Genomic DNA, 72,089 nt, shown 5'->3' with positions numbered 1-72,089 from the left:
AAGGGAATTCCTACAAGAGCAGTCTACAGGAGCAGTCTGTAGGATACACAAAGGTAGTCTACAGGATAGGCAGAGAGGGGTTCAAGAGGGAATATCAAGAGAATTATCCATTCCCACCATTCTAAAGAGGTAGGATCTAAAAATCCATCCCTATTTACAATCAAATGAACTAGAAGTCCTCTAAAAGGCTAGTGGAGTACATACACAGGAAACTTTGTTTTCTCAAGAATTTGCTCATTCCCTCACTCCACACAGTAGAATCCATGCCACTGTTATAGTTAGAGGGCTCACTATATATCTCACCTCAGAGTTCATCAGTAGGGTCACCACACTTCCCTTAGGAATTGCATGGAGAAAAGAAGATAGAGAAAACAGTTAGGTGGCAAAAAGGAAATTCTTTTTAGAAGGTGAAGAACCCACAAAGGATAAAAATGGAGTAAGGAGGCACAGTCTACCATACCCATGGAGTGAGGTAGGCTACCAACTCATCAAATATATCTTATATGAGGTTAGATACAGTGTTTTTTATGGCTACCATTTTAGGATGCTTGAAGAACTAAGATTTGGGGTAGAAACACCAATTCACCAAAGACTCAACATACCCTATTTCTTGATGCAATCACTCATAGACTCCAGCAACAAAGTAAAGGAAGGGAATTCCCAACAGTTGGATCACCATGGTTTGATCAAAATCCTCATTGAGGATGCCCTCCAAAACCTCAGGATCCCTATAAAATGGTCAGTGTTCAGAGACTTACCAACAGAGGATGACATCAAAACCCTCATTTATGATGTTAGTCCTTCTGTCAGAGAGGAAGAAGTCATTGAAACAGAAGGGGAAGAACACAAGGAGGAGTCACCTAGGGTGTCTCTAGAGGCCCCTGAGAGGACAACTATAGGAAAAGGAAAACCAACTAGCATGTATGGCCAGCCTCTCCTTGGAGGCCATCCAATGTAGGATGCTAGCTAAATCCTATGCTCTTTACCTCAGAGAACAATGGCTACAATTTCATATTAAAACACTAGCACAAAGGGGCACCATGCCATTTCAGGACTGCAGGTAGTTTATTAATCTTTGTGATCAAATTGCACTAGAGGATAGGGCCAAAATGGCTGAGTTTTACTTGCACAACATGGCCCTCACAAACATTAATATTTGGGATCCTAATGCAAAGCTAGGAGATCTACAATTAATGGCTTTGGCATCATCGATGAACCATGAGAAGTTAAGGGTTGTAGAGATGAAAAGAATATTGGCCAAAGAGAAAAATGAACCTCTTTTCATCAGAGATGAACAATCAAATCCCATGGCCTTAATCAACACCCATAATCTAATTGAAAATGATCCTCAACTGGCACCTAGATATCTTGCTGCCAAAGAGCAAGAAATTTCACATTTTGAGGATATGTTTAGGCTGCTAAGAGATGATAATATACATTCCTGCTAAAGGAGATGGAAAACATTGCCACGTAGCTTGAAGATCTGAGAATATCACTCCCCTCAAAGGTTGAGAGAGGCTCTCAACGGGACACCTATGTATAAGCAATCAAGGCAAAGGTTGAAGGTCAATTGGATAGGCCTAAAACTCAATCCACCACTACTCCTAGGGATGCTAGAAGGGAGAAAAGAAGAAGAGGAAAAGAGGAAGTGGGAAGAAGTAAAAAGGAAAGTAGGCTTCTATAAACAAGAAGAAGAGACCACAGCAGAAGCATGGGATGTCAGAGAGGCTCCCAGAGCCATGAAGGACATGGACATTGACTAAGTTGCCCAAAGGATGAGAAACACTTTCAGTAGAGGGTGATGATGAGCCTCATCATTGGGTAATTGTATGGGCATTAATTGGCCATAATTCACCTCCTATCTTAGTCAAACCAACTATTCTCACAACTTATTGCATACTTTTGATTATATTTTGTTTATGAGATGAGTTAGAATTGGATATTTTTCTTTGTGGTCTAATGTGCATGTAATGCAGGAATAAAGGATAAAAGAAAGGGAAAATGCAATAATAAAGGATAAAAGCAAGGAACTGTGGCAAAGATCTTGGTCAAAACTCGAATGGGACAAGGGAGAGGAATTATAGGAGGTAAATCCTCCTCATTTACTACCCTTCCATTCGAATATTCCTCCATCAGCTCAGAGTGCAAACATCCAAATCATGAGGACTAAAAGATAGTTGATCAAGTGAAAGTGACAGAAACTAGTTTATCTTGAGTGGGGAGCCAAGTCTCCCTAATGGGAAGGAAGTCGTTAGAGACTTCATATGTATAAGTAGAGAAGCTTAGGACCTCAGTAGGAATCAAATTTTTATTGTAAAACTCTACTTTATTTTTGAGTTGCAAGACTTGTGACAGTTTGTTATGTAATCCATGGTTTTTATAATAAATATGAGTTATGTTTTGAGCCAGCACTGAGTTAACTCAGAGGGTTAAAGCTCTTGGGTTAGTGCCCAACCTGAGCAGCCAAAGCTCTCTTTATTGTACATGTATGATAGCATAGATTTCTGGTTCTATTCATTTGCTTAAGTAGCTTCCTGGTTTTCTATTCATTTGCTTGAGTAGCTACATTTACATTATAGCAATATAGCATAGCTTCCTGGTTTTCTATTCATTTTCTTAAGTAGCTGCATTCCCATTACAATAGTGTAGAGTAGATCGGTTGTGCTTTAGTTTACTTCCATTTGTGTTTTTTTTCAATTCGCAGGTTAGCTAGGAGAAAAAGATCACCATAAGGTTGTCCGCAGGTGTCTCGGCCTCACGTCCTCCCTCTAGGACCATGAAGGAAGAGACCCTTTAGCAACCCCAAAAACATAGGTTTCTATTTCTCGCATGAGCTTTGGAGTTTGTTGTTTGATGCAGTTACTTGTTTCATTTCATTATCATCGTTTTCCCTCACTCTCAGTCCACCCTCACTCTCACTGGTTTTTCTTTTGTTTTCATTTGAAACCTCCTTCAGCACGTTCTTCATGCATCGTTTCCTCACGGTCCGATCCACAAAAAACCTAACCAGTCACCGTCTGATTCATTAGTTTACACAATGGCCATCACACGCGAAGTCTTCCACCTACTTTATGCACACTAATCTCCACCGTCGATCTGTCTCTTGATCCAATGGCTATCGCGTCACCTCAATAATTTATGTGCCCCAATCTCCACTGTCGATCTGTCTAGCCTGATCTGACGGCTATCGCGTCACCCACTCGCCAACTAGCTTGGTGAATCTCCACCATCAATCTGTCTAGCCTGATTCGACTATTATCACGTAATATCGCATGGATTCTTGCACGACCATTATCTTCCTGAGAGCATGTGAGAAAAGTGGTTTTCCCATGCTACGTGTCACCCAGTTAGGCTAATCGCATGAAAATTCAAAATACAGCTTACATCTTTGAGGGCGCACGAGAAACTGCTTACCGCCTCTGAAAACTCGCTCCATCATTTCTGCATGTTTATTTTGCTATAAGATCTCTTCCATTCATCTGCTTTGTTACACTATTCATCCATCCATTCACTTAATTCTTCACAATAAGATCTTTGTCATTCATCCGGTTCGTTAACCTTGTTCATCCATCTATTCACTTAAGCCCTCGCAATAAGATCTCTGTCGTCCATCTTTTGTTCGTTGATCGATCCAACGGTCCCTATGCACTACTCCATCCTTACGTCCTCCTTTCACCAATTTTGATTTCCGACTGCTCTTTCGCTTGAAAACAAATTTAGTTTAGTTCCTGTGCTTACACCTTAGTATAGTTTAATGCTCTTTACCTCTGCAACTTAGATAACAGCACTAGGTTAGTGTTGATTTAGAAGTTTTGTTTAGCGTAGCTATTTAGATGGTGAGTTAGGTTATGGTGTGGTTTAGCATTACATGTTTTTTTCTTCATTACTGCAGTAGAGTAGCTCTCTCTTAGAATAGATTTTCTCTTCTTCCATGAAAGAGTGAAGCTTCTTCTGACCCTATAGAAGTTTGGCTTGGAACCCCTAGGGTCTCTTGCTAGATGATCAGTGACAACAGGCAGGACCTTCACTTTTACTTGTGCATATAGCACTGCCACCTCCAAGTTTGTACGAACCGCGGGTTGATAAGTAAAGCTGGTAGCCCTGGGAGTTGCAACATTCTTGTTGCAATACCTAGGCTCATCAGTAGAAGTTTCCCTAACCATTTATGTCCAGTGAAACACTAATTGATTCACTTCTTGTTCATCTTTCTTGCTGAGTTTGATAGGTAACAGATCACCCTATTGGTAGAGAAGCATGTGGACAATTACAGAGTTGTAATTGAACACTCCCTGCACAGTGAAGTTCAAGAATTGTTCATGTATATTATCAGCCAAGAATTGGCTGAATCATACATGAATGCTGGTTGTTGGTCTTTATTAAAGATGGATAAGAAGCCAAGGATAACCTCATCAATAGACTAGTCATCACAGTATCCTAACAAATAGGAAAGAAAGGAAATGCAATGTCTGGAGGCCTCAGGAAACATGGTATATGAATAAGGTAGATTTCTTTTGGGCAATTTTGCATCCTCATGCAAAGAGATTTCGAATATTTGGGCTCTTTGTGGGAAGGTTAACTTATGGTACAGATCCATAAGTGATGCTGGTGAAAATTGATTCAAAGAGTCAATTTGAAGAATTAAGAGGTGTCATCTCGGGATTAGTGGAGGGATAACATCTTTTTAGCGGGGTGAAAGAGTCGTTGGCGAAGGAAAACCGCGAGTGGTTTGCGAGGGGGGTAGTGAGTTGTTTGTGATTTTGAGCAGAGGGGGTGCATGTTGAAAATGCAACAAGATGATGGAGCTTAGTGGAAAGGAGTCGCCTTCACTAAGTGGGCCCGCAGGCTATTTTTGGCGCAAAGTCTATTTTTAGACATATGGATCATGGTCTATGAGTTGCAGGATGCTATTTGTGGATGATTGGTCATGTTGGTAAAAATAGATGGACTTCTATTTTTAGACATATGGGCAGAGTCTATTTTTAGACTGCCAAGCTAAAAATAGAACAGTCGAATATTATTAGCTCTTAATAATATTTGGACTATAAACATTATCTTATCCTCTTGGAGCACTTCAGTTCGAGCTACAAATGTGGCACATGCAACTGCCAGAAGGAAATACGCTTTTCTTATGGGTCAGTTGAGCTATTGCATGATGGACTTCAGTTAGAACTCAAGTGATTGAGTTTGGTGGAGTTGATTGAGGAGTTGATGGAGTTGTGTTCAGTTTGACTTAGTTGAACTAGTTGTATTTAGTCTAACTGCAGAATACACTAGTGATGAGTGATGTGAATTAATTATAAATTAATTAACTAATTATTAACTCATAAATCAACTAAAGAATACATCAGTTAACTCAGTGCATGGACAGTTCAATGGAGACAGGTGTTAGAGGTGGGTGAAAGGGCAAAACAACTGTTAGTTGTGACTATAGTTGTGCATGAGATTTGCACAATCAATGGATTGAGTATTTCCAATGAGGATTGCGTGGTTCAGCCAAGGGAAATACGAGTTTGGATCAGCCATTCTCATCCATTCTCATACAGGATTGCACAGTGGAGGTAGGCAAGCAGCAGAGGAGATTTGAACCTGTGATTGATTCAAATCTGAGCTAGTTTGTGTGTAGCAGGTGGAGATAGTATTGAGTACTTGTGAGGAGTATTGTACTATGTATTGTTACATGTTCTCAATCAATATAATATACAGATAGTTGGGGGTTTTCAGCTGTATGCTTTCCCCAGTTACATACTGTGTTAATGTGCGCATGTGATTGATGTTTCATTGTTTTTAATTCCGCAAAATTGATGATCAATGTAGAGGAGGTTATGTATTATGCATGCATTCCATAATAATGTATAAGCAGGATAATCTTTGTGAATAAGTGTCATATTATTCAAAATTTCTACAGTGTGGAGTGATGTGGTGGCAACACGTAAATTCGGGTGTCCGCCATGGAAACCACATTGCAACCCCCCGTTGTGTTAACGAGAAACGGTGGAGGGGGGTGTGAAATCTCTCCCCACCATTGATCTGGGCGGGTAGATCAACCATCAGATCATGCATTCTTTTTACGAAATTTGACAAGACCTTTTTGTCATTTATGATTTGGGTCAAATCAAGATTGCACATTATAATATAATTGAAATGCCAAAGTTTATAATCAAAGAATTAATCATGATTAAGTAATTAAACATATATTAACACAATTTTGACATTTTTTTGATGTGGCACATTTGGACTTGCAGCCTTTGTATTTATTTTTGTATGAAAATGAAGCCTTTGTTTTCTTTTGCTTCCCTAACATTTTGTTTTTATTTTTCCTTCTTTATTTAGGGCAGCTAACTCCTATCATTTTATTGATATGGATGGCTATAAAATATCAGATTGTCCTAACATTTTAATTTTTCTTCCTTTGCATCTGTATCCTAACTTATCATTTAAAAAAAAAAATTGACTAATATACTAACTTATCAAAACCAAATTATGTTACAACATTGGCTCCAGTTGGAGACTGCTTCCCCCTGTGGGATGTAGAGAACAAGAAAGTCCAATTTCCTTCTCCTTGGGCTATGAAGTCTTTGTTGAACAGATACTTACTTGCAAAAAAAAAGTCAAAAATAGAATGAACTCTCCAGATATTTACAGATGATGCATGAATGGATGAAAATTAATATTGAATGTAATGTCAAGCAATTCCCATTGACTGGCAATGAGGAATACTCTCATTCTAAATTATGTAGGATGAATGTATTGTTCCCTTTGACTTCTGCAATTCTAAATGGACCAAACCAAAGGTTGTCAAATTTTGCATGCTTTCCTTTATCTTTTCTCCTTGTGTCCCATCTAAGCAATAGGTCACCTTTCCTAAAATTTCTTTCTCTAGCCTTTCTGTCAAACAGTTCCTTCATCTTATTTTGGTATTTCCTTAGCTCGTATTGAATTTCATCCCTATCCTCATTCAACTCAATAATTTAATTAATCCTTCTTGAGAAATCATCTTTTTCTTCATAGGATTTTTGAAGGAATCTCATAACAGGTAAAGCTAAATAAGTAGGAAAAACTGCTTCCTTGCCATAAACTAATTGAGAAAGAGACTTACCTATTGACCTCTTAGGAGAAACTCTGTTTGCCCAAATTACATGGATTAGGTGGTTGTCCCAACTCTTTTTATGTTCTTCAAGAGTCTTCTTAATGACCTTAACTAAGCTCTTATTGGAGGACTCTGTTATCCCATTACGCTGTGGATAGTATGGTGTAGAATGGTGTAATAGGAATGAATACTTTTGATAGAACTTAATCATTTTAACACTGCTAAAAGCTATTGCATTATCTGTAACAATCTGTTGAGGACATCCAAATCTTGATAAGACATTTTCTTCAAGGAATTTAATCACAATGGTATCAGTTGTATTTTTAACACGTATGGCCTCTACCCACTTGGTAAATTAGTTTGTATGAGTTAAAATCTATCTGTGTTGATTACTTGATTGTGGATGAATTTCCCCTATAAATTCCAACCCCCATTGTAGAAAAGGAGCATGAAGTTTGAACCAATACTGAAACCAAAGGAAGTGTTGATAGTTTCCTGCAAATAATTGGCATGGTATGTGTTGTAGTGGCTACAACCACCCTCCAAAATTTTTGCCTGCATCAATTTTGGAGCCTCCCTTGAAGAAGTTTCACTTGGTGACTGCACACACCTGGGTTCGATCCATGAGCTCGTGTGAGTCTTTACATTCACCTTGCTTGTTTATTGCACTCAAGTCTCTGCATGTTGATGTCTAATTCATGATTGCGACGATGTTCTAGTTATGCTCAAAGTCTTTTCTTCGTATGTGTTTTTTGTGTTCACCATGAAAGCATCTGTCACACTCACACACGAAGTCACAATCACTATCGCACAAGCGTCATCTTGATCATGAATGATCAATCACGAGTGTCACGCTTGTCACTTACATTGTCGGCCAGTCATGTTGAACATGTGTGTGTGGATGGTTCAGTCGTTTCATCGTCAAGTCATGCGAGTGTGTGTTCGTATGATCACCTATGCATATTTTTGCTGTTCACACACTTAGTCATTTTTACTGAAGTTCTGATGACTAGACTCCTCACTGACAACCAGACCATCACCCTGCTTTCGACTTGATCGACTGTCAACTAGAACAACGCAGAAGCACCAAGCTAGTTCCTTCAAGCAGCGCTACCCACAAGCAACTCAAGCAGTACTCATTATGTACACCTAGACAGTCAACCGATTGTTCATCTCAGAAATTATGCAGTGCTCATGAGAAGGCCTCCCACTGCACATCAATCAGCTTAGCTCAGAAATTGTGTAGAGATGATCAGAAGGTCGGCCTTTCAGCCTTAGTGCATTTTTCCCAACGAGCAGCTCCCAGTAGCAGACTGCCTGTTCCCTCCAGGAATTGTGCAGTTTCTGCTTCCAATGATCCCAACAGCCAACGGGTAGTTCCCTCTAGGAATTTCGCAAGTTTGGCTACCGCTGACCCCAGTAGTCAACTGGCAGTTCCCTCTAGAAATTTCGCAAGTCTGGCTGTCAGTAACCCCAGCAGCTAACTGGCAGTTCCCTCTAGGAATTGCGTAAGTCTGGCTGCCAATGACCCCAATAGCAAAATGGAAGTTTCCTCTAGTAATTGTGCAGTTCTAGCTACCAGTGACCCCAGTAACCAAATGGAAATTCCCTCTCGGAAGTGCACGGTTCTAGCTGCTAGTCTCCTGAGCAGTTCCCCAGAAAAACTGTACAATCCCTGCCTGCTGACCCTTTATGCAGCCCGGCCTGTTCCCCTAGAAAATTGCACAAATCTAGTTGTCTATCCCCTGCTAACTATTCATTCCGGAAAATGTGCAAATCATGTCTACCTTGCCCTCTTTATGTGTGGACTATCCCTCCAAAAATTTGCGCAATTTTGCCTCCCAACCAAGTCAGACCTTACAAACAGTCACTGTCGACTCAGATTGTCTGTCTCCATCCCTCAGTGATTCTTGTGCAGTTTTCATCAGTAGTTTCCCAGATCCATCATCCCGCATCATAGCCCTGCTACCTCTCTCGATCACCTGCATTCGAATGATCATGTGTCATGGTAGACTAGGAGGTTTTTCGATTTGATGGCATCTCGTCATGAGTGACTGCAGGTACAAGTACACCAACAAAATTGTCAAGACAACAAATGGGATGAACGAAGGGAGCACATGAAAATAGACAGGTTCACCAATAAACAAACGAATGAAGCATGCGAAGCAAACGAACGCGATGAACATGCACCTTCGCGAACAAGTGAGCCTGTCAAGCCTTCCAACATGAAAGCAAGGAACAACATGCTAAAGCTTCATCAAGCGAACCAAGGACCATCGAAGACTCTGTGCACTTCGCCATGTGGAGGTGAAGCTATGATACACCATGAAGACATCCATCACTCAGCATCATTGTAGCTCAACATGCACTCCAACAGTAACACGAATGTACTAACATTGTTATGTCAAGTCATGTCGATTCAAGTCATGAGTCATGTTGCCCATATCTCCACTATGGGCTTGTTGTCAATCAATGTGATGTAACATGGAAGTCCAAGAGACCCACTTGTTGAACATGGAGTCAAGAAAGTTGGAAAGTCATGGAAGTCGAATGGTCATGAGGGTAGTTGAACAACCACAAGGGTCAGTTTCACCCTTGGTTATAAATACCCCACTCATTTGTACATGAAAAGATTTTTCACCTCAGCTCCTCCCACATAGCCCAGAGAGTCTGTAATATTTTCTTTGAGGAGTAAGTAGTGGCTCCAACGCCTCACTGACAGCGTTAGTGATGTATGGTGTAACGATGTGTCTTGGAAATTTCACTTAATTCAGAAGCCTATCTACAGGCTAGCACATTTCACACATGTATCGTATTTGTTGTAAGACTGATCTTTAACACTTGTAATGCATGTTGCTTTAACCATGTTTTCTACATTTGAACTAATTCATTTGTTGTAATTCATAATCTATTAATGGAAATGTGTTGTATATGTTGTTAATGTTGTTCTGTCCATGTCGACTGCTCTGTCAAACATCAGACAGACCTTTCACATGAACCTTAATGTAACAATCGTTTCACTTGTCTCGGACTGATTCGTGAGTGTTGTACGTGTTATCTTACCTTGTATTTTGTGATAGCTACATCCGAATGGACTGCTCTGCTAGAAGCTGTGTATCTCCTTTGTGTTGTGTGTTCCTAACCGAGTTGGGATTGATCCCTTTCAACCTAGAACTCACCTTCACCTTTTTCCCCTCCCAGTGAAAGATCCATTGACATAAGTACACTTACACTCACTAGGCACGCGAACCTCACTTCTCGAAGACAAAGTGAACCACTCTCTTGTGCTGAAAAGCAAGATTTGAGGCCAATCCTTAAGACAATGGCAATTGGGCCATCATACTGGATGGGACTCCCACACCAAACAAAGTGAGGTCTAGTTAGGAATTCATACTAGTGTGATCCCCTTAATGTTGGCGGGTCAAACATCATCAACAGTATGAAACTTCTTACTCTTGCTCCAACTTCTTTAAAAAGTGTGGGCCAATGGAAACGTGCTTTTAAAATTTTGTAGGTTGTTTCTCTCCAGGCATAGTGTCCACCAAAAAATCCTGCATGGAACTGATCTATAATTCCCTATGTTTCATTTTCAGTTAAACAAAGAAGAAGGATATTAAGAGGGTATTTCCAGTATATATTAGCATTGATAATGCAGTATTTTACTACTTTAAGCTTCAGGGCTTTGCACTGCTTCAAGTCAAGATCAACTAGACATTGAAAATCCCTAAGAAACTACACAATATCAAAGTACCAATCAAAGAGTAGATATTTCTGATCTATATGGACAAGAATGGCTTGATCTGAAGAAAGAGGTTCTTGTGGTTTCTCCCCTTCTGTAAGAGGAGGAGGTTCTTGTGGATTCTCCCCAGATGAAATTGAGGAAGGTTCTTGTGGATTCTCCCCAAATGAAATTGAGGAAGGTTCTTGTGGATTCTCCCCAGATGAAATTTCAGAAACCAGATTTATCCCCAATACTTTGCAATTGGATTTAGCTAACAATTTGGCCAAGCCTTGGCCCTTTACTAGCTTTGTGGTCTTAATTTCAAGGTCAAATTCAAGGATTTTAGCAATCCATCTCCCTCTTCTTCCATCAGTATTAGGCTGGGTCAAAACAGTTTTAACAACATGATTAGGGACATAAGTTGTAATGTGTGAATGTAGGACATAGGTTCTAAAGGCTTTGAGGGCTTGGATTAAGGCATAAGCTTGTTTTTCAATAATATCATACCTAAGTTCAGCATCCCTCATGACTTTGGAAAAGAAGGCTATAGGTTGGTCATCACCATTTGTGTTCTTTTGTAAAAGTACAGTAGCTAAGGTTGTCTCAGATGCAAAATAAAATATGCTAAAAGGTGAAGAATAATTAGGACTGGATAATGTAGGGGCCTCAAATATAGCCTTTTTGATCTTATCAAAAGCATATCTAGCTGAAATTTTCCATTTCACTTCATTGTTTTTCTTTAGCATATCAGTTATATCCTTAACTATCTCTGCATTATTAGGGATGAACCTTCTAAGAAAATTTATCTTCCCAAGGAAGGTTTGTTTCTCTTTCTTATTCCTTGTTAGAGATAGGTTTGAATAGTTGAAACTCTCTTTGGGTCAATTATAACTCTCTCCTTGGAGATTATATGCCCTAGTAATTTCCCTTCCTTTACAGCAAATAAAGATTTCTGCGGATTGATGGATATGTCAAATTTCCTACACCTATCAAAAACCTTGCTTAAGTGTTTTTTAAATGATTTTCATCATAATCATAGAAAGCAATTAAATTGTCTAAATAAATGACAGTAAATTCAGATGTTTTACCTACAAATGCTAGATCCATAGCTCTCTGGAAAGTTGCTCCAGCATTTGTCAACCCAAATGGCATTCTAACATACATAAATGTACCCCAAGGAGTGGTGAAAGCAGTTTTGTCTTGGTCATCTTGACTTACCATGATCTGGTTGTAACCAAAAAATCTATCTAGCATAGAAATATTATTTGCACCTGAAACTTTCTTAAGTAGATGATCCATTTTGGGTAACGGATAGTTATCCTTTAAAGATGATTTGTTAAGATTTCACAAGTCTACACATAGCCTAATCTCGCCATTTTTCTTTCTGGTAGGAACTAGATTGGCTACCCAGTCTAAATACCTTAAAGGTACTATGACATGAGAATCAAGTAGCTTTTTAAGCTCTTTCTCAATAGTTGGAAGTAGTATGTGATTGATTCTTCTTAGTTTTTGTTGAAAGGGTTTTGCTTCTGGTTTCAAAGGAATCTTACGCTCAATCAAAGATGTATCATAAGTTTTTAACTCATTATAAGACCAAGGAAAAACATCTTTGTAATTTTTAAGAAGATTCAAGCATCTTATTTTTACATCCAAAGGCAAGGTTGATGATAATTTAACATTTCTCACATCATTCAAAGTCCCAATATTGCATTCTTCGATTTCTTCTTTAGGTGAGTTAAATAAGGGGTTTTTAGAAACATCATTATTATCAAATAATTTTTCCAATGGAACTAATCCTTTAGGAATAAAATTATTAGATAATTGGATGATATCATGATCAAGAATTTTCGGACTGAATGAAGTTTCTGGAATTTGGTGACTGAACATATTTTTTATCTTCTTCAATTTGCATATTTGAAAATTCATCAATGACTTGAAGGAAAGATTTTAATTTTTCATCATCCTCAAAAATCTTCCAGTGTTTTAGGTTATCAGGAATGATGGTCTATACTTGACTTGAATCTAGGACTCTAACAATACTGGCTCAGGGATTTTGAAAGAGCTTGTTGAGACAGCTAGTGGGTCAGCATGCATATTTCATCTCTGCGTATAGCAGATATGTTAAATCCATGGAAGAATTTTCAATTTTATCCCAAGCCTCATTTCTATAGGACCTAAGTCTTGGGTGTTTTGTTTGACACGGATTTCTAACCTGCTTCACTATTAGCTTAGAATCAAAAAAGACACTCAATTTTTGAAGCCTTAGACTCTTAGCTAGCTCAAGACCAAGAAGAAAAGCCTCATACTCAACCACATTATTGGTGACCTCAAATTCAAGTTTACATGACTGAGTTATGTTTTCTTTATTTGGTGAAATTAGAACAATTCCTACTCCTGCTCCTTCCTTTGAGCAAGACCCATCAAAATAAAGTTTCCAGATATCTGATTCTACAATTTTTGGTTTGGAAACTATATTTTCAAGTTGAGTGTTTGATGAATTTTGTAAAGAAAACTGAAAGCAACCAAAATCCTAATCAACTACATAGATAGCGTGATTTTTTTCTTGATCAGACCTACAAACAGTGTGAAGGAATCTGACTTCCCTATATAACCTTAAATGTTCACCTCCATAGATTGGAATAGTAGCAAAAGACATGTCCATCTGAAGTGATCCTCCAAGTTTAGCACAGCATGATCTAGACAGGAGCATGCCAAACTTGGCAGGAATATCAATGACAACTATGTCTAAAACTATACTCTTGACAGGTATTTGGGCTAAGGTCACAACTAGGTATTTGATCAATCCTAGGCATGTTACTTTCTTTGAATCAAAGGTGTAAAGATCATGATAAGATCGAGTAACTTGTAACTAAAGTTGTTCCAAAATTACCTTTGGCATAAGGTTATGAGAAGCTCCAGAGTCCAGCATGTAGTTATACAAAATACAGCCAAGGACTTTTAGATTTACATAAAATGGTGGAACAATTTCATCAATCATATCAGAACTAGGGCCAAACACTACTAAGGGCTTTTCATCGTGCAAACTAATAACATCTCCCTCATCATCTACACTAGAGGACTGTATCCATTTAGACACTTTATTTTTATAACCAGGGTTTTTGGAAAGTTCAGCTAAAGGGATAGGAATCTTGACCCTTTCCAATTCCTTTTCAATATTGAAAGTTATCAAAATGGTCTTGTCAGAAGAAAAGGTTTCAGTGGATGACTCTGTAGTCTGAGGTGTTGGAGTTTGTGTTTAAATATATTTTATTGCAATTTCAATTATAGTGGTAGATTTTGAAGGTATACCTGGACCTAATCTAGGTCTTAGATGATACCTCTTATTTAATTATGCAATCAGAAATTTAGAGAATGCTTTGTATTTTGAAAGTTGAGCATCTCCTTGTCCTTGTTCAAAAGACTGAGGGGAAGATGAAGAAACTATTTCCATTTCTACTATTGAATAATCAGTATTATTGATATCTTTAGCAATTAAAGGGATTATATCATGTGGCTACTGATCATCAATCAACAAGGGTGGTTGAACGTTTTTATCAAAACCTGGTCTCTGAAGAATCTGCATTTGAAGAGTTTTTTTAAATTTAGTTTGAGCTTGAGGTCTGACAGCAGTTTGCTGAGTAGTTCTATGTTGTGTTTCAATTTTAGAACTCCTATTAGAAAGGTTTCTAAGTAAAGATGTAATTTCATCAATTTTTTGTTCTTCAAGTTTATATTTGGAAGAAGATGAGTCATCAATCCTAGCTTTTAATTTTCTTTCTTATTTCTTTGCTTTATCTTTAAGTTTGCTAGAAGTAGACCTATTAGCTTCTACCTCTATAGAATTTGTCTGCATGTCTTCCAATGTGTTAGATACCCTTTCTCTTAGCATGACTGCAAAGTCATCTTCAAATGCTTTGGAAAATCTGACTTTTGCAGCTGCTACTGGTGGTTTACAATCAGCAGGCATTTTATGATAGAGTTTATTAAATCTCTTGATGAATTCAGCAACTGGTTCACCAGGGTTTCTCTTCAATTCTTCAAATTCAGTGAGAAAGTAAACAAGATCCTTCTTTACCCCCCATTGATTTTTAAAGATAGTTATGAGCTCATTCCATGTTGTAATAGAGTCAGCTCTAAGTTGCCTAAACCAGATCCTAACATTTCCTTCTAAGGATTGCACAAATAATCTCATATAAACATCTTCTTGTTCTATGTTCATATTGTCAGCAAAATATAGGAAAATCGAAACATGATCCTCTACTGAGGGACCTATTTCTCCATTAAATCTTGGTAAATTCTTTAGATATCCATGAGGAAAATTTGCCAAGTTTCCAGGGACAACTAGAGCAGCATACCTTGCTTGCAAAATGGGTCGAAAAGCCATATTGGCGGGAGCAGTCTGGGGTGAGTGAGTGGATAATGATGAGGAAGAGGAAGATGATGAAGATGAATGTAATGAAGAGTATTCAGTAGGGGTATTAGTATGTGGAGGAGAAAAAGAGGGAGGATACCTCCTTGAAGATTTCAAAGGGGTTTTGATAACCAACTTCAGAACTCCTAATGGAAAGTCTTCCTTATTATCAAACAGACGATTTGAATAGACAGAAAATGTCTCTTCAAGATTAGTAGAAGTTGATGGAACAGAATAAGGAGTTGGAGAAATGAAGTCTGTAGGTTTGAATTTAGGTAAGTGTAAACCTAATTCTTCTTCAGATGAAGGTGACTTTATAGGAAAGGATGGGACTTGATAGACTCAAGTGATTGAATTGAAAAGGTTGATGGAAGATCTACTCCTCTTGAATGGAGTTCAGAAACCCTAGGAGGTAGTTTAGTCCAATCAGGATTGGATGGCACAAATGAAAAAGGATATACAGATGATATGTCTTCAGGGTGTAAAGCTAGAGAAGAAGAAGAGGTTTTATATATTCTCCTTGAAGAGGCTCCCCTAATAAGTCTTTCTGGGTCTAGTAGAGGGTTAACAATCTCATAATCAAAACGTGATCTAGTATGCTTAAAAGGAGCCATCTTGGACTAGTGGAATCGCCAGGTGAAAGATTTTGACCTATATCCTATCCTTTATTCACCTTAAAGGAAAAGGGAAAATTGTTGCCCTAGGGAAAATTTAACTTTCAATCCTTCGCTCCTCGGCAACACGCCAATCTAATCTTGTCCTTTGAGATAACCTAAGGTCAATTAGTTATGCCAAAGAATCTATAGTGTTTTGTTATTTTAAATGATTGGATGACCAGTGAACTATTTTATAAACTATTACAGAGATCTAGTGTAATTTATATTCAAAGAGGGAATTTACAGTAACAGATAGTTATGTAAATTATTCTCTTTTTTAAATTACAACTCACAAAGGATTCAAAATGAAACTGAAATTCAATTAAATTTTAAATCGGATAATTGAAAAAGGCTTAAATTATATGAAGAAAACATAATGAATAGACAAGTTGAAATACAACTCACTGAGAGATAGACCATATGAGGCAAATCCATAATCTTTTATTATTTCAAAAATGCTCCAACTTAGTACAAGTTTGCTTGATAACTTGTTCAAGGGTTCAATCCATAATAACTTAAAGGAGGAGTTATCTATACAAAACTTTACAAAAGATCTACAATCTGTTTGGAATAGAATACCAAAATAGTACAAAATTACAAAAATATAACAATATAATAGGAACCGAAAAACTGTTGAAGAGGTGGCTCTATATTTTGGGAATCTATTGATGATATGGCCTAAAAAACACTGATGAGTTGTCCTGAAAACACTGATGAGTTGTCCTGAAAACACTGCTGAGTTTTTCTGTTGTCAAAATGAGGAATTACTCAATTGTTTCACACAATTAATCCCATCTTTGTTCACTTAGGATTTCTACATTTACCATCTTCCTGAATGTTTCATCCACCTTTGTATATATTTCGAAATTAGGCTTGGTGAGAAACAAGTGCTTGATTTCATGTAAGATGATTAAATCAAATTCCAAGGCTTCTAGAAAATCCCTCCCTGTTATCTATCCTTTAACTCCTACAAATTTGTCTCTGTCTACTGCAATATCATATAACTCCTTGCAATAATCATCTAATATAATCAACTTATCATTCAAACCTACTAGCCCTCGCAATCCTTTCTGATTTAAAACATTAAATTTTGAATAAAATCTCTTGACAGAAATGTCGAGGGTTTGACGCTTAGTTTCTAATTGATTGATCAAATTCCTTTTTTGTAATACCTTTTTGATCTCCAAGATGGTAGTTGTTATGTTAGAGATGTTTATTTCTTCTAATTCCTCTTTTCTCTTTGAATTTAAAACCTTGATCATATATGTGGCTTCTATTGGCTTGGTCTTCAAGGCTACTTTTTGTTCTTCAATCACTGCTCTACACCTAGTAATGAGTTCCTGCTGCTCAAAAATAATCTGTATGGATGGCCATACATCTGTCATGGATTGAATGATTTTTGTCCAAATACTTTCCTTGGCATGAGCCAAAGTGTCTACCATCAGAGACTCACTCTCCAACTTCTGGATTTTAATTTCCAATTTGTGAGTCTTCTGCATTTCTTGTAGATACTTAGAATCATTTTGCACTTTCTGCAATTCTAGACTTTCGAATTTTTGAAGTAGTTTCTTGTTTTCCTGCTTCTGTATTGATAGTTCTTATGCTAATCTGGCTGGGTGAGCTACTGTTGATGTAGACTCAATGGTTGTAGATGAAAAACTAGGATCTCTACCTACAACTGCTATTGGGACTGATGTAAGGGCACCATGGCAAGTTGTCTTGTTTCCTTCTCCTTCAATAGATCTTCAATATGCTCTTCCATTTTCTTCAACTGTATATTCTACTCAATGATAAGCTTGAGCATATCCTCCTTTTGTTGTTCAGTTTCTTCCATATCCTTGGTCAGAGGATCTTATGTTGAAGGCAACTTCAACTCTTTCTTCAATGCAACAATGTTTGTATTTTTCTATTTAAGGAGTAGTTCTGTAGCTTTCACATCTTTGGGATCATATCCCACTTTAATCACAAAATCCTCTAGTGATTTTATTCTGTTGTCTTTAGCTAGAGAGGAGATCTTTTCTAACTCAAGTTTGGACTAAACATTTCACAGAACAATCCTGAGTTTAGGGAGAGACATTTTTTAGTTATCATAGTAGAAAACAGCATCTCATCAGTTTGTCTGTGCATGTCCATCGGGTCAATTGGATGGATTTGGCTTGTGTCAAATGAAAACAAAGTCTTCTTGTAATCAGATGGTGATTTAGGGAATGGAATTTGGGCTTGTAAGAAATCCATTTTCATTCTGCCCTTCTCACGGTCAAAAGCAGAAAGGAGCCTATGTTGGGAGGTGAAAGTTTGCTTCCAGAACTAGCTATACACATTGGACTCTAAACTCTCATTTTTATGCTTAATTTCTAGGAACCTTGAAAATATGTTTTTTTGATCTGAAGTGTTGGTTCTTGTTGACTAAATAATTTCTAAAGGCTCTCTAGAAGGTGAAGTTGTAGGATGAGCAGTTGAAGCACTAACTGTGGGAGGAGTGGTTGAAGTACTAATTCCTGCTGATGTAGACACTTATGGATCTCCAAGATCAATGATCACTGGTGGAGTCTCTCCTGTTGATGTGACCAAGCTAACTTTAGGCTTATTTGCTGAAAAATGAATCCTTTCAGAACATCTTTTGTGGGTGAAGTTTCCTCTCTAAGCCTTTTCTGTTGCTTTCTATGAGAAACTGGAGTTCGTTCAGTGGGAGTAGACACAACTTTCTCATCTTCTACTAGAAGATTCCCATCAATCCATGTTTCTTGATTCATAAAGTTTTCAATTCCTGGCCTTGGAGTATGGTTATAATGAGTCATCTTGAAACTAACCCTTAAAGCAGAAATGATGCCAAAAGGATGATAAGACCAGGTGAAACTAGGTTGGAGATTCATCTTCTTCAATAATGCATCTGCCTCAACACCAGCTAATCTGGTGTTGCAGATAAATGACCCAATCTGTGCTTTAAGCTTGAACTGAGACTTTCTTTTACCTCATACAAAATGTAGCTCATCCATGTGAATCATCTGCCTGATATATTCTACAGAAAATATCCTTAAAAGGAACGTATTTGGGAAGCTTGTATGGTGCAAGCTCACAACCATATATTCTTATCTCAATGTAGTTCTGGTATAAATACCAGTCACTAGTTTTAGTTTTTTCGCTTAAGTGTAGGATACTTTTAATGTCATTCCCAATCTTGGGCTCTATTTGACTGTTAAGGAGTTGTACCACTGGATGTATAAATGCATCCACAAATTTTTCAAATGATGAGGTGGTAGAAGTTGCCCTGACCATTTCTGTCCAGTGAATCACTGATTGATTCACACCTTATTCATCCTACTTATTGAATTTGATAGGTAACAGATCACCCTATTGGAAAAGAAGCATGTGGACAATTACAGAGTTGTAATTGAACACTCCCTGCATAGTGAAGTTCAAGAATTGTTCATGTATATTAGCAGCCAAGAATTGGTTGAATCATACATGAATGCTAGTTGTTGGTATTTATTAAAGATGGATAAGAAGCCAAGGATAACCTCATCAACAGACTAGTCATCACGGTATCCTAACAAATAGGAAAGCAAGGGAGGCCTCAGGAAACATGGAAGATGAATAAGGTGGATTTGTTTTGGGAAATTTTTCATCCTTAGGCAAAATGATTTCAAATATTTGGGCTCTTTGTGGGAAGGTTAACTTATGGTACATATCCATAAGTGATGCTGGTGAAAATTGAGTCAAAGAGTCAATTTTAGGAATTAAGAGCATTTCATTTATGGTTTGAGCATAAATGGTTATCAGAATATCTCCATTCCGAGACATGACTGCCCTTTTCACAAGATCATACTTGGCTTGACACCTGGTAATAAAGTCAGGGAATTCATGTGTCTTTCGAAAACTATAGAAAGGTAACAAGGACTCCCAAAACCTAATCGGATCTTGTTGATCAAGATAATTTTGTTTAAGCCACAAGTGTAGTTCATAAAAATCAAACTCACACTTGGATTTTGCAACTTTGAACATTGAATCGACAATTGGGATGTGGTCAAGTTCAAGCTAGGTTGGGGTAACAATACTTTCCTCTGTGGTTTGCTTCTTGGTTTTTGATTTTGGGGCCATGGTGGCAGACAGGAAGAAAACTGGTTATAAGTGATAGACTGAGGAAAAGGGAAGAAGCTATGCAACACTGTAAACCTACAAAGAATTGAAAATAATGAAAAGAAAATGACAGAAAGGTCAGTTTCATTTTATTTATAAGATGCGGGAAGGGGTAACGGTTTTGTTGATAACCGTAGCAGTTTTAAATGCAAGGGAGCGGGACTGCAACGGAAGGATACAACGGGTATGCCAAACAGGTCAATAAGCATGTAAGGAGGTAACAGATATGTGAGGTGTTAGCTCAGGATTAGTGGAGGGATAACAGCTTTTTGGCGGGGTGAAAGAGTCGTTAGCAGAGGAAAACCATGAGTGGTTTGCAGGGGGGTAGTGATTTGTTTGTGGTTTTGAGCAGAGGGGGTGCAAAGTGATGTGGTGGCGACATGTAAGGTCGGGGCGTCCACCATGGAAACCACTTTGCGGAACCTCCCCCCCCTTCCCCGTCACGTTAACAAGAAATGGTGGAGGGGGGTGCAAAATCTCTCCCCATCGTTCATCTGGGTGGAGAGTAGATCAATTGTCGGATCATGCATTCTTTTTACAAAAATTGACAAGGTCTTTTGTCGGTTATGATTTGGGTCAAATCAAGCTTGCGCATTATAATATAATTGAAATGCCAAAGTTTATAATCAAATAATTAATCATATATTAACACAATTTTGACATTTTTCTGATGTGGTGCATTTGGACTTGCAGCCTTTGCATTTATTTTTGTATGAAAATGAAGCCTTTGTTTTATTTTACTTCCCTAACATTTTAATTTTCTTTTGCCTTCTTTATTTAGGGCAGCTAACTCCAATCATTTTATTGATATGGATGCCTATAGAATATCAAATTGTCCTAACATTTTAATTTTTCTTCCTTTGCATCCATATCCTAACTTATCATTTTAAAATTATTTTTTTGACTAATATACTAACTTATCAAAACCAAATTATGTTACAACATCAGCTCCATCTGGGGACTGCTTCCCCCTGTGGGATGCAAAGAACAAGCAGGTCCAAGTGCCTTCTCCTCGGGCTATGGAGTCTTTGCTGAACAGATACTTGCAAAAAAAATCAAAAATAAAATGAACTCTTCGGATATTTACATATGATGAATGAATCGTTGAAACATTAATGTTGATTGTAATGTTTCAAGTATTTCCCATTGACTGGAAATGAGGAATACTCTCCTTGTAAATTATGTAGGATGAATGTATTTTTCCCTTTGACTTCTACAATGCTAAATGGACCAAACCAAAGGTTGTCAAATTTTGCATGCTTTCCTTTATCTTCTCTCCTTGTATCCCATCTAAGCACTAGGTCACCTTTCTTGAAATTTCTTTCTCTAGCCTTTCTGTCAAATAGTTCCTTCATCTTATTTTGGTATTTCCTTAGCTTGTACTGAATTTCATCCCTATCTTCATTCAACTCAATAATTTGATTAATCCTTCTTGAGAAATCATCTTTTTCTTCATAGGATTCCTGAAGGAATCTCATAACAGGTAAAGCTAAATGAGTAGGAAAAACTGCTTCCTTGCCATAAACTAATTGGAAAGGAGACTTGCCTATTGACCTCTTAGGAGAAACTCTGTTTGCCCAAATTGCATGGATTAGGTGGTTGTCCCAACTCTTTTTATGGTCTTCAAGAGTCTTCTTAATGATTGTAACTAAGCTCTTATTGGAGGACTCTGCTAGCTCATTACCCTGTGGATAAAATGGTGTAGAACGGTGTAATAGGAATGAATACTTTTCACAGAACTCAATCATTTTAACACTACTAAAAGTTGTTGCATTATCTGTAACAATCTGTTGAGGACATCCAAATCTTGGTAAGACATTTTCTTCAAGGAATTTAATCACAATAGTATCAGTTGCATTTTTAATAGGTATGGCCTCTACCCACTTGCTAAAATAGTTTGTAGCAGTTAAAATCCATCTGTGTTGATTACTTGATTGTGGATGAATTTCCCCTATAAATTCCAACCCCCATTGCAGAAAAGGAGTATGAACTAATACCAAAGGAAGTGCTGACAGTTTCTATTTTCCTTCAAATAATTGGCATGGTATGTAACTTCTTACTCTTGCTCCAACTTCTTTAAAAAGTGTGGGCCAGTAGAAACATGCTTTTAAAATTTGGTAGGTTGTCGCTCTCCTGGCATAGCATCCACCACAAAACCCTACATGGAACTGATCTATAATTCCCTCTATTTCATTTTCAGTTAAACAAAGAAGAAGGATATTAAGAGGGTATTTCCAGTATATATTAGCATTGATAATGCGGTATTTTATTGCTTTAATCTTCAAGGCTTTGCACTGCTTCAAGTCAAGATCAGCTGGACATTGAAAATCCCTAGGAAACTACACAATATCAGAGTACCAATTAGAGAGTAGATACTAATCTATATGGACAAGAATGGCTTGATCTGAAGAAAAAGGTTCTTGTCGTTTCTCCCCCTCTATAAGAGGAGAGGGTTCTTATGGATTCTCCCCAGATGAAATTGAGGAAGGTTCTTGTGGATTCTCCCCAGATGAAATTTTAGAAACCATATCTATCCCCAATACTTTGCAATTGGATTCAGCTAACAATTTGGCCAACCATTGTCCCTTTACTAGCTTTGTGGTCTTAATTTCAAGGTCAAATTCAAGTATTTTAGTAATCCATCTCCTTTTTATTCCATTAGTATCAGGCTGGGTCAAAACAGTGTTAGCTGCATGATTAGGGACATAACTTGTAATGTGTGAATACGGGACATAGGTTCTAAAGGCTTTGAGGGCTTGGATTAAGGCATAAGTTTTTTTTTCAATAATATCATACCTAAGTTCAGCATCCCTCGTGACTTTGGAAAAAAAGGTTATAGGTTGGTCATTACCATTTGCGTTCTTCTATAAAAGTACAACAGCTAAAGTTTTCTCGGATGCAAAAGAAAATATGCTAAAAGGTGAAGAATAATCAGGATTGTCTAATGTAGGGGCCTCAAATATAGCCTTTTTGATCTGATCAAAAGCATATCTAGCTGAAACTGTCCATTTCACTTCATTGTTTTTCTTTATCATATCAATTATATCCTTAACTATCTCTGCATAATTAGGGATGAACCTTCTGAGAAAAATTATCTTCCCAAGGAAGGTTTGTATCTCTTTCTTATTCCTTGGTAGAGATAGGGTCTGAATAGCTGAAACTTTCTTTAGGTCAATTATAACTCCCTCCTTGGAGATTATATGCCCTAGTAATTTCCCTTCCTTTACAAAAAATAAAGATTTCTTCGGATTGATGCATATGCCAAATTTCTTGAACCTGTCAAAAATATTGCTCAATTTTTTTAAATGATTTTCATCATAATCAGAGGAAATAGTTAAATCATCTAAATAAATGACAGTAAATTCAAATGTTTTACCTACAAATTCTATATCCATGGCTCTCTGGAAAGTGGCTCCAAAATTTGTCAACCCAAATGGCATTCTAGCATACATAAATGTAACCCAAGGAGTGGTGAAAGTAGTTTTGTCTTGGTTAGCTTGACTTACCATGATCTGGTTGTAACCAGAAAATCCATCTAGCATAGGAATCCTATTTGACATTTCTCACATCATTCAAAGTCCCAATATTGCATTATTTGACTTCTTCTTCGTGTGATTTAAACAAGGGGTTTTTAGAAACATCATTATTATCAAATAATTTTTACAATGGAACTAATCCTTTAGGAATAAAATTATTAGATAATGGGATGATATCACGATCAAGAATTTTTAGACTTAATGAATTTTTTGGACTTTGGTGATTTGATTCCTTTACATATTTTTGATCTTATTCAATTTGCATATTTTAAAATTCATCAATGACTTGAAGGAAAGATTTTAATTGTTCATCATCCTCAAAAATATACCAGCATTTTTGGTTATCAAGAATTGATGGTTTATACTTGACCTAAATCTAGTACTCTAACAATACTGGCTCAGGGATTTTGAAAGAGCTTGCTGAGACAGCTAGTGAGTCAGCATGCATATTTTCCTCTTTGGGTATAGCAGTTATGTTAAATCCTTGGAAGAAATTATCAATTGTATCCCAAGCCTCATTTCTATAGGACCTAAGTCTTGGGTGTTTTGTTTGACACAAATTTCTAACCTGCTTCACTATTAGCTCAGAATTAGAAAATACACTCAAGTTTTGAACCTTTAGACTCTTAGCTAGCTCAAGACCAACCAGAAAATCATCATACTCAACCACATTATTGGTGACCTCAAATTCAAGTTTACATGACTGAGTTATGTTTTGTAGAGTTTAGGCTTATGTGATCCATATCAAGTTTACAAAAGATTTTTCGGCGAAAATCACATGAAATATCATTTGCCGACGCGTTTCGAACCAACCAGTGTGGTTCATCGTCAAGACAAGTTGAAGAAACAGATCCAGCTTAGCATGTTAAATAGACCGAGCAGAGCCTCCAACGGCTAGTTTGACCAACCGCTAATATTGACTAATGGACCGGGATCAAAACATTTTTAATAATAAAAAGGAGATAAGTTATAAAAAATAATTTAAATTAGTGATAATAGTTTATTAATAAATAGTTAAAAATTATAGGTTAATTATTCTTTAAAAGGAAATTAGTTGCAAAGGACCACTTCTATGAATAAATTAAATGTGAATACGAGTTACATGTGAAAAAATAACTAAATAATAAAAATAATAAAATAAAAATAATAATAAATAAATAAATAAAATAATAAATAAATAAAAAATAACAATAAAATAAATAAATAAATAAAATAAATAAAAATAATAATAATAATAATAAATAAAATAAATAAAAATAAAAATAAAATAAATAAACAAAAATAACTAAATAAATAAAATAAAAATAAATAAATAATAATACTAAAAAATAATAATAATAATAATAATAATAATAAATAAAATAAATAACAATAAAAATAAAAATAAATAATAAATAAATAAAGATAAACTAACTAAAAATAAAAATAAAAATAAATAAATAAATAAAAATAACTAAATAAATAAAAATAATAATAATAATAACAAAAAAAAATAGATAAATAAATAAATAAATAAAATAATAAATAAATAATAATAATAATAATAATAATAAAATAAATAAATAAATAAAATACAAATACAAATAAAATAATAATAAATAAAAATAAAATAAATAACAATAAAAATAAATAATAAATAAATAAATAAGGATGAAGGAGGCGGAAAAATGACTAAGAAAGGAGTGCCGAGACCCAACACCTACTGATCTTCCAGCCATGTTTTCTTTATCTGGTGAAATTAGAATAATTCTTGCTCTTGCTCCTTCCTTTGAGCAAGACCCATCAAAATAAAGTTTCCAGATATTTGGTTCTACAATTTTTGGTTTGGAAACTGTATTTTCAATGGAAAGTTGAGTGTTTGATGAATTTTTTAAAGATAGCTGAAAGCTACCAAAATCTTGATCAACTACATAGATAGGGTGATTTTTTCTTCATCGAACCTACAAAAAGTATGAAGGAATCTGACTTCCCTATATAACCTTAAATTTTCACCTCCATAAACTAGAATAGTAACAAAAGACATGTCCATCTGAAGTGATCCTCCAAGTTTAGCACAACATGATCTAGACAAGAGCAAATAACTCTAGGTATTCCTCAAGAATTCATCTATAAATCAAACATAGCACACAAATTTTCCTAGTAATGGACCCAAAGGAGGTCTAAACACATCTTTGTCCATCATCTATAATATTCCCTCTACCCTTGTAGCACTATAGGAGAATATCACCCAATTTTGCTTCTCATAAAAACAATATGTATAGAAATCAAAATCTAGAGAGAAATTAGATATACTTTCTACCGTACCATTATCGTATATAGTAATCAAAGGCCTTTGTCTCTTATATGTCCCAATATTTAATGCCACAACCCAGTCTTTTCTCTAAATACTAAAGTAGGTTTTCCTTCTTCAGTTCCACTCTTAGGAACAATGGAAATATTACACCCATCACTAATAGTGTTTTCCAACTCCTTATACAGAGTTCCAAATCAAAGTCCCCTGACCAATACCATTTCTCCTTGAAACATCATGTAACTATCCTTTCAAACATTTTTTTACACCTACATTGCTCATCTTAGTTACAAAAATCAAGTTTCTAGACAATCTTGGGATATATAGAACACCGTGGATTTTCTAACCCTTCTACTCATGAGCTTCTACTTGACTTTTCTTTTTCCTATAATTCTAATTATCAAGTCATATCCTGGGAAAATACTTCCCCCTTCCCAAGTACTCATCCCCCCCTTCATTTGAAGATGTTTTTGCTTCTATGGAAGGAGCATCATTAGATCCCTTCCCTTTCTCTGCAATTTTGAATCTATAATCTTTCTTGTAATGCCCTTATTTTCCACATCTCCAACATACCTTTACAAATTATTCTGGATATTTATATATTCCTCTAGATTTAGATCTCCCACTTGAGGAAATATTTCCATTTATATTTTGGAAGCATCCTCTTATAGGAAAGGCATTGTTGTTTTCAATTTCCATGTTTTTCCATCTCATCTCCTCCAATAACAAGGATTAAACTATATTGTCGAAACTTAAAGTATTTGTGTTACTACCTATGGAAACAACCAAGCTATCCCACAAACCTGGTAAAGAAAACAACAAACTAATACACTTGTATTCATCTAAAATCTTAATATCAATAGATAATAGCTAACATACCATAATATTAAAGTAATTTAGATTCTTACTCATTGTTGTTTTGAATTTCCATTTTTTTTCCATCTCATCTCCTCTAATAACAAGGATGAAACTATATTGTCGAAACTTAAAGTAGTTGTGTTACTACCTATGGAAACAACCAAGCTATCCCACAAACCTGGTAAAGAAAACAACAAACTAATACACTTGTATTCATCTAAAATCTTAAATCAACAGATAATAGCTAACATACCATAGTATTAAAGGAATTTAGATTCTTACTCACCAAGTATTCATCCTTCATCCTATGATTATATAGTTTTCAGTAGGGACAATTTGTTCACGAGGGACTTAGATTGATATAAACTCCCTAACTTGTTCCACAATTTCTTCACTATAGCTTCATCTAAAATATTCATTGATATTAAATCTAAGAGACACAATTTCATTGTGTTCTTTGCTTTCTAATCCAACTTGCTCTATTCTTTTGTTGACATCCACGTCAATTCAATACTTGAATCCATAATGATCCATTGATCTTTGTCCACCAATGGATCTTCCATTTTGAGATTTCGTAGTTCAAAACTCTTCCCATTGAATTTTGCAACCTCTATCTTTTAATTACTCACTATTTCCTTTCACCACAATAATCAATCTTGTAAATATCCCATTGTAATAGTGTTTTACCACAGATCCAAGAAAAATCCCTTAGCCACTAAAGTGTATCCTTCAAGCCAAAACATATATGATACTAAATGTAGGTTTTTACAATATAGAGTTAGCTGTTACAAATGTGTTCTTAATAAAACATAAAATATGTAATGGAAAACACACACATCAACACATATATTTTACCTCGAAAACCTAAACGAGGAAAACACAAAATATTTCGCAGTATATTCATCTTCACAAGCTTGAGACAAAAGAGAAAGAAGAGAGTATACATATATATTACTACTATTTTTCTCTTTTGCCCAAAGAGACAAAGAATGGTATACTATTTTTCTCTTTTGCCCAAAGAGACAAAGAATGGTATCTCATTCTCTCTTCTTTCTCTTATGTCTCATGCTTGCAATTGCTAGTGTTTCTTTTTTTCGCAACTATATTATTGTGTGCTTGTGATCAAAATATAACATGGTATCACAGTTATGATATCTCAAAATGTAGCATGGCATCATAGATTTTATGATATCAGATATTCAAAATTTTAACGTGGTACCAAAGTATAAGAGGAGTTTGTGAGGAAAATGTATATTTTATTACATGTCACATAGGATTGAATAGCCCAAAGAGCATGGATCAGCCCATTATTTTGATTCTTACTCCATTCAACTATTTTTAGTGGTAGCCTAAGAAGCTACTTCTACATGAAGAAAGGGACTTTCTAGAATTACCATGGCTACTAAAGCAAAGCCGAATTCAGTTGTAGAAAATGCAAAGTACTTCAATAGGATGGATGAGGCCTATGGGATTATATGCTTTTCCATTTCTCTAGACTCACTTTTTATGTTGAATCTTGCTCAAATCCCAATGATGTATGAACTATGTTGGAGGAACTAATTAGAAATCAAGATGAACTCAGAGGAAATAAATTGAGGAAAGAACTCATATCCTTGATCCCAAGTAACTTCAAGGCCCTATAGGAATTATTTTCCACGTTTAAGCCTTTTCTTAAATAGGCTATCCTATTGTTAAATGATATTGACAATAAGTTTTCTATTGGTAAATAATGGTTATGAATTTTCATGTTTTGTTAGCATTGCATTCAAATTTACGTGTTAAGCTAGGAGATTAAAATATTTTAGCAACCAAAATTATAGTATGTGGCAGATCCAATTTTTCTTTTTTTAGGAGATTTCTTTCACCCAACATATGAAATTACATAGAATCCCATATATACTAATTGAACAAACATGTTGGTTGGAAACGTAATATAAACTAATGAAAAACGGTGATGTAATTATTAGACTCATAAAAATAATTAACATAATTTAGATCCATAATTTATTTGACACTTTAGACGATTGATTTATAACTCTTCAATATTTGTTATCTTTTATCAACAATAACTTTAAAATTTCATTTATAGGTGATCCTACAACATTTACAACAAAGAGAGATTGAATTTGGTTTTTTTTTTAATGCCACTGAAAAACAATGACTGGAACTTGGATGTCGTGCATTTCAATTTGAATTCCATTGCATATTATTACATGAGCCTTGAAATAGTAATGGTCATAAAATAATAGATTCTCATTAGTTCACATTTTTGAACAATATGATCTTTCTCACCTATCATATAGCTACCATACATGGGGGGCATATCTCCAATTATTAACCTTTAGGAGATAATGAAACTTGAATCCCATCTTACTTTTCATTGAAGCTACTTTAAGTATGCAAGCTTAAATATCAAAAACATATGAGCATATAATTCCATTGGGAGATAGGGTTTGTAGGGATTTTTTAGCAATAACCTTGATAGCCTTTATTTTGTGGATGCACACATTTCTACCACCTCATTTTAGACCGAATTGTTTGCATTTTTTTTTTGTATGGATGAAGAACTCATAGACTATTCAAAGGGCCCTCTCAAGGGGTTCTAGATCTGGGCCCTCTCTCTACAACCATGTGCCTCTTGAAACATTTTGAATAATCTTATTCCATTGACTCCAACTTCTACCACGGTCTATTCAGCGGAATTTCAATCATCTAGTAAGGCCAATCCTAGATTGATCATGATTTTGGTTAATGGGACCTCCCTCAAGAATGCTCCCCTTGAGGATGGGCCCTCCTCCAAAACATTGCAGTGAGTTAATCCTCCCCATTGTGCCTCAGATACACTATTTTCTTGGCTTTCACTTTCACCACAGTCCCCCTTGGAGGTGTTAGTTAATACTAGCAACACAATAGAGGTTTCTATTTTTATCCAAGACTGTTGTCTAATTATTGGCCCAATTTTCCGTCATCAAGGTTTTCTCAATGATTTTTTAATTATTGATACATTGATTCAATGTGGGATCCCTGCTTCTCAACTTCCTGCTCACCAATCAGCAGCCATGGACCCATGTTGAGTGAGAAACAAAAAAGTGTATCAAAGAAAAGGTGGAGGATCCCAGTTTAATACTAGGGAAGGGCATATAGCTTAATGATATTTCAAAAATGGAGGATCTAGTAGTCATGGGGAGGTTTACAAGTCAGAAAATGACTATGTTGTCTATGATATCATGGACAGATGTGTATTTTATCCCTCTATTTGGATATTCACCAAGGTGCCTGATCCTAGCCAAAGGGTAGATGGGGTGGAAAATGGTCGCGAAGGAATATGCATAAAAAATTCTGCAGTAGAGATGAAAATGGGGCTATTAGGATCTTTATGTAAAGAAATGGATTGTAGTTTTTAATGTAGTAGCTTAAAATATGATGATAGTGCCAATTCAGGGTCACCTCTTGGGATTCCACTTATCTTTTGGTTAGAAGAAGTTTCTATGAAATAGGAAATATCCTAGGTTTTCTCTATGAGACAGACATGTCGTTTCTCCATACTAGATATATGGGGATGAATCGCATATTAACGGGCCTAAATCTAACATTGGCATTGACAGACACCATATCCATCCAAGTGGACAACATCTCCTACTGACAAATTCTATACTATGGAGGAATTATATTTAAATGTGGATGTTGTCACAAATAGGGGCATATCAATAGTGACTACTCTCTAGAGAAGATGAGAGAAAGTGGGTGAATAAGGTTCTTCTGGTGAAGATGTGAATGGCTTATTTTCTCCTATAAGGTTGTTATTAGAGACATAACTTGTTTCTTGGACTGCCATTTATTTGAAGGTTATGTTTCTTGGTTATTTTCTTGATAGTTTAATGTTATGGTCCTTCCTTCATTGTTATATGGTTGTGAATTATTATCAAGTACACCTTATAGTGTTCATGGTGCAACTTAGATAAGGGCCTTAGTTTACTCTTGTAACCTAAAAGCGCTTTTCTTTTATTATTTCACCCCATTATACCCTTGGATTGACATTAATCTTACTAACTTCCCATCATCGATTTCTATAAATTATGTCCTATATTTTCTTAAGAAAACTCCCCTTGTGTTAGAGGATATTTGACCTAAAGTGAGAGAGGGAACTACTATACTAATAATCGATAGCCTTTCTAACTTCCCTGAGGGTTACACTTGTGTTTTATGGCTTTACCACTTGAAATGCAAGTTCATGAGGTAAAAAATTTCAAGTTAAATCAATGAGTAATTATCTCAATCAATTGGTGCTACTATTTCAAATACATTGTCAGTAGTCAAGCATGTTGTATAAGTCGAAGGTTAGGTGGCTAAGAACACACTTGCACTTAGTATTTAGTACCATCCTCAAAATATTGCTAAGTGGGCAAACTTGAGGATTTATTTCTAAGGAAAGAAATGACAATAATGAGCCAATTAGTGTTCCTATTGCAAAGACAATATCATATTCAATCACACTATATAGGTTCATGGTTAGATGGACTAAGAGCACACTACCCACTTAAAATTGGGTACCATCCTCAAAATGGGGGTAAGTGCACAGACCCACGTCTTTATTTCCAAGAAGAAAAATGTCAATCATAAGTGTTTCTATGCAAGGTCTTATAGGAAGCCTTTTCTTTTCATGTGCTTTGATAATAGTATCAATCTCTCTTCCATTTATCCAAGAAATATTTCTAACTCCTTATCCCACTTTATAAAATATATTCCCCAAAACAAGGTTTAACAAAAGAAGATTAGGTCCATAAAAAATTTTCACCATGTATATTATACTCTAGTATAGCTCAAATCCAATTTGAGTTAAAATCTTCATTTAATTCATGTAGAAAGTATATTTTGCTTAGATCTTCGTCAATTACAAGGCCATACTCCCTTAAAATTATTGATATATTCCTTCCACAATAGGGTAGATTACTTTTCTTACTTTCTTTTTTTCCTTTATTAAAAACCTTAATTCATGAAAGATGACTATATCTAGATTTTAGACCAATTTTTCCATTTAAGGGATCTCTTATTCTTTGAGCTCTTTCCTATGATGTTTTAAAAGAGAATATTATTTGATAAATTAATGAATTCAATTTATTCACTAAATAGAGAGTTACATATATAGTGTTTGATATCTTATAGTTGTGGAGTCAAGACTCAGCGTCTCCCACCACTTCCTTATAAACTCACTCACACCACTAATTCTCGTCATAATATGTTTAGCACTAACCTATACCAATAAAACATTCAAAATATGTTGTATTAACCTAACTATTTCTAACATTCCCCTCATTGATCATCACCTAAGCATTCACTACAACATGAACTTTATATAGTGATTAGGTTTAGTAAATTTTTCACTTTATTTTTCCACTATAGTAGACAACCAATACTATATATAGTGATGAACTCAAGATTGTGATTGGCCTCCTTCATCAGTTTCCTCTAATCCTTGGTTTGAATTTTCCCAAATGGTTGGGTCAAAATACATGTCACTTTTATGATCAACACCACCATAACCCCCTACCACCCATAAACCCCCAAGCCAATCAAAATGCATATATGCGACATTAATTTTGATGTCAATTTCTCTTCAAAATGTGTCCTTATAGAGAGATTTTTCAGTTTGACTAACAAGTCAACACACAATTACTTTATTTAGACCTTGGGCTACATATTAAACTTACAAGACACTTAGACCAAAAGACCTAATTTATAAAATTGACAAAATTATTTAGAAAAGGACTATTACAAACTATTATTTTATTTTTTATATTTGAGACACAATATTCAACACAAATTATATAAAACATTTAAGAGACTTAGACTAGAGAACTAATTTATAAAACTGATATAATTATTGAAAAGCACCCACTATATAATATTATTTTTATTTTTATGTATTTGAGACAAAATACTTAACACAAATTATGTAAGACATTGTTATAGCTCAAAATGACACTCCATTAATTCCATTGGAAAAGAAAAATAGAAAGAAGCCTAGAATGCAATATTAGTTTCATGGAAACCCTACAAAAAGTCAAGTTTTTCCCCTCTAACTTCCTTGAGACACTTGCAAAATGTGTTGTGCCACAATAAATTGCCTAACAACATGAGTTTAACACTCCAAAACTATATACAAAAAGCATTAAAGTGGTTAGGGTTGTTGGAGTGTGTGGATAAGGTTTAATAAGGTTAAAAAGTGATCAATTTCAAGATACAGATGAAAGGACCAAATCAAGCTCAGTCAAAAGATGGTCAAGTTCATCTAATTACTTTTTCAACTCATCTATAAAATAAAACATATCCAAGAGGAAAGAAAGAGATAAGTGAATGCAAGTACATGTTGTCAAATTGAATACTCAACTTTGCCTTGAGATAAACTAGAACATGCAGTGAGCCTGACTATTGGTATTATTGAGAGGATGAGCCAAGATCAAGGGACCTAAAATTTTTGCAACCATTGGAACTAATTTTATGAAATGGAAAATTGTACTTTTTCACCATTTTATCACTTTATATTCTATGCAAATGCATGTATTTCAGTGTTTTTGTTTGCTAGTGTTAACACTACTGCAGGTTATGGGATTTGGTGCATTTTGTTTATCTATTTGCAGGTTATAGGAGAGAGGATCAAGGAGTTGGATCTTAGGAGTTTCCAACCACCAATATTCCAAGATAATGTATGTTCCCTTTCTAGTTTCCTATTCATTTTGGTTGTGTTGCATGCAATTCAATAGGGTTTGAATACATAATAGGTACAATTGTTTGTCATGGGTCTTGGGCAAGCCAATGGGATTAGTACTTTGGAAACAGAAGAAAAATCATATAAAGAGAATTGGTGTCCATATTAGGGAAAAAACAAGTGTGTTTTTTTGGTTCCTTGTTTAACTAATTTGTTTGCTTTCTCTACTTTGTATTGTTTCTAAGTGTCCACTAGATACTCTGTCGAATCATGCTTGAAAGATTTTTCCTAAAAACTTAGAAAACAAGATTAACACTTAACCAACTCTCATGTTATGAACTAATAAAGCGTTGAATCCCTATACAAAACCATATGCAATCATGTGCAAAGAATTTCAGTGTCTATCATCTCTCTGATAGAAATTTGAAGCCATACATGAGTATTTTTTAAGCTTTTCTCTCTATTTTTTCTTAGATTCTTGTAGACTCTTTAGCCTAGAACTTAGTTCAATTTCAAATCTAATCCTTCAAGGTCATTACTTAGTCAATCTACCTAATATTCACTTCTAAGTACTAGACTTGGAGTCATCTTAATGGTTTTGAATATGATTTAGGTTTGATTCCCTACAGATACATTATAAGTGAGTCCAACTATGTCACGGTTGAATTGTAACCCTCTTATTAATGCCTGATGTAACTAGTGTGTCAAGTCTAAAATTTATATCTTAGATGCATGCTTGCTAGTAGGTAGGATTTTTAGGTTTTGGATGAAATTTTTATTTTTTTTACTTTGGATTTTCTTGGTTTGTTTATGTCTTCCATTTCAGATTTTATTTTCAATGTTCAGAGTGAAAAATGAGAGTGTAGTGAGGACTTGTCTTCATTTCTAAATTGAAAATATTTAACCCTACTATAATTAGCTTTCATTGAAATAGAACTTTTGCATATGCATATTATGCACATATTTCTTTGAAATGTAAAATACACACCATTTGAGTTTCATGGCATAACCGTTGACTTAATCAATAGTCGCTAAAATAAATGATACTAAATTATACTAGACATATTTTATTTTATCAAGTAGCACACCCACATTATCTTAGGATTTTATGGCTTTAGAATAGGTTGGAGAGGAAATTTTCCAATGCCACAAAACAAACACTAGAATCTTGAGTTAGGGAGTAAAAATCCATGTGCAATAAGATGTTTCATATGAATCCCTTCTAACACAAGGGTTAAGCATGAGTTCAGGCTAGAATCCATGGAGTGATAACCCTACTTCACCGGGTTTCAGTAGTGTGGACTATGCACATACGAGGGTCTCCTTTGAGAGGTTGTGAGCTCGATACCCTACCTTTTGTGTGATTGACCTAACCCATGATTTTTCTCCCAAGTCAGTTGGTTCTAAGTGGTAACCTTAGTGTCCATAATCTTAGTGAGCCTAGATATGTGGTTGTTGGTGGGGTGTATTTCCAATATCTAGGATATATTTTGGTTAGAATCCACTTAGATTCCATTAGGAGTGGCCATGATTAATAAAGGGTACTTGTATCGGGAAATGAGATATTAGGAAAGAGGCCAGGGTTATTGTCCCATCCATATCATCGCGAATGACTCGATCCCTCGTCAACTAGCTTCCAACTGAGGGTAGATCCCTTTGAACCATTTTGTTTTCTTTCTTGTCTTTTAGATTTTCTAGGTGTGTTTTTCTGGTCAAGTTTAGTTAGTCATAGGTGTTTCTCTTTTCTTATCACATGAAACCCTTATTATCATTATGGCTTAGTTTAGTTCATTTTTTTCCTTTCATATTAAGGGCATTTACCATGAAAAGGAGGGTCCACCTCTTCATATACATAGGACTAATCGACATCCGACTTAGATTTACACTTACCCATCTCAAAGGCCATTGTCATCAGTACTTGGGAGGCTAAGAAGATAGTACAGGAAGTGGTTGAAAAAATTCCACCACCCCATCCTCATCCTTCCATGAACAATATCCTTATGCCCATATTTTTAGGTGGGAGTGTATATTTGACCCAATATTTTCTCTCAAACATTTTTTTCCAAGAATCTATTGCTACTAGTGTAAACTAGATGGTAGAACCTAGAGTTTCAACCCCTAGTGTCAGTGAAGGTTCTCCCAAGGAATATTTCATACCATCTTCCACTATCATAGGTATTTTCTCCACTATGCCTACTCAAACCATATTCTTATATTGGAAAACTAATCTAGAATCATTATTTACACCATTTGGAACAACTAGTATAGGTGTCTCAACAACATCGACCAAGGTCTTCTAGTTCACATCATGTAAAGGTTGTAGCACAACGACGAGTAGTATACTTGTGTCTACTATCATAGGTTTGAACCTTGTGTCTACATATGGGTCCATGAATCCATCCTTTGTTCCATATATATATGTAAATAGTTTTTTTAGATGTAATGTTTGGTTCCCTTTTGTTGGAATAATAATAAAAGTTCTATGTCATTCCTTAGCATAATTGGGGCACACATAATTCTAATGGGCTCATTAATTCATGGATAAATCAACCTTTAGGGGAGGTCACATTTTCTAGGGAATATTCAATTTCCTTGTAATTTCAGACGGCTCAAGGATACAATCCCTAGTAATGTGTTGTATCTTTATCATGATAAATTTTATGGCCTTCGTTTCAATTTAAGGGGTTTTCCTCCTAGTGCACCCTTTGGTCCTGGAATTAAACAACCTTTTGGGAGCAATTTTTCCATGGGAGGTACAACATCTAAGGGAATTAACCCTTACATTTCTACCTTGGGTTATGGATATAAACTCTCTAGAAACCCATATTCCTTAGGAGGACCCTCAACCTCCACAAACCAAGTTATGGGAGGATCATAGAATCCATCTAGAATTCATGGGGCACAACCTCCTACACAAAATTATTTCAACTCATGTTTCTTGCAATGCTTGCATTTCCTAATCTTAAAATATTATAAATGATCTTATCAAGCATATCCCTACATGGCCTATAGTCCCATCTAATTTTCCTACTAACATTCCCAAATTCGAAGGAAAGCCTAGTGAAGATCGTCCATCTCACATATCAACTTATCATATATGGTGTTCATCAAACTCATTCATGGATGATAGTATACCTTTATGACTTTTTTAGAGGAATCTTACTGACAATACCACTAAATGGTACATATGTTCGACAATGTGTTGCCATTGATGATAATTGATGTCATTGATATCAAATTATGTATGGAATCATAGGATGTTATCAGTATATTGAGTATTTTTTAAGGTTATTATGATTACATAAGCATGAATAGTATTTATATGGATAATTTTCTCAAACACCTTTCCAATGATATATGACACTTGACGAAAATCCGAAGGATTGAGGAGAAAAGGTATCTCAAATTTTGGCAAATTTCAAACCTCTCTGGGTTCCAACGCCCATTTCATATGTCCAATGATTAGTCCAAGTGTGGATTGGTGTTAATCCATGTTCCTAGCTTCATGGAAATACATTGGTTGCAATAACGTTTCTTGCTTATACATGAAGAGGGTTGCTTTTATATTTTGTCTTTTATTTTATGACAGCCAAAATGATAAGTATCAACATAGGTATTGCAGATGTCAGGATTAAATCCTAGATTTTTTTATATTATTTTGGACTCCTCTTATTGTTATTTTATGTAGTTTGGAAAAATTTTCTAGTCTCTGATTATGTCTATGAAGCTAAGGAATACATTTTCTCCAATACCCAAAATTGGTTTCGCGATAAAAGGCCTTGATTAGATTTAAATAAGCAGTTAATTAATTTTCCTAAGTCTAACTTAGAGAAGTAGCTTAATTAATTAGTACTAATTGAAGTAGATCAATTTTCCACTAGATACATCTAGAAAAGTCACTTGATGGAGTATAGGTGATATTATCCATCTATTGTAATCAGATCATTGCCATCGATTCATCAACGAGAGACTATAAGAGAAGATCGAGGGTCATTTGGAGAACATATCGAGACACAGAGTTGCAGTGATAGCAAGGGAACAGAGGTAGCATAGGGACATATGTACTAGGGGTTTAGTAGAGATTTTTAGATTGATTCTTCACGATGATTTCAAGGGATATTTTGAGATTGATTTTTCTACACTGAGAGGCCAATTTTCCAAGAGTACGAGTTGCTCCAGTAGGGTGTGTGAATTACCATAACAGGAAGTGTGAATTTCTTAGATATGGAGAAATTCTAGAGCAAGGAAATTTGTAGAAAAGAGATTGATTTGCATAGGGGGATGGAATTTCCAATTGAGTTCAAGATTTTCCAATGGAGGCTGAGATAATTGTTAAGAAATTTATGGCAGAGAGATAAATTATTACTGAGATTTACCAAGAGGAATAATAAAATAACCAGAAACAATACACATAAATATTATACCCATAATATTTATCCAAGAAAACCCCAAATTTGGGGAAAAAACCATCCTAATGATATCTCATTATCCTTGGCCAAAAACCTGGCCAAGACGGCCAAGTGAGCCTTCACTGCTCACCTCCAGGCCTTCACTACAATCAATTCTTCCCAGCCTTTCATAGGCTCCATTACATGCAATACCACAAACCACAATACCATGGGTACACTATACCATGTGCCCAAAACCACTACTCTTTAACCAGGTCAACCTTGACTCAAACCCCTAGTCAATTTTACCTAACAATTCCCCCCTTAAACTTGACTTGGGGTTCCTTTAATAAATCCACCCAAAACTTGCTAAGTGAGACAATCTCGCTCAATATAGCCCCTACCCCCTTCAAATTTTTTACCCAGGATTTGTTAACCCGACATAACCCTATTACCTAGGTCTAATCCAAACTTTACCAGTAATTACCTAGAGGTATGCATGCCTTACCAGGTCTTACAGCAATATGCCCATTTACATGAAAATTAAAAATTTCACTCCATTATAGTAATTTTTTTTGTTTACCTTTGTTGTTGTCTTTATACATATGACATCAATGTCCATATAAAAAGAACCCATATATTGGATCACATGGGTCACCAGCCACTGTAACTGCCAGTTATATAGGCGTTCTTTTCACATACATGGTTCATCAATTAATTGATCCACGTGCACATATTCTCCTCATCCATTGAATCTCTCATGACCCAATTGTGTGCAGATTTACTTCAAAATCTATGGCTTTTGATCTATATCTGTAAGCAAAAATTAATTATCTCTCTATCCACCAGGCTAATACAAACCATTGGCAACAAAAAATGTCCTTCTGAAGCCAGCTTAGCTCTGATACCAGTTGTTAATAAATTTACGACAGAGAGATAAATTATTACTGAGATTTACCGAGATTTATAGAGAGGAATAATAAAATAACTAGCGACAATACACATAAATATTATACACATTATATTTATCTAAGGAAACCCCAAATCCAGGGAAAAACCCATCCCAATGAGATCTCATTATCCTTGGCCAAAAACCTGGCCAAGACGGCCAAGTGAGCCTTCACCGCTCACCTCCAGGCCTTGATTACAATGAATTCTTCCCAGCCTTTTATAGGCTCCATTACATGCAATACCACAGACCATAATGCTATGGGCACACTATACCATGTGCCCAAACCACTTCTCTTTAACTAAGTCAACCTTGACTCAAACCCTGAGTCAATTTTACCTAACAATAATTTACCCAGCCAGTGTTCCAAGAGGGCCAATTTATTCTACCAAGCCACACATGTGAGATGAAATAAGCTTTCGAGTGATCTAGGTGGATCTTAAAAAATTACCAGCGGCATGGTAAAAGGCTTAAAACTCAAAGGGGAAGAATTTGGATAAACTTATCATTCGATCTAAGTGCTCATCATCCTGATTCCAATGGTGTGAACAACACTCAAATCCGAGTTCATATGAAGAAGTTAGAGCAAGTCAAAGATCAAGTTTGACTTGTCCAAGTGGCAGGAGGAGATGACGTGGAAAAAGTCTCAACGAATGGGGAAGCATGAAGTGGCAGGATGCCATTGGTCCCGCATATCACATATCACAGTAAGAGGAAGAAGCAACCTAAGGAAAATTGGCCCTAGGCAATAAAAGTTGTGATGTGATAATCGCATATCGCAATCACAAAAGGTAAGTGTTAAAGAATCGGCCCCATGCAGAACCAAGGTTGCAATGTGATCAAATCGCAATCACAAATCATAGCAGGAGCAGTCATATGGAGTATCACCCCAGGCTTCGCCGATTCAATTTGTGATGGGGGCTTCTAGACCCGATAATCTATGCATTATGTTTACTAATCCTTGCAAGTCAACAGAGCACCTGATGTATGGGTTTTGGGTTCATCCGCCAATTGCAATTTGTAATAGGGTTCCCAAATGTGATATATTATATGTCATGTTTAACAGTCTCTGTGGGTCCACCATATCGCAGAGTTCCTATCGTTTGGGCTTGGGTCTGACCACTGATTGCGAGGAACGCCGATAGTCATGCCACCAAGTTAAACGCACAATTTAAAGGAGTTTAGCCATATTTGTAAGGTTGTTTCCATGTATTATTTAGGCTCTGTTGGGAATCAATCCCACCTGCTTAACTTGGTCTATGGTTGGAAATTACTCAGGTATTGAGGGATTTGCCACTATGCTTATATAAAAGGCCATTTGTGTCAGAAGAAGGAGAGGAGATCAGTGGAATAGTTTAGAAGCATTGCATGCAGCAGACTCTACCCTGGTAGTAGGCCAAGACATCGCCTTAAGCAGCAGGGAGGTTCTGAGAAGTTGCAGAAGGCCCGATTATCCAAATTGGGTGTTTGGATAGGTGTTTTTACACGATTTTTCACCGGCATTTTAGTGGTACTATTTGTTTCTGAAGTTGAGCTCTCCATCCTACGTCCATCTTCCAGATTTGATGTATAAGGATTGTAAAGAATTTTGCTTGTACTTTTATATCTTTTTATTCCACTTAATGAATGAAGGCCTCTCCACTATTGAGCAGGTCCCGGAGACATAGTCCAAATTGGACAAACTCCATAGTAAAATATTTGTGTCATGGTTTCTTGCTTATCATGTTATTTCCGCATTATTTTATGTTCTTTTAAGTTCCATGGTTAATAAGATATGTTTCATGTAATTCTGATGCATCTATAAGTAAAAGATCTTGGATCAAGTTTGGTATCAGAGCAGGTCTTTGTTGATGTGAATTGCATGAGTATATGCTAACTTGGAACAAGCTGTGAAAAGGAGAAGGAACTCTTAATTCCTTTGATCCTGAAGCCAGACATGCACAATGAAGAAGAAACATGGAAAATGAAGAAGCTCGTTGGGAAGAGGAACAGAATTTCCATAAGGTATTCTACAATATGGCAGAGAAAGTGGACAAGTTGTTTTCATAGTATGAGAAGGCACTTGGGCACGAGAAGGAAGGTGTCGATGATAATACATCAGCAAATCATGAAGGTGGTGGAGACTATCCTCCTCCCTCTCCTTCTTCAAGTGATAGTAATCATCACTCTCATCAAGATTCCAAACATACATCTAAGAAACCGTTCTTCAAGCTAGATGTAAAGTTTTACCTACCCATGTATAATGGAGAGTGTAGTGAAGAAAAAAATAATAATTGGATAAGAAAGACAGAGGTTTACTATCAGGTCCAGCATATCTAAGAAGATGAGTTGAAGCTCTAGTTAGAATCTCTTTGGCTAAGTGGCACTGCTCTCATTTTGTGGTAGAGCAAGTTGCAGAAGGGCAGCAAAAATTCAGGTAACCTTATGTCCTCCTGGTCTAGTTTTATTTATGCATTGAAAGACCAATTTTACCCTTTGGGTTATAAACAAAAGGCACTAATGGATTGGAAATATCTAAGGCAAGGTAAAGGCCAAAATGTGCAAAGCTTCACTGAATAATTTCGGAAACAAGCATTGAATCTAATCATTGTGGAGTAGGAAGATTCTCTCTAGGGAGAAAGACAATCCCTCTAGCCCAAGGGAGAGGGTCTAGCCACAAACAAGACAATATAACATAAGTTCCCTTAGAGTGAGAATGGATAAGATCCTAGCTCTTGTATTCCTAATCCTTGTTTGATGAAGTCCTTGTGTCTTTGCTCCAGCGATCAGCTCCTTGATGTCAATCAAGCACCTGAAACAAATAGACAAGAAACCAAAGCACACATGATATCATACAATAGATTCAACCTACTTAAGAGGCTAAGGAGTCTTAAGCTACGAAATAGCATATGCAATTGATATAGGAAACAAAATATCAGTTGTATTATTATGACAAAAAGGAAAGTACAACCTTCGCCTTAACATTGTAGGGTTCCTTCGATGTGTCCAGGTTCCAGCACCACTATTATCATCTCATGATTCACCTAAAACAATGGAAGTTCAAGGCTTCTTCCTCTTTGCTCTAAACCAAACAAACTACAAGCTTATTCTCCCTTTACAAGCACAAACTAGAAGGCTAAGACTATCAAGATTTTGCAGATTATTCAAGCCCTTTCATTAGCTAGCTGAGGTTGGAAAAGGAGAATTTTATATAGCTTGAGAGAGGGGACATGGATCCTCTTATGATGGGATAGATCTTGTCCCTTTTGGTTTGTTCTATTTTAATAGGGGAAAGGAGCCCAAACAATCTCTCTCGGCTCTATCTCGACTAACCATTTACCAGACTTCCATTCACGAAGTTTCTCGACCTAAAATCTTTGACTCCATTTTTTAAAAAACTTTCCAAAAGAGGATCGACGTAGGTAATGGATGGATACCATCATTGATTGGCTCTAGGCTCAATGTTAAACTCTGCAAATCGGCGTAGGGAAGAAACTAAGGGATAGCACTGGCCTTTAAAACTAAGTTTGAAGGAATATTCTTGGGAAATGATGTAGGAGTGCAACATTCTGCAAATGAAGAGTGATGTAAGGACATGCTCTTCATGATATGAAAACACATGAGGTTCACTGTAGAGGTCCTCCAGGATCAAGGAACGGGGAGTACAGGTATAGTGACAAAATTTTGTGTAACAGATTCCCCCTAAAGCATGAAGGCTGAACAAGAGTGAGGGGTGAAATGCTTTATGAGTAGATGCATGGAACCAGAAACTGTCGTCGGAAAACCTGCAAGCAAGCATAGATACATATACATCACTAAAATCTCTGATAAAATATACATGAATCGTGGTATGGATGCAGCCATCCAGAAAAATATCATGTAAATGGATCCAAGGTATAGGCGCAGCCATCCAGTAAGAAGGATCATATATAACCAAAGGTATGGTCGCATCCATCCAATAATGAGAAGGATCACATATAACATATTCATGGTATGGTCGCAGCCATACATCTGAAAGAGACATGTATATAAGCATGATCATGTCACATCACCTCGCAACCTGGACTTTTGTAATCTGAGCCCAGGGTCTTGCGCTCCCGATCAAAGTACAAATTCTAACATGTGAATAGATGTGTTGAATTCAAACATGCTAGAAAATCACTTGATTACCGGTCAATGATGTGAACCGTTAACAAGCGTGAGAAAAATGACCAATAATGAAAATTGCTCTCAAGGTACCAGCAGCACAATTCACAGAGTGTGAATAAGGAACTGAAGTCGAACACCTGTGAAGTCACTCGATCGAAAGCCAATGATGAGAACTTATCATCGAGTGCGAAGAACTTTCCATTAGGGCATGCAAGCTCTAAGGTACCATAAGGGAGTCTCTCAACCAACTTCTCAGATAATGAGTTGAAGTCGATAGAAAGTGACCTTGTCAAAGGAGGGCCATGATGTATCCCACGTCATCAACGTGAGACAAGGGGATGTAATGATTATAGATGATACAGAGAATCAGGAATGAGTGTAAATTGCAGAAGGATTAACTCTTGAACATATCGGCGACACGACTCTGGAGTTTGGCAGCTTTTTGGATCCATAGGATCAGAGGTCATGATGACGTGGCAAAGATCAAATGGAAAGGAAAAGAGTGGATGGCCCAAACCCAGGAAGTTCAATGATGAAGTGAGGATACCCTTGCCCAACATGAAGCAAAGGAGTGTAATGTTCAAGTGTGACAAGCTATCGAAACAACTGGTAAAAAATTTCCATTTCCCCCACCATTTTTTGCAGGTACCCCAATTATGTTTTATCACAAGCTTGAAAGGGATAGCATATGTTTGTAATATAAGTCCATCCTTTGGACGAATCCGACCTATTAATAGAGCCCTAGGAAGGAGAAGCTCACGTCTGTCATGGTGACGAATTCGATGTCATTAAATTTTAATGAGTTTGACAAAGGAAAAACTCAGTACTCTTTCATGTTTAGAGAGTTTGAAAAAGACACGGAAAATAAAACACCAAAACGTCCCTTTTCGTAAAGTTGCCTCTCAAGCCTGAAAAGCTAGAAAACAATACTCGACCAAGTAGTACCTTTTTCGTAAATAGTTAATCCCATTCCGAAAAAGGGGTAAATGTATACTGGGTAAACGAAATTTTGGAACCGTTTACGAGGTCAAAATGATAAGAACTCGGCAATATTTTCATGTTTTGAGAGTCGGAAAAGAGCTTAAAGTAAACTCCCCATTTTTATTTACTTTAACAATTCAAAAAGGGAAAAATACTCAGCAATATTTTCATTTCCATTTTTTATGAGTTAGGAAAAGAGTTTAAATATGACTCCATTTTGAATCATCACCAGCAAACCATCAAGAAGAAAACGCATTATCCATTTCTAAGGAAAAATGGTGAAAAATAATTTTAAAACCCTAAAACATAGGGAAAAGCTTATAAAAAGGGAAAAAGTAAAGCATTTTTACCATTTACCTCATTTAAGCAATATTTTACCCACTTGTGCCCTAGATCTTCAGGAGCGGATTGTTTTGGATCCAGGAAGTTGATCGTCGAATCATTCATTGTAGGTAAGAGTTGTGGTCCTACTCTTCGCATTAATACGTATTTTTTGAATATTTTACTATCTTTTTAAGGGATTTGAGGGGTTTTTGCAAAAAAAAAATCACCAATGGTCAGCACAGGATCTAGGCATGGGACCATGTCAATCGTCGGCTTTTAACACTAGGTCTCACGCTGGCACAGAGAATCGAACTTTTTCGATTTTGCCAAATTCAATGTTGTAAATCGAAAATTTCCCTTTCAAAAACTAATGTTAAGTTAAATGTGGGGTGTGTGCAAGCAAATCAAGGCGAGAAAATGGTGATTGAGTGGAAAGAACATGAACATGAAAGAATAGACCAAATGGCCTTCGAGGATCTAAACTATCTTGACGCATTGAGAAACTATGGGCTCCTCAATTTCTTTCTTACACCATGCCTACGGGCCCAACCAGAGCTACTACAATACCTAATCCATCTATGGGATATCAGATGGGAGGTATTTTTGATCCATGACCAAGAGTTGGAGTTGGAGAGTTCAGACATTTGTTCCATTACTGGATTGTCGTGCAGAGGGGTACCAATCCAACTGTATGGAGGTAGGCCTATTAGGGCGAGCGTAAACAAGTGGCGAGATCGATATTATGATAATAAACAATATTCTATTGAAGGTGATACTTTTGTCCATCAACCGAGTAGGTGGGGCTCAAGCACTACATGAGTCCAACAAATCTCGCTTCAAACGTGTTGTGGACTACATGGCACTCACTATTTTCAACTGGGTGGAAGCAATGAAAGTAAACATGAAGCGAAAATTATCCAAATGCAAAGCAGGGAAATTGAGGAAATTTTGATACGGATTCATCCTAGTAACTTTCTTCTTGGAACGAATCCCACTGTTCCATTATCAGATGGCAGAGGTGAACCCCCTGATACCACGAGATCCAAGGATGGTTCTATGGAGCGAGTTGATGCCCATATCTGGAGGGGGCCAGTAAATGTCTTACAAGCCCACCTTCTTTGTGTGGTTTAGACGACACCTGATCGTCGTGGAGGATTGGCTATACATCGGGACTGACTTCCGTGGTGATCATGACATGCCACTCTCGGAGGGAGAGGACATCGATGATGGAGGTGAGAAAAACAATTTTGGTTTTGGTTTTTTTATTATTTTTTAATATATGTATTCATGACACCTTGACTTTGTAATTTCAGATGTTGGACCAAAGAAACCAGCAGGGATTTCCCCAATAGTGAGACGCATGTCTTGGTAATTCAAGGTCGCTCCTTACCAGGAAGGAGTTGACAATGAAGAGGAGATTGCTCTAAATTTGGATAACCTGACGAGAGGGATTCCAGAGTACAGAATTCCGCTATTTTGATTTTGCTAGTCCTTGGGAACAAATGGCGCGTAGCGACGGATCGGATAATGAATAATCTAGGGCGGGCGAATAGATAGGAAATGCTTGAAATACCAAGCATCGAATAGATTTAGATAGATGGATATGGAGACATGGATATTGACATCTTGCCAAGAACCAAATTTGAACTGGTGGCACGAGGATTTTCAGTCCTCTGCTCTACCAACTGAGCTATCCCGACTCTTCCCTGTCGATCATCCTGGTACAGGGTTTTAACTTGTGTCAACTAAAAAGAAGTAAAAAGGTATTTTTACTAGTTTTTAGAATGATCTTTATTATTTTCGATCTGGAAGTCACTAATATGATAAAAATGGACTGCAATTTGAGGACATTCCTCGTCATTATCAGCGGCACATGGTGGGAGTGTTAGATTGGATTCGTCAATTACTGACTCACGTAGTGTGAGCAGTAACATGTTACCACAAGCATCATGTAAAGTAGTCCATAGTTAGCATTTACATTTTTGAGGCGTGCACACCATGGATGTAATTGGAACACATATATTATTTTTTGGATTTTGATGTATTACACTCAAACATTATCAACATATATATGTTATATTTCCTGTTTACTATGATACAATGTTTTTCACATATTGCGTAAATGTTTGTCTAAAACATAATTAGCCAATGCATCTGTTAATGTATTCATATTCCTAGGAATGTGATGATATGTGATATAATCAAAATTTATTTCCAATAGATGAATATGCAAATACATTCTCAATAATTGACGGTTTTTTATAGAATATTGCCCATTGAGCTGAAGAACAACAAGTTGTGAATCAAGGTTTACAACCATTTCTCAAATGTCAAGAGAAATGGCTTCTGACAAGAGTTCGAGAACTGCGCTATATTCAGCAATGTTATTAGTTGTTGGACCCAAACAAATAGCTTGAAGATCAATCAACTCACCATCAAGGTCATAAATAGCCCATGCCGCGGATGATAAATTCTTAGTACTACGGCAAGCACCATCAATGAAACCGACATAAGGAGTCACAGGCATCTGCAAAGTAGGTGAAGACATACTAAGCAGGAAAGCTGCTTGAAAAAACACACCAAACCAAACTGCACAAAAATGAATAACACACTTACATACATAAGTAACCATGTGAGACGACTCACGCATAATAATTTTTTAGGTACAACCCATTGCAAGGCTTGTTCAAAGGGTTACCCTCATAATCAATTAGCTCATAGGCCCCTTTTTGTAATACAAGCTTGAAAATATAGGGCCCATGCCACATGGGTTCAAATTTTATTTCCCCTAGCTTATCATTAGCTTGGTCATATATCAACACCAAATCTCCCTCAAAAAAAGCATGAGGAGAGACCGACTGATCAAAATGGGATTTTAACTCACTTTTTCTATGCTTCAATAGCTAAAGTAGCAAGATGGCGGATTTCATCCAATCGTTCCAAATATAGGAGATTCTCTTCTTGAGGCGAGCTATCAAGGAGTAATTCGATAGCCAATTTGAGTGATGGAATTTCACATTTAATCAGTAGGGTAGCTTCTAGACCATAAACGAGCTGAAAAGGTGTGAATCCATTTGCGTCTTTAGTCGAGGTTTGGTAGGCCCACAAGGCTAAAAAAAGCATGAGATTCCAATTAGATTTTTGCATCCCAATGGTGCATTGAAGCATAGTAACTAAAACTTTGTTTACCGCTTCAACTTGGCCATTGGCCTAAGGGTAATACGGAGTTGAGCTGTTGTGATGCAAGCCCAATTTAGAAGTCAGCTCAGCCATCATATAATCACGAAAATGGGAGCCATGGTTAGTGACAATGGCTTGAGGCACTCCAAACCTGGAAATAACATGATTGAAGAGAAATTGTGCAGCCATTTTATTGTCAGCTGAAAATGTAGGCATCGCTTCAGCCTATTTGGTGAAGTAATCCGCAACAACGATAATGTAACCATGCCCCCAGTCGAACGAGGGTTACATGTCATAAAATAAATGCCCCATTTGGAAAAGGGACCAATGGTAATAATGGGGTGAAGGTGAGCAGGTGGGGCATGCATTTTCCGCTGATAAATCTGGCACTCGTGGCATTTGCGGATAGCAAGAATGTAATCTTTAAAGATAGAGGGCCAGAAATAGCTAGCATGGAGGATCTTTTGAGCAGTGGCATATCCAGACAAATGACCACCACATGCGCCAGAATGGCAGTCATTTAAGACTCTTTCAGCCTCATCGAGAGTTAAACATCGATGAAGAATCGAATCAACACCAACGCGGTATAAAGTATCCCCAATGATGTGGTAAGGTTGGGATTGATGTTGAATGCATCGGTGATCATCCTTGGACAACGCAGACTAGAAGGTAGAAGTTTGGAGATACACGATGATATCACCATACCAAGGATCGAGAGTGCTAATCAGAAAGAGAGTCTCATCGAGGAGTAACTCATCAGCACTAGTAGGGAGAGAAGTAGAGGGAAAAGACAAAATCAACTTAGAAAATACAAGTGATTTCTTTGAGTCCGTAGTATTAAAACCAAATAAAATTCCTGTAGGATGACAATCCACTTGGAATATTTTCCCCCAAGAAACTGATGAGTTAGAATATAAGTCATGGGGTTGCAATTGTAAATCATAGTTGTAGTGCAGAGGAGAATATAATGTTGAAAACGTTGAACACCTGAACAGCAACAAAAGCCAATTTCTCGACATGAGCATAATGGGTCTCAATATCGAGGAGATTTTGGCTAAGGTAATAAATGACATGTTCATGACCTTCGTCATCATTTTGCACCAGTACCATAGAAATAGTGCTAGAAGTTGCAGCTAGATAGAGGAAATAATAATGATGGTAGTTTGGAGGGTGCAATAAAGGAGCATTAATGAGGATAGATTTCAAGTCATCAAAAGACTTTTGGGCAGTCTCATCCCAAAGAAATGGAGTTCCTTTCTTAAGTAATCGGGTGAACCCTGAAGCTAGCTCAGCATAGTTAGGCACAAAGTGATGAAGGAAATTTGTTTTCCCTTGCAAACTCTGTAATTGATGCAATGAAGAGGGAGGGGGTAGATTAACAATAGCCTCGACTTTGAGAGGCTCAAGACTAAGACCATCCTTTGAAACAATAAAACTGAGAAGTCGTCCTGACACAACGTAGAAGACACACTTATGCAGATTAAACGGAATGTTATAGTGTCTACAACGAGGAAAAATTTGTCGAAGGTGATCGGGATGGTCACGGCGCTTACATGAATAAGTAAGAAGATCATCCAAATAAGGCTAAACAATGTTTTAATGTCGTGAAAATCGTAAGACATCGTTGGAAAGTAGCTCCAACATTCTTAAGGCCAAAAGGGAGATCTTTATATGCAAAATTCTCGTGTTCGTGTTGATCAGCCGGTGAAATGTTTATCTAGTTATAACCATAAAAATCGTCCGTAAAGGAGAAATCTCACTCCTAGCACATTCATCTATAATCTGGTCTATAAAAGGAGTGGGATAATTGTCCTTCGGACATGCACGATTAATGTCACGGTAATCAACATAGACGTGAATGGTCCCTTGTTTCTTAGTCACTAGTACGATGTTGGACACCTAATCTATTAGAGGTATAGGATAAATAAATCCATCTTTAAGAAGTTTTTCAACCTCTCCCTTGATGGCGACAGCTTTTCTAGGGTGCATAGGATGAAGCCGTTGACGAACGGGCTTCGTGTTAGGATAAGTCAGAATTTCATGCACGACTATACTTGGGTCAATGCCAAGAATTTCTTCATACGACCATGCAAAAACATCTCAAAACTCTTGAAAAAACCTAGTATAAAGCTTGATTTCATCAGGAGAACAAGTTACCCCAATATGAACATGTTCAACGATACCAGGTTTAACAGAAATGGCAATAGGCATCGTTTGGGTAATATTACCCATGTTCCCTTCCAACTAGACTTCATGGGTTATGATAGGCATCTGAAGTGGTTGGATCAGGAAACAAGAAGAGAACTTCCCAAGACAGGTAGACATGACTTCCGGGCCAGGTAAGAATGAGGAATTATGATGAGTATCATTCCAAGGTGCTTCCTCAAGAGACATAATTTTCATGATAATTTCACCAGTAGGAAACGTCTCGATTAAGGTATCGGAAGAATCCAAATAACCAAGCCAAGGAGATGGAGAACACACATCAAGAGACGTACCCAAAGCAGAGTGATCAGTAGATACAGAGGCCGAAGCTGAAACAATATCCACATAATTAATCTCAGCGAGGCTTAACGACATGACAGCACCCCATGATTCAACTTAATCAGGAGGGGGAATGACCCAAGGATTAGACTTAACCGAGATCATGTTAACTGAGGCAACATTCGAAGGTGGTAGAGGAAAAAATACCCATTAAGGCGGGATCTTTGAAAAGCCCAGCCCCCACACTCTCATATGGAGCACTAGTATGCTTCACATAAGGAACATTGCCATCCAAGGAAGAAGAAGCAAAGAAAGATAATTGGTCCATCATGAAAATTTTCCCTTGATGAGGAAAACAGGGCACGTGGAAAAGAGAGGAGGCTACACAATGCATAGCATGGGTCCAAATCCACCCGAGTAGAATATTATAGTTAATATTTGCATCAACAATTTCTACTTCAATATGAACTGTCTTACCTTCCAAGGTAATGCAAAGATTATGAAGGACACTGAATGGTCAAGAATCGAGTCCATCAAAGGCTTCCAACATATTAGGTGATTGGTTCAGGGTAGGGGAACCGATTTCCTTCCAACAAGACACAGACATGATGCAGGTGGAAGCACCTTCATCAATGATGATCCTGTGGATTGTATTTTCATTAATTATCACCTCAATGAGAAAGGAAATCTGATGGGGTAAGTGCGGAACATGGTTTTCCAAATCAAAGCAAATGAGATTGAAATCAGATGGATCAACACCTCCAATGGCCGACAATAATGATTTTCGTTGAGAGGGACAACTTTGAAGGACCTCAAGAGCAGATATGGTTGATGGTGCTTGAGCTAAATCCTCAACAATATTTTAATGTTGAGCAGCTCGAGTGTTTGGATTATATGAGGACTTTCACAGCACACCTTGAGAAGGTGGTTGGATAGCGGAATCATGACTAGGTTGCTCTATATGGAGAGGAATGGAGGTAGACGGGATAGAGGAGGAAGGGGTACTTTCATTCTCTTTCCTTGCCATCGGGGTTTGATAATCCTTAGATCTAGTAGTCACATTTATAGGCGTATGCATCATAAACACTTGGGAACCTGCAGAAGTGGAATACTGAGGTTCGTCTACTATTTGGGTCTTTTGGGATGGAAATGGTTCTTTTAAGACAGTCAGGGTCCCTTTTAGCAAGCGACTAACTTCTGATCGTCAGGGACAATATTTCATGTAATGATCCTCCTCACAGATGAGGCAAGGATACTTCAGCTTTCTTTCAGAAGCATCGCCAGCAGAAGATTTAGGAGGGCTCTGTTTCGGGGCATCGGCTTTGGCCTTGCCTTTACGCTTGTTTTTACCCTTAGAGGTTTTGTTTGTTGTGATAGACTTGACAGCATGAACCTCAAAGGTCTTACCAGGAGTAAATGAATTTCGAGAGGGATCATTGGAACTAGTGTTCAAGACCGATTTTTTCTTTGAAGAATATTTTGCAGGAGTATGAGACACGGAACCAATCACTCCATCAACAAGTGATATAGCCAAATACTTCGATGCTGTCAGATCTGATGATGGTCTTGGAGCATCGGGAAATATCTCATATAATGTGCTAGATTGCGAGTAGACTAGGTATAAATACTGGGCACAAGTGATGGCTTGCTCCTCAGTAACACACCCACCCATAGTTATGTCCCTAGAAATTGGGCAGACGAATGATTTTGTGAACCATTCTGTCAGCAACTCATCAGCAATTTCAAACTTGATCAGGTGACATCAACGTCTCCATTCATGGATGTGATCAGATTTATTGGTCATTGTGTCTTGCTTAAGTGACGTAATCAGATAGGTGCTAGTTTCATAGCAAACTGATAGCTATAAATGAGTGAGGAAAGCCATAGCGAGAGAGTTGAATTCATTGTAGGTACCTCAAGGAAATTCTATGTACCATTTTGTTGTAGCCCTGTGAGAGTTCTTTGAAAATGTCAGATATGGATAGAATCATCGACGTACGAATTGGAGGAGCACCAGAGGTGATATGTCATCATATGGCCTTGTGGATCCTCCTTCGCTTTTCCCTCAAATTTTGGGAAATCACTCAGAACTTTCATTCGAATTGGAGGCCAATAAGGAAAATGAAGGATAGGATCATTGGTGAGCCTTGAAACATATGGTAGTTCCAACATGGCCAAGAAAGGAAATTGCATGTTAAAAGGAATTTGGGGCCTCTGAGGAGACCCAAACTGAGGAACCTGTTAGCTCTTGAAATTTCACCTCAGGCTGAGAAAGGTAAACCTCAAGGCAACATCAAACCACTTAGCCTCGTAGCTAGCCCTACGGGGCAGGAGAGGGCTCTCTCCGGTCTATCTCGGTAAAATATTCAATGGATGAGATGACCAATAGGGTAACACTGATTTTAGGCTAGTAAATTGATCAAAAAGGTTGATTTGGATTTTTTAGGGTTTTTGGTGGCAAATTGAGGGGATGGCAATTTTGGGTGCGGGGATTGGACACAGTTTCTGCAGGGGGTTCTTTGGGGCGAGGTAGGAGACAGTATTGATGCCTTTGATTGAGATGGATGGTCAGGAATGATAGGTGAGGAGCTAAGGAGAGAAAACAATAACTTTGAATTCTCCTTAAACAGTAGAAAACATTGAAATTAAACAAACTTAAAAGCAGAGCATGACAGTCATGAATTCTTACTTTAACACTTCGTTTGCTTAATGTGCAGAAGGAAAAGAAAGGAAATGATTCACATAACACACTTACAGGTACATAGAGAAACACACCATCAATACATGTAACCACAAGAATCCCAAAGAGGACTGCAAAACCCTGGTCTTCCTTAGCCAAAAATTGCAGAGATACAGTGAATAATACAATGATAGCTTATCCCTCAAGAGTCCAACCATGAAAATGAGCAAGAAAGTACATAATATAGATCATCTAACCTCTTTCCCTACCTCCATGCGTCGAGCTCACTATCCTAGGAGCTGTTTCAACCACTTCTAAACTAAGCACTACAAACTAGGCAGTCAAAACAACTTGCCTCTATAAGCTAGGAAACCAATTCATTCATTTAATTTTCACCTTTTTCATGAATGAATCTTCTAGAAGAGGTACATAAGTGTAAAAGTGTCATAAAATTACATTAATTACATCAAATAAGATAATAATCCACCCCAAAAAGTCAAACAGGGTCAAACTGCGTTTTTCTGAGCTGTACACTGAAATCTGGAGAAGTTTGCCTGACGGGTCGCGCGCCTCTGCCTGACAGGTCGCGCGCCTTTGGGACCACATTTGGGGCACTTCTAGGTGGCCAAATTGAGTAAGATTAGGCTTGTTGGAAAGGTCTGTGAGTCTACTTTCCAACACAACTGGAATTTCTGAATTTGGTGGTCATTTGCCCCTCCAAAATTGCAATCTCCCAAGACTGCTTTCTGCAAATCAAAAATGTGGCAGAAAGTCAATTTTTGCTTATTTTTTGACTTTCTGGAGGCCCAAAACTTCATAAAATCTCAAGTCCATTGATGAGCATATGTAACTTCTCATGACAAATCTGGAAATGCTGAGTTTTTGCAAAATGGAGTTGCCGGGATGAAGGGTCGCGCGGGGGGTGAGACCCGTTAATGGACAAAAACCTGTAAATTGCCTGAAAAATCAAAATTGACCCAAAATTTCCAAAATTTCTTGGGATTTGTGCTGTGATTGGGCTATTTAGTGCCTTGGTCCTTCAGTGAAGCCTCAGCCAAGATATGGAGGGGATCGGGCCTCTTTCTCCTCTTTTGTGCCTTGGCCAATCGCCTTTGGAACATTTTCATCTTTGCCTTACACACATGCATTCTTGCCCAATAATGGTTCTTCATGTTCCTCAGCAATTTCTTCTCTTGGTTGGCCTTAGCCAACAGCCTTTCCAAGTGTGCATTTACCCGGATGAGCATGGACTCTCGGTCAGCGGGCAATAAATCACCGGGTCTTCTCCAGTTCAAAATGCGGTCACTACGAATCCTCCACAGCTCATCAAGTGCTTGCTCATCCTCCAACTATTTGTTGCGCTGCTCAAGGTATGTGATGGTCCGTTGTGCCCCCTCTAATCTCCTCTGCAAGGCATCATTTTCAGCTCTGAGGTGCTGAATGATCTCCTTTGCCTCTCGGCTAGGAGAGCTGACATCAAGATCAATAAGCTCTATATCCGGAACACCTGATGGTCCCTCATCAATCTTGGGCTATTTGCCCCTCCCTAGTACCTGTGCTGCTGAAGAAAGCGAGGCCCCTTCCACCTGATGTGGAGATAACACTCGCTGAGCCGATGAAGAAGGCGAGACCCCTTCCACATGCTGTGGAGAAAGTACTCGCCGAGCTGCTGCAAATAAGGCCCTCTGGCCTCTCTGATAAGTAACCACAGGTGAGGAGCTGACATGTCTGGTGACGGGGATGTCATGCTGCTGTGATGGTCCTCCCTCCTCATGAATAACCTCAGGATGTGGCGGTGATGGTGCTGTGAAAAGCTCACAAGAGATGAACTCCTCCCATGAGATGCCCTGCTGAGCCAACTGATGTAATACCACTAGCTGAATCAAACCATAATGGTAAAGGCTCCTGTACTGCTGTGCCGGGCTCTTCCTCTGCATCATGGACACCATCTTCTCAATGTTCTGATAGAAGAAAACAGGGATGTTCATCATCCTCACTCGGGTGAAGTGCATCAAGAGGTGAATATGGTATGAATATACCTATGAAATCCTCCCCTCACAAGTAAAATAGAGCATAATGAGCCTCATGATGGGAGCATACTCACTCCTGAGAAATCTGAAGGGAAACACTCCTGTCAAGTGTCTCATGAGCGCTGGTCTAACGAAAGGCTCAAAATGAACACTGTCCAGCACCTTGCGCTTATTCCACACCTCTCCAACATTAGGTATCCTTGTGGCCTGTGCAATCACCTCATGTGTTAATGTAAAGTCTACCCCGGCAAGGTTGACATGTCCATCATGCAAGTGTAAAACAAACAGGCGAGCCAACTCTCTGTGGTGCTGAATCCGAGATATCCTCTCACAAAACTCATACCAAGACATGTACTGGAAGCATGAGACTGCCATAGGACAAGCTTGTAAATCTGTCAAAGAGGTGGGCTCCTCTCGCCTATGATGACCACCCTTACCACCCTTATGAGGCCTCCTCTGTATCTCAATCTCTGAAGCTGATGCCTGGTCATCACTCTGCTCATAGGTTTCGGTTTCTAACATTGTTTAAGGAGCAGAGTGGCCAAAATGTACTGTTGTTTCTGCTTTGTAAAATGCTGATTTGTATGCTGTTTCAAGGGGGACAAGGAGCATGAAGGGAATGTTAGGGGAGGGACACTTTTAAATGGAAAATGGGAATAAATATAACACAGGGATTTAAGGAAAAAACATTGCCAAAAATCATTGCACATGCATCATCATATACATTGTTTACATGAGTAATGAGAGGTAGGGTTAGGGCTTTAATTTTTCATTTTTTAGGGAAGAGGGGTAGGGTTTGGATTTTTCTTTACAAATTTAAAAGGGAAATTTATATAGAAGGATAAGGAAAATGACATGGGAAATGGGGAAAATGATTACAAGGGGAATACCCTTCAAACAGCATAAAACCCTAGGCAAATTTTACAAATTTAAAATGCAGCAACATGGAGCTTTTATCTTGCACAATGAGAACTTTCAACATGAATTCATGATGACTTCGACCATAACAAGCAGCAATTTTTAAGTTGGAGGGCCTACCTCAGGCAAATTTAGCGATTTGTTAGCTCCTTGGATGAATTTGCAGGCGAGTTTGAAAGGAGGACGCTGACGGGTCGCGCGCCTCACCCAATGGGTCACGCGCCACTGACGGGTCACGCCCGTTGAAAAAATGCACTGCCGGAACGCTGCTGACGAGTCGCGCACCTAGTCTGACGCGTCGCGCGCCTGTCCAGCTCCCAAATTCACTCAATCTTTTACTCAATCGCTCTTGCAAACAACTTGGATGCATAATGAGGGTCGATGGAGGGAGATTGGGCTTTTATAGTTTTGATTTGAAATAATTTCATGCTCAAACCCACTTTATAATGTTTCTCTTTGACACTTTATAAAATTGACCATTTTGGTTTCCTTTATCCTAAAACTGACTCATTTAATGCTTTTGCTTGATATTTTTTTGCAAGGACATCATCTGAGGGATCTTGGCAAGGGATCCAGGGTTTCATACTGTCCTTGGAAGCTTTTTTAAAATTTCATCACTTTTTACAAAAATTTGAAAAATGACCTTGGCTTTAAAAACAGAGTTTTTAAATCCAAGGTGAAAATTTGCTGTACAAGATAGAAGTTTGCGAAGAAACACTTTGAAAAACATCCCTCTGGCTTGCTGGGCACCATTTGACTTTCAGAGACATGACTTTGTAAACCATCTTGACCAAAACCCTAGACCTAGGAATTTGACCTCAAGACAAGACAAGACAAGCTTGAAAGTGACTAAGGACTGAAATGACCTGATCCAGCAATGCCAAGAGGGGGACAAAGACACCAGCTCCTCCATCAGGGTTATGGCATGCCTAATGGGATGCAAAAATTGACACTGATGAGACACCTACTTATGCAAATGCAAAGAGCTTTGATCGTTGATGGAGGGCAACAAGACCGACTCTAACAGAACCCATCCTTGTTGGTAAGGAATTTTCCCCCACAGTGGAGGATTTTGTCCATATGGAAACTGATTTTGCCTCCACTGAAGGTTACCTTTCCTGTAGGGAGGATTCGATCCTGGGTAGATTTGATATTGTCTTGGCATAGGCTACTGATAGGCATATGGGTTAAAAGGTTGTTGAGCCTATTGACCTTAGATGTAAGGATTTTGAAACTGTTGACCCTGGACATAAGGATTGTGAACCTACTACTGCAAGGGTTGACCTTGACCTTGCAAAGGTTGATCTTGGCCTTGAACAGGCTTACCTTACTGATATATGTATACAGCCTGTTGCTGCAAAGGCTAACCTTGTGGCTGCTGCAAATTTTTCCCCTGCTGCTGCAAAGGCTGCCCTTGTTGCTACAAGGGTAGCTGGACAGTTCTTGGATAGTTCCCAAATTGGATCTAACCATATCCACCAGGCACCGTGGATTAGCCAGGCTGAACATAAGGCCCAACTTGAGGAATGTATGGCGGATTAACAAAGGCTTGCAAACCATATGGAACATAAGCCAGTTGTAATGGAACCTAAGCCATGTACGGTTACTGGTATTGGACGTTACCTCACCCGGATGGATCAACAGGGTTAGGAATAGCATCGTAAAAAGGTTGATTCATTCCAACCATGTGAGTTTGTGATCCAATCACATTGGTTTGGCCTTTCATAAGAGAAATATTTGGATCTTGCCCCCCAAGTGATGGCACAGTCTTTCCACTCACTAGAGGGGTAGAAGAAATTACCGAGACCTAACTTGAGACGATCATTTGGACTGGGAGAGTCGGTCGAAACGACGAAACAGGTTGAGACAGAATGGTAGGTTGAACCGGAACTAAACTAACTATAGTTTGTACAATCGGTCAAGAGGTCATGTTCTGAATGAATGGACCTGAGGTAGGCATAGCATCGAAAGACCACATGGGGTTCTGATATAACGACGAGGCACTAGGAGTGCTTGAAACCAACTGAGCTAGAGAGGTATAACCATGCGGCAATATGGGCTCACTAAACTCAGGATAAGAGAGGGATGGGACTCTTCCCGTAAAAGGGAAACCTTCCAAAGGGAACTCGTATCCCTGCTCATCACCCACGTGAGGAGTGTGAGTAGCAGAAACTTCCGACTGACTCGGAGAGGAGACTGGGATTTCTCCTTTTGACTCCATAGAAAACAACCGGTGATGAGCCGAAGATGAATAAGGAGACAACTCCAAAGGAACATTGGGTTGATCGTATGGACTGTAAGGATGCTGAGGAGATATCACAAAAGGTTTTGGTGGATAAGCAACTAGTCTTTGCGGACTTTGAAGGGTATTTGGACTATCGGGAGTATAAATAGGATTATCAAGGGATTTTGAGCTAGATTCGTAAGGTGACCTAGTATCTGATGGAGGCGGATGAGAAGACAAAGGTTGAACTCTTAGAACAATCCCAAATTCAACACCTTGATCCTCAAGTGACTGCAAAAGTTCAGGGAAATCTTCTCCAGATGACCTTCCAGATGGAGGAGAGGAAGAGGAACGAGGAAAATTTGATGGTTCAGCCATGATGACTTTGTCTCAAATAAAAAGAGAAGAGATATCAATTTCAAGGCTTCTTTAAAATATATTAGGGATATACTCACGATGTGGTCCAGAATAAAACTATCAAGAATGTGATGTGAAAAAAAAAAAAAAAAAAATTAAGACGTTGAAATACACTGATGCCTTTTCATGTTTTAAGTGTCGAGAACAAGGCAAAGATGACTCTAGTCATTTTTGGTTTGAACGAGCTGGAAAGGACAAGTTCTTGATGATATTTTAAATTTAAAGAGTCAAAAAGACAAAAATGACTGCTCAAGATCATCTAGGCAAAAGGGATTTCCAGGTAACCGTGAACTGCATAATACCTCCTAGCAAACCGAGAAGTACGAGCAGGCAATCTCCCCGAATGTTGTGTTCAGCGTATCAAGTCTACAAGGTGGCAGACTTGGCTTCTTGTGGATAAAGGATTGCAAACCTAGTGGGGTCTCCCTTTATATACGCGACGGTATGGGGAGCACAAGTCCATACTAGCATTGTCTAATGTCAAAGCGAACGACAACTACTAGGTTTAAAGATGTCAGAACACATCTCTAGCCTAGACCTATAAATGTAGGTGTTTAGTTTCAAATGCACCTTAGGTTAATTGAATATATTTTAAAGGTTTATCTTGAAATTAAGTCTCATTTTTTAGGCCCTATCGATGTCACCCAAAAAAACTATTATGTGCAGCTATATGAGAAAAAACCCTTTCAATTCGATGAATGCTTACACTAATTGAGAGAAGAGAAAACAATCAATGCAAAAAACAAGCAACTGAAAGTAGGATGACTCTTCACTACTTCGTTTTTCAAAACAAAACAATGAAAATTCTTTCCACTTCCTACTCTTCCTATCAAATGCACTTCAACTAGTCCTTTTAATAGTAAAATAAATTTATTTTATTTCAAATGCTCATGATGATGTAATTCTAGCTTTCAATGATGCCACTTGATGCAACATATCATAAACAAGATAGAATGATTTATTTTCTTCAATGGAATGCTAAAATGAATCTTTCACATAAACATTTCAATGAAAAATTGCAAACAACCAAGCATCAATCAAATGCAAAGCACGATAAAAAGAACTCCTTTCAAACCAAATATGCAAAGATTCAATTGAAACAAACCGAGCAATGTAATTTATGCTTAGAAAAGAGAAGTTCAACAAGGGAAGAGAAAACGAATCTTTTTCACTCGTTCAATTGAAACCAGAGCAATATAGATGCAAGGGCTAAAACATGAAATGCATGAAGTAGCAAATCACTAGCTTGAATTGATGAGAAAACAAGCAAATGAATGGACAATGACTAGATGCCCTAGGAACACAAACCATCCAAAAACTCAAAAAATCAAGTAATGCAATCTCAAACCAATCAAGAAAAAAATTCAAGCTAACAAAGCATTATAGCTAGGGAGAATAAAGGAAAAGAAGCCAAGAAACGGAATCTATGAGGACAAGACACTCGCAATGGTTTAAGAGAAACCCTGATTTTAACCTATAGGAATCAGCGCGATTATCTAACTAGAAACAAGCACCATAAGGGGCTGTGGCGCAACTGTTCAAGAGGAACTCGCGCTGGTCGACGCAACTATTGGGAAATTAACAGTGTTGATCAAGGGATTCAAAGAAAAAAGAAAATTTTCCACAAACCAAAACCATACCTGTCACTCAAAATTCAAGAATCAATGCAGTAGATGATGTAAAGTATAGATTACAAAAGAGAAAGAGTGATACGAGAAAAATCGTCACAAATCATGAAATGAAAAACAATCCAAAGAGAGGGATGGCTCCCCAGCGGAGTCGCCAATTTGTGGAGTAGGAAGATTCTCTCTGTGGATAGAGACAATCCCTCTATCCTAGGGGAGAGGGTCTAGCCACACACAAGACAATCTAACATAAGTTCCCTTAGATTGAGAATGGATAAGATCCTACCTCTTGTATCGCTAATCCTTGTTTGATGAAGTCCTCATGTATTTTCTACAGTGATCAACTCCTTAATGTCAATCAAGCACCTAAAACAAATAGATAAGAAATCAAAGCACACGTGATAGCATACAATAGATTCAACCTACTTAAGAGGCTAAGGAGTATTAAGCTACCAAATAGCATATGCAATTAATATAGGAAACAAAATATCAGTTGTATTATTATGACAAAAAGGAAAGTACAACCTTCACCTTAGCATTGCAGGTTTCCTTCGATGTGTCTGGGTTCCAGCACCATTATTAGCATCTCATGATTCACCTCAAACAATGGAAGTTCAAAGCTTCTTCCTCTTTGCTCAAAACCAAACAAACTACAAGCTTATTCTCCCTTTACAAGCACAAACTAGAAGGCTAAGACTATCAAGATTTGGCTATCAAGATTTTGAAGATTATTCCAGCCCTTTCATTAGTTAGCTGAGGTTGGAAATGGAGAAGTTTATATAGCTTGAGAGAGGGGACATGGATCCTCTTATGATGGGAGAGATCTTATCCCTTTTGGTTTGTTCCATTTCAATAGGGGAAAGGAGCCCAAACAATCTCTCTTGGCTCTATCTAGACTAACCATTTACCAAACTTCCATTCACGAAGCTTCTAGACCTAGAAGCTTCGACTCCATTTTTTAAAAAACTTTCCAAAATAGGATAGGCACGGATAATGGAAGGATACCAGCGCTGATCGGTGCTAGCCTCAGTGTTAAACTCTGCAAATCGGCACGGGGAAGAAATTGAGGGATAGGGCCGGCCTTTAAAACTGAGTTTGAAGGAATATTCTTGGGAAATGATGTAGGAGGGAAATGTTCTACAAATGAAGAGTGATGTAAGGACATGTTCTTCATGATATGAAAACACATGAGGTTCACTGTAGAGGTCCTCCAGGATCGAGGAACGGGGAGTACAGGGACAGTGACAAAATGTTGTGTAATAGGCATCTCATTAGATTTGCCCGAGACTGTAAATAAGTACGTTGGTGCATTACATAGTTACCTAAGACACTCATTGTTATTATTCAAGCTTACTACAATTGATGTAGCTAGTGTAATGGTTGTTCATATTGAAAGCTGAGGCAATAATGACAGAGATGATCAAACCAAGAAAACAACATTCAAACCTCAGCATAGAAAATTCCAAAAGAAAGGCAAGGGGAAGGATAAGAAGACTGTCGCATCCAAGAAAGGGGACAGAGAAACACCATCTTGCACTCATTTCAAGAAATATGGTCTTGAAGAGGACCGCTGTTGGAAGCTGCATCTAGATTTGAGACCAAATAGATTGATCAGAAAGGGGAAGCAGAAGACATTGGCAACAGCACAGCTAGACCTTAGATCAGATTTGTTGTGTGTGGAGCATGATTGTTTAGAGGTCTTTGTTTCAGCCGCATGTCTACCCGAGGAAGTTTGTACACCCCTCCATGCGAGGGGGTGGAGGGGGGACTTGTCCCCCCCGCAGGGGTCCGGGGGCCAGCGGTCCCCCGGCAGGGGTTCAGGGGCAGCGCCCTTGAAGCCAAAAATAGATGTAAAATTGCCTTGTAAAAGTATAGTAATTTCTAGTCAATCTGGGCCATTCATTAGGCGGATGATCTGACGGTAGAAATTATGTTTAGTTTAGGGTTTTTTTCCCTAGAAGGCAACCCCTCTCTTTGTATGAGGGCATTGTATTTGAGGCTGTGATATAGATGTGTATTCTTTGAGCGAGAAACAGAGAGGTGAGACTGTGAGATAAAACAGAGGATATTACAACGGATTTGTTGTAGGTTGTGTCTCTTCATTTTGTTGGATAATAGAAAGGAAGGACTGGCTGTTCGGGGTAGACGTAGCCCAAACTGGGTGAACCACGTATATATGTGTCTCTCTTGTTTTATGCGTTTTCTGTGTTTATATTTCTGCAATATTTTATGTGTTCCATTGCTCCGTAATATATAATTTTCTAACAACTGGTATCAGAGTCAAAGATCTATTTGGCTGATAAACTCACAGGAAAAGAAGGGTTCCTCATTCGAGTGGGAGAAATGGTGAAAGATGATAAGTTTAGGTTCGAGAAATTTAACGGCCAAAACTTCTCGCTATGGAAGATGCAGATGGAAGATTATCTTTATCAGAAAGATATGTACCTACCATTGGGCGGAAAAACAAAGATGCTGATGAGTATGACACATGAAGAATGGAACCTTCTCGATAGAAAGGGACTCGAAACAATACGGTTGTGCCTCACGGCATCGTTTTCCTTCAACATTTCGAAGGAAACAACGACAGAGGTTTTGACTAAGGTGTTGGAGAAACCATATGAAAAACCCTCGGCCTCAAAGAAGGTATTTCTCATGAAACGGTTATTGAATATGAAGATGTCGGAAGGTGGATCTGTTGTAGACCATTTAAATGACTTTAATACTATTAAAAGTCAGTTATGTTCTGTAGGGGTAAAATTTGATGATGAAGTTAGAGCTCTGTTATTCTTGTGCTCATTACCAAAAAGTTGGAATGGTTTAGTAATGGCCATTAGTAACTCTGTGTCTGAATCTAGTACTTTAAAGTTTGATGATGTTGTCGGTGCTATCCTTAGCGAGGAAATGTGATGGAAAAGCTCCGGTGAGACATCGGGTAATGCTTTGAGTGCAGAGTCTAGGGGGAAGAAAAATGGAAAGAGGAAAGAGCTCAGGATATCGCAGTAAATCAAGGAAAGGCAGATCCAAGTCCAGAACGGGGATAGTGTGCTGGAAATGCGGAAAGAAAGGACACCTAAAGAAAGACTGTAGATCTCAGAAGGGAAGAGAAGGAGATGCACAGCAAGAAAACAATCATGAAGCAAATGTGACAGGTGAAGTGTTACAAGATGCTTTGATTCTTTCGTTCGAAAATATTATTGATTCCTGGGTGGTAGATTCAGGGGCCTCATTCCATGCCACACCTGATAAGAAATAATTTCATGACTATGTTCAAGGAGATTTTGGACAAGTTCGTTTGGGTGATGATAAACCCTATAAAATTTTTTGAATGGGTAAGGTTCTTGTAAAACAGCAGAATGGAAACCAATGGCTACTAAAGGAGGTAAGGCATGTTCCAAATCTAAAGAAAAATATGATTTCAACAGGGCAGTTAGGTGGTGAAGGTTGTGTAACAACTTTCACAGATAAAGCTTGGAAGGTCACCACAAGAGCCTTGGTAATAGCAAAAGGCGAAAAGGTTGGTACATTGTATTTATGCAATGGTATTTCTAACTCTGTTAATGCTTTAACTTCCAAAGGAGCAGATGCAGAATTATGGCATCATAGGCTCGGACACATGAGTGAAAAAGGGATGAAGATTCTTCACTCAAGGAATTTTTTGCTGGGTTTGAAGAATTTTGATTTGGACTTCTGTGAGAATTGCATTTATGGAAAACAGAAGAGAATCAGATTTCTCAGAGGTGGGAAAGAAAAGAAGAGCGAAAAATTAGAGCTTGTGCATACAGATATATGGGGACCTGCTCAGGTATCATCTCTCGGTGGATCTCATTATTATGTTAGTTTTATTGATGATGCAACTAGAAAAACTTGGATTTGCTGTATTAAGAATAAATCTGATGTATTTGATACTTTCAAGAAATGGAAAGCTTTGGTTGAGCTTGAGACAGGAAAGAAATTGAAGTGTCTTAAATCAGACAATGGTGGTGAATATTGCAGCAAAGAGTTTGATAGGTATTGTTCAGAGCATGGAATTCTCAGAGAGAAGACAATTCCAAGAACACCACAAGAAAATGGTGTGTTAGAAAGGATGAATAGAACAATCATGGAGCTTGCAAGGTGCATGAGATTGCATGTCGGATTGCCTTTACAGTTTTGGGCAGATGCTGTAGATACTGTTGTTTATCTAATAAACAGAGGGCCTTCAAGTTCCTTGGATGGTGGTGTTCCAAAGGAAGCATGGACAGGTAAAAAGGTAAACTACTCTTTTTTAAAGCCTTTTGGTTGTGAGGCCTTTGTCCATATTGATAAAGAAAATAGAACAAAGCTTGAGGCAAAGTCAAAGAAATGTACCTTTATTGGATATGGTGTTAATGATTTTGGTTATCGCTTATATGATTACGAAAATCACAAAATCATTAGGAGCAGAGATGTAATATTCAATGAAAAGGTCTTGTATAAGAATCAGTTGCAGGAAAAGAAGCAAGAAAAAGAAAACAAGGAATATGCAGTTCTTGACGAAATCACTGAAAAAGTAAAGGTGCCTGAAAATAATAATAATCAACAACCACAACAACAGCAACCACCACAATAGCAATAGGCACCCCAAACACCTGAAAGTGGTGTTAGAAGATCTACTAGGATAAGTAGACCCCCTGAACAATACTCTCCTTCATTATATTATTTACTGTTGACTGATTATAGTGAACCTGAATGTTATGAAGAAGCAATGCAGGTTGAAAGCAGGAAGAAGTGGGAGGTAGCCATGGAAGAAGAGATGGACTCCTTAATGCATAACCAGACTTGGGACTTAATCCGGTTGCCTGCAGGAAAAACTACATTGAAGAATAAATGGGTTTACAGGCTGAAGGAAGAAGATGGAGGAAAACAGAGGTACAAAGGTAGACTTGTGGTGAAGGGGTTTGCACAGAAGAAAGGTATTGATTTTGATGAAATATTTTCTCCTGTTGTTAAAATGACTTCAATCAGAACTATTTTAAGTCTAGTAGTAGCTAAAGATTTGCATCTTGAGCAGTTAGATGTAAAGACAGCCTTTCTCCATGGGGATTTGGAGGAAGAGATATATATGCAGCAGCCACAAGTATATGAGGTGAAATGGAAGGAGAAACTAGTGTGTAGGTTGAAGAAGAGCTTGTATGGCTTAAAACAGGCTCCAAGGCAGTGGTATCTAAAATTTGACAAGTTTATGTCTGAACAAGGTTATACTAGATGTCACTATGATCATTGTGTTTATCTGAAAAAGCAAAATGATGGCAACTATATTATATTGTTATTGTATGTAGATGAAATGCTTGTTGCAGGGTCTAACATGCAAGAAATAAATGTGCTCAAAAGAAAATTGGCAAATTCATTTGCAACGAAGGATTTGGGAGCTGCAAAACAAATCCTCGGTATGAGAATCACTAGAGACAGGAAAAATCACAAATTAACATTGTCTCAGAATGAGTGCATACAAAACGTGTTGAAAATATTTAATATGCAAAATGCAAAACCAGTTAGTACACCTTTTGCTAGCCATTTCAAACTTAGTAAGGAAATGTGCCCAAAGACCCAAGAAGACATGGATTATATGTCTAAAGTTCCATATGCATCATCATTTGGAAGCTTAATGTATGCAATGGTATGCACAAGGCTTGATATTGCACATGTAGTAGGAGTTGTAAGCAGGTACATGAACAATCCAGGAAAGGAAAATTGGATGGCAGTGAAATGGATTCTCAGATATTTGAAAGGTACCACAAATCAAGCGTTATGCTTTGGTGGTTAAAACATTTCTCTACAGGGATATGTTGATGCAGATATGGTAGGTGACAGAGATAATAGGAGGAGCACTACAGGATATGTATTTACTGTTGGTGGAACAGTTGTCAGTTGGGTTTCAAAAATCCAAAGTGTTGTTGCACTTTCAACAACAGAAGCAGAGTATGTTGCTGCTACAGAGGCTAGTAAAGAAATGATTTGGTTACAAAGGTTTATGGGTGAATTGGGTAAGGAGCATGATATGGGCACGTTATACAGTGATAGCTAAAGTGCCATTCATCTTGCAAAGAACTCAGCATTTGATTCCAGGACTAAACACATACAGCTCAAGTACCATTTCATACGATCAGTGTTGGAAGATGGAGAGTTGAAGCTGGAAAAGATACACACTAGCCAGAATCCTGCAGACATGCTAACAAAAGTTGTAACCAGGGAGAAACTATGAACATGATCAGTTTCAATTGGTTTTCAAGGATGACAATGAAGATGAGAAACAGCTAGGTCCAAAGAGGAGTCATTTTCCAGCAAATGAAGCAGCGGTGGAGTTGCTACAATCATTCTCCAAGTGGGAGATTGTTGTGTGTGGAGCATGATTGTTCAGAGGTCTTTGTTTCAGCCGGATGTATACCCCAGGAAGTTTATACACCCCTCCACGCAGGGGGTACGAGGGGGACTTGTCCCCCCCGCAGGGGTCTGGGGGGGCGATCCCCCCGGTTGGGGGGTCCGGGGACCAGCGGTCCCCCGGCGGGGGTTCAAGGGCGGCGCCCCCGAAGCCAAAAATAGATCTAAAATTTCCTCGTAAAAGTATAGTAATTTCTAGTCAATCTGGGTTGTTCATTAGGTGGATGATCTGATGGTAGAACTTATGTTTAGTTTAGGGTTTTTTTCCCTAGAAGGCAACCCCTCTCTTTGTATGAGGGCATTGTATTTGAGGTTGTGATATAGATGTGTATTCTCTGAGCGAGAAACAGAGAGGTGACACTGTGAGAGAAAACAGAGGATATTACAGCGGATCTGTTGTAGGTTGTGTCTCTTCATTTTGTTGGATAATAGAAAGGAAGGATTGGCTGTTCGGGGTGGACGTAGCCCAAACTGGGTGAACCACGTATATCTGTGTCTCTCTTGTTTTATGCGTTTTCTGTGTTTATATTTCTGCAATATTTTATGTGTTCCATTGCTCTGTAATATATAATTTTCTATCAAGATTCTGACGATGAGACATTGATCACATCCGTGCGCATAAAAGGTACTCTTTCTATTAATAATAGTTCTGATTCGATTGCAAGTACTAGTTATTTGAATGAGCCTGTAAGCCGTGAATGAAAGAGAATTGAATTATTCCACATTAGGGTTCTTATAAAACACACCAAGGTGGAAACTCTGTTTGATTCAAGTTCCCAAGAAAATTTAATCTCATAGTCCTTAGTGAAAAAGTTAGGCCTCAAAACTAAGCCTCATTTGAGTCCATACCCGCTTGGTTGGGTAAACGATAAAGAAAATTTATAGGTAACCAAGCAGTGTAGGGCCAGATTTGTTATTGCTTCCAATTTAGTTGATGAGGTAGAGTTAGATTTTGTAACATTAGACATCTGTGGAATCATCTTGGGAAGTCCGTATTTATATGACAGAAAAGCGGTTTTCTTTCGGCATGAGAATAAATACCACCTCACGAAGGATGGGATATAATATATAGTTAGAGCTCATCATACAAAGGTTAGTGCTAGCCTTGTAAGCGTAGGACAGATTAAATGACTAGTTAATTTCAGCAAAGGGTGCATGCTCATGATAGTGAGGGCGAAAGAGGCAGAGATGGTTGACGCTTTCAAGGGTTGTAATCTCGATCATAAGAAATAATTATTTGAAATTATTTTTGACTATGATGGATTGTTTCAGGAACTGAGAGGATTGCCCCCAAAATGGGAAATCCAACATGATATCCATTTATAACAAGATTCTCCTTTACCGAATGTTGGCATGTACAGGATGGCTTCTATCGAGACGGAGAAGATCAAGAAACAGGTGCAAGAACTATTAAATCAAGGGTCATCAAACCAAGTTCTTCTCTATGCAACTCACTGATCGTGTTGGTGCCAAAGAAAGATGGCACATGGAGAATGTGCGTAGACTACATGGCACTAAACAAGATTGCGGTGAAGAATCAATACCCTCTCCCTCACATTGATGAATTACTAGATCAGTTGAAAAATGTTGTTTATTTTACAAAAATGGATTTGCGTAATGGATATCACTAGGTTTGAATTACAGAGCAAGATGTTTGGAAGACTGCATTCAAAACCAAACAGTGGTTGTTCAAATGGATGGTGATGCCATTCGAACTACAAAATGCTCCAACCAAGTTTATGAGGGTAATGAATGATCTGTTTAGGTCTTTTCTTGATAAGTTTGTGCTTGTATATCTGGACAATATTCTTGTGTATAGTAGGACATGGGATGAACATGTATGTCATGTGAAGAAAGTGCTTGATGTTCTGAAAAGAGAAAAATTGTATGCAAAATTTTCAAAATGTGAGTTGGGAAGACCTCTCTAGTTTATTTAGGCCACCTAGTCAGTAACGGGTAATTGAGGATAGATCCCTCTAAAGCAGATGTGATATGAAATGACCTGAGCCCAAAAATGTTACAAAAGTCTGAATTTTTTTGGGTACGGTACAGTATTGGAGAAGGTTCATTGCGAACTTCTCTGTTATCGCTTCCCCATTACACGCATTAACTAGTGTGAAGCAGACCTTTCAGGGGGGAGGAAAGCAAAAGAAATCCTTCGACACGTTGAAAGAGAAGATCAGCACAGCACCAGTGCTAGCCTTACTAGACCTTCAGCAGCCTTTTGAGATTGAAACATATTCCATCGGATATGCCATAGGCATTGTATTGATGCAGCAAAGAAAACATGTATGTTACCATTAGGAGACTTTCTCCCAGGCTATTGTGAATTATCCCACATACAACAAGGAGTTGTATGCCTTGGTCCAGAGTGTAAAAAAGTGGAAACACTATCTGATCAACAAGGAGACCATCATCCATACAGATCATCAGCTCTTGTAGTACCTTCAGTCACAGACCAAGCTTTAGCAAGCCCGTCATCTCAGATGGATTGGATTCCTCCAATAGTTTCATCTCGTAATAAAATACAAGAAGGCCACCAGCAACAAAATAGCATATATTCTTTCTCACCCTCCTATTTATGCATCTATAGTTTTGTATAATGTCTCTTTATTATTAGAAATTTATGTTGAACAATATGCTAACGATGATGATTTTAAAGAGATTTATGCAAAACTGGCTCGTGGATCGCATGTGAACAATTATTATTTACAGGGAAAACTATTGTCCCACCTTGGAAAGCTATGCATACACATTGATTAAAGGGTACATGTAATCCGAGAGGCTCATACCTCTCTGGTGTCTAGTCATTTTAGGATTGAAAAAAAATTATGTCATTTACAGAGGTTTTGTCTTTGGCCTCATATGAAAAACATTGTGACTCGCTTTGTAAAGGATTGTGTGTTGTGTTCTGCTACAAAGCCCTCTAATAGAAAAATTGGGCTCTACACACCACACCCTATTCTGAGTTGACCATGGGAAAGTGTGTCCATGGACTTTGTAGGAGGTTTGCTTATGTCTTGGAAAAGTCACGACTATTTTTACGTCATTGTGGATCATTTTAGTAAAATCTTTATTTTAATGCCTTGTAAAAAGCAGGTCACTGCTGATCAGACTGCTTATCTTTTCTTTGAGAATGTTTGGGTTCATTTTGGGTTGCCCACATGTATTGTGTCAAATCGAGACTCTCGCTTTCTTGGAGAGTTTTGGACCAGCTTGTGGAGAATGATGGACACTAAGTGGTCCAGATTTAAACAGGAATGCAACAAATTACAGATATAACCACAAATACAAAGATGCAGTAGAAATAACACTTCATTTCATTAATATCAAATACTGAAATATGCTTACAAATAGAAGGGAAACAAGACTACCTCGGGCGATGATAGCTTATCTCTAAGAAGAGATGTGGCGGCTACATGGCTCTGAGCTGTGTTAAAATAAGGCTCAAAGGCCTATTTATTATTGAGAAACAATGGAAAACCCTAAACATCCAAAAACATAACCCTAGGAGATGAAGCGCCAAACCATGGGCCCATGTTTGGGTAAATTGGTACATCAACTTTCCAGGGTCGTAACTTTGGCATACGATCTTCGTTTGATGCCCACAATACCTTGTTAGAAATATCTATCCGAGGAATACAACTTTTGAATGACCAACATCTATCAATTACCCATCTTGATCTCGGATCGTCGTTTATGGCTCAAAACGGCTTCGTAAGTTCAGGACTTGAAAAAACTACCAAAAATAGTAAATTATGCTACAAATAAGGAAACTAGAAAAATGGAAGAAACAATGGTGGGGGTCCAAGTGGACTAGGTTGGTGGCCACCAATATCCACCTGGATCATTCCTCTCCCCTTAGGAAGCAATATTCCCCATTGCGTTGAGTTCCTCCATGAGATGAGGAAACTTCTACTCGACTTGGTCCCTAATAAGCCACTTGCCCTGGTGAAGGAATTGGTCTGCTTTGACAAATTGATATAGTTAGATCCTTTGTTTTCAGGTGTTCTTGATCTGCATGTCCATGATCCGATCATTTGTGGCTTGTTCCATGTAATCTGGATTTAACTCTGTAGGTGTGAGTTGTTCTGCAATGTCTGATGTGTCTAGCAATGGTGGGAAGTATGGTCGAAGGCGGTCCACATTCAACACTAGGTGCATGCCAATGAATGGGGGAATGTTGAGCTTAAATTTATTGTCTCCCAGAAGCTTGATAATTGTGTAAGGACCATATCAAAGTGGTATGAGTTTCCGATAAGCTCCAATAAGGTGTTCCTTCTATAGATGCAACCAGACTTTCTCGCCCACCTGAAACTTGTGTGGCACCTGATGTTGATCATGTCACTTCTTGTACTTGGAATTTGGTTTCTCCATAATTTCATGGACCTGGTGGTAGATATGTTAGATGTGCTCAATGAATTTTTTTTCCTTTTCGGATTTGGACTGGACATGAGTCGAATCTACCTGAGTAGCTGCAAATGGTAGGCCACATCAATGGGACATAGTTGCTGGAATCCCAAGCCCACCTGAAAAGGGTTGTGGCCATTTGAGTTGTGGAGAGCTCGGTTATAGCTGTGTTGGACATAAGGGAGGCTCTCATCCCATGTGTGTGGATGCTTTGAGTTTTACAAGTGTAGAATGTGTACGATCATCCTATTGACGGTCTCTATCTGACCATTAGTTTGGGGATGGAAAGTTGTGGACTTAGTCAGCTTGGTGTCCAGCATTGACTAGAGACTGTGTGGGTTTTAACCTCGTATAGAAATTACCTTCATACAAATTCTAAAACACATAAAATAAACAATGTGAGAGGATAACACATATACACAGAGATTTTCCCCTGGATCCCAAAAGCGGGACTACCAACTAGATTATTCATTATGTTCCTTTCAATGTTATAACACATATTTATACATGCCGAAGCATCCAATACCATGGATCGAAAACCATCGCATACAAAACCATGTGCGAAAAACATGCACAAAACCATAGGTAGGCCTACCCAACCTAACATAGGGTCCAAAAACAAAATTTTCCAGGGTGCTACCCCAAACCCCATAGAGTAGGGTTACCTGCACCCCTCAAACCCCCTGTGACCCCCCCCCACGCAATTAGCGCAACAAAGGGGGGGCTCCGCCCCCCTTCTAACCCCCAGGTTAACTACGTGGGCTAGTCGTGGAAAGAATATAACACAACCCAACATTCTCCCTCTTGTTGATTTCTTTCCACAGGGGAGCACAAGAGATCTTAGTAATTTATCCAGCCCTGCAACACCCATTGTTTCTCTACACCAAGAGAACTTCTCAGAGCTCACATATTTTTTCAATGCATCTACAGTATTCTTCAAAGTGTCCACCTTTACCAGCAACACCTTTTTGTCTTCTATCATATCCCTCACAAAGTGATACTAAACATCAATGTGCTTTGTCTTTGAATGATATGCAGGGTTCTTTGCCAGGAAAATTACACTTTGGCTGTCACAGTCTATCCTTATAGCTCCCTGTACTAACCCCATACTTGAACACAATCTATGCAACCAAACTGTGTCCTTTCTTGCATGAGTGGCTACCATGTATTCTGCCTCTATAGTTAATAGTGCCACTACAGATTGTTTTTTACTCATCCAACTGACTGCACCTCCAAATAGGTTAAACACATACCCACTTGTAGATCTTCTCTGATCTAGATCTCCAGCCTAGTCTGCATCAACAAAGCCATGAATATCCAACACTCTGTCCAATCCTAGTCTTCCTTGGTAGCACAAACCATAATCACTAGTGCCACGCAAATACCTGAAAACCCACTTCATTGTTGTCCAGTGCTCCTTCCCTGGTTTTGACATAAACCTGCTCAATACTCCCACTGCATGTGCAATATCTGGTCTAGTATAGACCATCGCATACATCAGGCTACTGACTGCACTTGCATATGGAACACGAGACATGTCCTCTTCCTCTTCT

Source organism: Pinus tabuliformis, chromosome 7 (genome assembly GCF_031772625.1).
Source record: "Pinus tabuliformis cultivar Carrire ecotype Pingquan chromosome 7, CPIR1, whole genome shotgun sequence".
NCBI lineage: Eukaryota > Viridiplantae > Streptophyta > Pinopsida > Pinales > Pinaceae > Pinus > Pinus tabuliformis.
The sequence above is the reverse complement of the archived record's forward strand: the minus strand, read 5'-3'. Positions refer to the sequence as shown.